The 72,089-nt window shown below is 39.0% G+C and overlaps 5 protein-coding genes and 1 long non-coding RNA gene across 7 annotated transcripts; 3 read left to right on the top strand and 3 right to left on the bottom strand.

Moving 5' to 3' along the window:
* Positions 1-31,238: 31,238 nt before the first annotated feature.
* Positions 31,239-33,299, bottom strand: LOC130465196 (uncharacterized). Its single transcript, XM_056834126.1, has 3 exons — positions 32,593-33,299; positions 32,317-32,505; positions 31,239-32,217 (listed from the first exon to the last, which is right to left on the bottom strand). Exons 1-3 carry the CDS (start codon positions 33,297-33,299, stop codon positions 31,239-31,241), a joined length of 1,875 nt encoding a protein of 624 aa, XP_056690104.1.
* A 3,038-nt stretch (positions 33,300-36,337) lies between these two features.
* Positions 36,338-38,193, top strand: LOC110795368 (AAA-ATPase ASD, mitochondrial-like). Its single transcript, XM_022000376.2, has one exon. It carries the CDS (start codon positions 36,522-36,524, stop codon positions 37,920-37,922), a length of 1,401 nt encoding a protein of 466 aa, XP_021856068.1. The 5' UTR covers positions 36,338-36,521; the 3' UTR covers positions 37,923-38,193.
* Positions 38,194-41,116: 2,923 nt separating this feature from the next.
* On the bottom strand, positions 41,117-43,220 carry LOC110795369 (F-box/kelch-repeat protein At3g23880). 2 transcript variants are annotated; one of them, XM_056843510.1, is made up of 2 exons: positions 41,858-43,220; positions 41,117-41,334 (listed from the first exon to the last, which is right to left on the bottom strand). In XM_056843510.1, the coding sequence occupies exon 1, from the start codon at positions 43,041-43,043 to the stop codon at positions 41,862-41,864; it is 1,182 nt and encodes a 393-aa protein (XP_056699488.1). In that variant the 5' UTR covers positions 43,044-43,220; the 3' UTR covers positions 41,117-41,334; positions 41,858-41,861. The 2 variants fall into 2 exon arrangements, with proteins under 2 accessions (XP_056699488.1, XP_021856069.1); XM_022000377.2 differs by having other exon boundaries at positions 41,117-41,339; positions 41,858-43,214.
* Positions 43,221-43,370: 150 nt separating this feature from the next.
* On the top strand, positions 43,371-46,736 carry LOC110795370 (uncharacterized). The gene is made up of 3 exons (XR_002535245.2): positions 43,371-43,880; positions 43,975-44,031; positions 46,257-46,736. It is a non-coding gene; the product is annotated as an uncharacterized lncRNA (long non-coding RNA).
* Positions 46,737-62,020: 15,284 nt separating this feature from the next.
* Positions 62,021-66,462, bottom strand: LOC110795367 (beta-glucuronosyltransferase GlcAT14A). The gene is made up of 4 exons (XM_022000375.2): positions 65,464-66,462; positions 65,001-65,076; positions 64,788-64,903; positions 62,021-63,022 (listed from the first exon to the last, which is right to left on the bottom strand). Exons 1-4 carry the CDS (start codon positions 66,107-66,109, stop codon positions 62,508-62,510), a joined length of 1,353 nt encoding a protein of 450 aa, XP_021856067.1. The 5' UTR covers positions 66,110-66,462; the 3' UTR covers positions 62,021-62,507.
* Positions 66,463-67,427: 965 nt separating this feature from the next.
* LOC110795381 (uncharacterized) lies at positions 67,428-68,765 on the top strand. Its single transcript, XM_022000385.1, has one exon. The coding sequence runs from the start codon at positions 67,428-67,430 to the stop codon at positions 68,763-68,765; it is 1,338 nt and encodes a 445-aa protein (XP_021856077.1).
* The last annotated feature ends 3,324 nt before the right edge of the window (positions 68,766-72,089 follow it).

Raw genomic sequence — 72,089 nt, 5'->3', positions numbered from 1 at the left:
ATTATTATTATTATTATTATTATTATTATTATTATTATATCAAATGCTAACGAAGTCTATCAAAGAACAAAATATTAGTGGGAAGTCGAGATACAATATGGGCCCCCACCCCTCTAGCTATAGACAAGCCTATCCTGGTAAAGATATGAGCAGCAGCACGAGCCCCAATGTCTTGCGTCTTAGAGAACTTCTGAACTCGCTTTAGCAACACAACAACATCCGTATCCAGCTCCCCCAAAGAAGAAAAGGAGAAAGGAACAAAACCATAACCAATTGCCCGACAACTTGCTTCAGACTTTGTAACCCCCCGAAAATTCTCCCTTTTCTAAAATACCCTTTTAATATAAAACGTAGAGAATTATCAAGGCATTATCGCCCGTGTGAAAACGTAACGGCTTATTCAGAATTTTGCAGCGGAAAACATAAAACTAACTTTAGGTTTATAAATAATCGATTACATATTTAATCCCAAAAATCAATCAACGAAAATAAGGAAATGTAAATAGTACGACAAGTTTAAAGTCCAACTTAATAAACCCAAGTCACTTAGCAAAACAAAATAAATACAAGCTCTCTAATCACGATCCCAATGATGCATCATCTTCAAACCTGTAGATGGGCAACGCTTATTGATCCTTAGAGACTGCTCACCAAAAATGGGTCATTTGTAGACACCTATTTTTGTCCCCATTCCCGAAAGGAAAGGTTCGATGATGAGAACATAAATCTCCACTTGGCAACGCATCTCCTATAAAATAAACGAATCTCAATCACCCTTACATTTCAGCCAAAGCTACTATTTATAGAAACCTACTAAGAATAGTAACTGTCGTAAAAGGTAGTTGTTAAAGTGGCAAAGTCATAAAAGATAGAAACCTGTCAGAATTAGGTGTTGCACTCCAACATAAATCCTAAAAGAGATAGAATTTGCATTCCTAGTATAATTCGTAAATAAGAGTTAGCGTATTAATTAAATTCCTAACGAACCTAGAGTTTGTAATGGGCCCAGACGCATTCCGTCATAAGTTAATACGCACTAAAAGACTCGGATAAATCTCAAAAGCTCCGTGTTCTAAGAGTCCAAATCTGACAAAGAACTCGGCCCAGATCCCATTTTAAAAGCCTGGATCTGGGCCGCTGAAAATGCCTGGGGCCGTTTTATTTCCTGATTCTTTTTGGATCCGTATCTTAAAATCTATCTTTTCACACACTCTTTTCCTATAAATACAGCCTAAAACCGACGTGAACACAAACACACAATTCCATAACCTGAGTATTGACTCTAGCCTTAAGCCTAAGCCTCACGCTGCGAAATTGATCCAGCGTTCTGTCGTAATCGACCCAAAAGTCGAACAGAACGCATCCTGCCCCTTGTAGCTTGATGAATTAAGCCTAAATACTGGAACATTTCTTAGAAACCCGAGATTCGTTAAATAAAAGGAGAAATAGCAAAGCCAAGTGGTTAGTTTTCTGAGAACCACAACGCACCTCTCAAGGGTGCGTTGTAATGTGTCCCTCATATGATTTAATCGCTTTCATCACCCTTTTATAAAATTGTCAAACTATTAATTTGATTGATCTATCACGCCTAATAAGATAATACCTTGGACAATTGAATTATCATGCTAAGTACCTTAAATCAATCTAAATAAGATAATCACGATCGATTTAGTGTTATGTGTTGCATATTGCTAAAATCAATTCAGAATAGTTTAATAGTTTAACGCATGTCCCTTCAATTATTTATGTTGAGCTAGTAAGGTTAACCTGCCTCTGGAGTATTATCGATGAGCACTCCTCTCGGTAGCTACAGTCCCCCGAACTCTCAATCTCTGCCCTGCGGGTGTACGTTGAGTGATCCCCACACCAGGGATCACAAGGGAACCTATGGCCGTCGTGGTCGAACATAATTGCACTCCCTTTATGTCACGATAACCGGGTTTTGTCTGTTTTTCTCATTGGCGTTAAAAACTTAATGGCGACTCCTATATTACTAGTCGATTGGGTGTAAACCCACAGGAAATCTAATTACACTTGATCTGACAACGTCACGCCCACGAGGGACGAGGTCATGCATTAGCCTTGTGCTTTTTCGACCCCCTAACAGTGGCGACTCCACTGGGGATGTTAATGAAATACTCGTGCTCGTAGGTAATCAAAATAGCCGAAGGGTGAAACGACCCTACCCCGCGTTTATTTCCCTATCAAGCTGGGACGACCTGAAAATCAGCATATTAATGTGAACGGACAGAACCGCATAACGAATCTTGGCTCCCTTGGCATGTTTCATCTCGGGAGTTGGGAATAAGGATACCCATCGCCACCCGGGGGGTGCATACGCTTCGAATGTTGTCCACTCGGCACTTTCGCTAGTAGTACACCTGTCCCAAACCCAATCGCTCGCCCACTAGGTCCCTCTCATTGGTGCATGCCCCCTTGGCTTACATCGTGATTGACCTCTTGGGACGAAATTCGCTCGTGAATGCACTACCCCGACCGGGGCATGTGTTGGATCGACGATAGAAGAGGTACCAAGCCGGCGCAAATATTACCCATAGAAGCCTATCATAAACTACGTGACATATTATTTTGCTTCATGTTGTAATGTTAGTTATGTGTAGCGAATTATGTGATTGTGTGTGACAAAAAATACTAGAAAACCAAAGACCCTAAATGTTGCCCAAACATTCATAAACGCTAATTGGCCAAAGAGTTATACCAAAATACGTGTTCCGCAGCCCCGGGCGATCGCCACGAAAATAAGCGACGCCCAGGACAGCCTGTAACGGATCCCACAACGCTGCGCAACGCGTAAAGGACGTTGTTAGGCAAGCACGCAAAATTAAGTCGTATGTACGAAAAAAGGATAGACGAACAGAATACGAGTACCAGTCAGGGACGCATTTTCAGCGCCCCTGGTTGGGCGCCAATCATTTTCAACGCCCAGAGCTGGGCGCTGAAGTTGTTGCCTGGCCTTTTGGTCAGGCACAGCAGCTTCGGTACCCGCGCATAAAGTATACGTAGCAATAAAAAAAATTCGTAACAAATTTGCTACGGGAACGTATGAAAAAAGGCACTCGATTCTAAGAACGACTTATAAAATAAATAACTCCTTGTGTCGTTGTTAGGCTTCCTATAACGACTATGTTCGGCACTAAAACCAAGCATGCTGATTAAAATAACCTTGAATGTCACATGGGCAAAGTATTCAAAAAATGATGATCAAATAAAGTTTTCAAGGAAAAATAATGTTCGAATAAAAAATAAATAAATCCGAGTCTAGACTAGGCTATGCCAAAGTAAAATCTAAATCCTAAGTCTTAGTTGTCTTATACATAGAATCAGTCTTAATGCTTGGTGTCGTTCGGCAAGTTAAAAGGTTAAACCATATTGACTCTCCCTTCCTAACATTTAAATCAATAAGCACCCATATGTAATTGTCATCCCTTGCTAAGAATCTACGGCCTCAATACTCTCTCTCACCAATAAAAATAATATATTAAGTAATTCAAGTATTTGCAAAATGGAAACAGTCACATTAATTCTGAAAATCATTCCTCCATAGTCGCACAACCCCCAAATTGAGCCTAAGGTGTCAATACCATTGGCAAAAAAAATTAATGGCCTCAAGGCTTATGATCACATTGGGTCACGACTATCATAGTCCTCTCGAGCCACTCGCTCCTTGAAATACTCCTAAGTACGGACTAAAAGATTTTCCATGAATGCAACATGACGAACCATGAAAATACCCAAATCGGCATGCCATAAGGCTACCATCGGGGTAAAGCAATACACACTAAGAGGGAAGCCACACTAATGATTCTAGTCTTGCAAAAATGAAAATTAGATCTCCCCAACTAACTACCTTGCCAACACTAAGCAAAATGGTGCATGACAAACGAACACCCAAGGGTTAAAATCTAAAGTGTCAACCAACGAAAGTTATGGTCCAATTAGCCTAAGTCTGAGAGTCGCTTGGTCAAGTATTATAGGCTTACGCCACGTCATTATTTTGAGTCTAGGCCACCTCCTTGTATTCATACACGGGTTATAATCAGAAAAATTAATGAAAGTTCGAGTCTAAATCACAACTTCCAATTAAATCCCGGAAACTGGAATCTGAAAAGAAGCAAAAAAAAATTATGTTTCGATGTAATTCTTTCGTTAAATTTCAATAAAGTAAAAACAACATTTTGAATCTACGCTATTTGCACATTTTAAGAAACGACTAAATACGCTTGCAAAGTAAGACAATTTAAAGGTCCACCCTAGGCCTACTAAAATTAAAGGTCCACTATAGGCCTACCAAACGAGGCTCGCTCAGTCTCGCCCCGTGACTCAAAGACCACAACCATCTACCTTTTAGCCCAAATAAAAAGGGACGGAATCCCAAGCAAAAAAGGAAAAAAGAGAAAGAGAAAAGGGAGAGCGAAAAGAGCGATCCATGAAATACTTAGCCCGTACCTCCCAAAGTGCGAAATTTGCCCAAGTGAACGAAGGAAAAGAATTGAGTCAACCAATCCAAATCATACCACAAAAACTACGTAAAGTTCTACGATCTTCTACCCTTTCCAATCCTCATGCTCGACTAATACCTATACAGATTATCCTATCTCATTCAACCCATCTTTCAAGCCGTCTTGAGTCACGAATGAAAAAAAAAAGACAAATGAAAAGTACATTCTACGCTTAACGTAAAAATTAAATAAATAAATAAATAAATAAATAATAATAATAATAATAAGGAAAATTTGTAATTATTAATCCAACCTTTGCCCGATTTTCTTTAATTAAGCCTACCTATGCGATATTTCTAAATAATCCAACCTTTATGGCCCAACTGTTATTATTAAGCCTAACAAGTTACTAACCTGCTATAGGCGGTATTCACCCTAACGTGGCATATAACAATTATAATTTATTTATTTTCCTTTATTTTCTTTAATTGCTATTTTAATTTTCGTTCCTCTCTCCTCTGCGATTTTCTGCTTCATCTCTGAACTCTTCTCCATTATTTCTCTTCTACCTCTTCTCCACCATTGTCGATCCCTGATACCTCTCCATTCGAAGTTCATCAAAAATAATCAGCAATTGCTATGGCTGGGGTAAACCAATTGCCTATTGGATTTGGATCTTCTTCAAATTCAAGGTTTTTTTTTCTTTCTAAATTTTCAACAAGACCACAATAACCAACATCCCACAACATAAAAAAACTATATTATTGCAACAGCTCGGGTTTTTACGAACTGACCATCAAGGAAGCCCAAAATTCAAAATTTACCAAAAAAGGAACAAAAACGTTAAGGTTCGTAAGTTCACCTTCAAGTGTACGATTTTGGATATGAAATTTGAATGCGCGTGGATGAAGTCACCTATTTCCACAAGAAAATCACTGATGATATCATGAACCAGTACAATTGTGGTTGAAGCAGCAGTAATGGAGGAGAGAGGAATTGAAACACGGTATAGAGAAGAGAAGGGTTTTTTGGGGAAAAAAATGAAATCCTTGTTTAGGTGGCAAGTGATGATGACGTGTCCAATATTTTAGCAGGGAAACCAACTTTAGGTTGTCAACGTTTTTAACGTTGACTTTGTAGCAAGTAACCGGTCATCCAGGCTTAATAATAGTAGTTGGGTCATAAAGGTTGGATTATTTAGAAATATCGCATAGGTAGGCTTAATTAAAGAAAATCGGGCAAAGGTTGGATTAATAATTACAAAATTTCCTTGACTTTTAACCGGTCATCCAGGCTTAATAATAGTAGTTGGGTCATAAAGGTTGGATTATTTGGAAATATCGCATAGGTAGGCTTATTTAAAGAAAACCGGGCAAAGGTTGGATTAATAATTACAAATTTTCCTAATAATAATAAAAAAGAAACTTTGCAAAGCGCCTTTAAAGTTCGCCTAAAAAGAAAAAGAAGCATTTAGCGCACAAAAAAAATTCGCAAATATTTGGCACAAAACGAAAAGGAGCAGCACAAAAAGGCAGCCCAGAACACATTTTCAGCGCCCAGACCTGGGCGCCAAAAATAATAACGCACAGGGCTGGGCGTCGTTCTTGCTTATCACTTTTCAACTCCCAATTCCTAAAACTGTTCGTATATTTTCCTATATACATGCGGAAGAATAACGAACACTTGGGGGTAGAAGATCATATAAAATACGCAAAATACACGCGCTCCAAAATTTTCGTACACTTATTTCACCCTATCTCAAATATTACGATTCCACTCGAACGTACTTGTTTAAAATCGGCATTCTAAAAAACCATTTTCTGGCTAAGAACTACGCAAGACCTGATTCCAAATTAAATCTATTTAAGGCGGATACGTAGGCAATCCATGATTCGGTCCAACCAATTTGCAAAAATGTTAAAGCCCACAGAATAAATAAAAAATAGAGTCCCTTATTAAAATTTAATTACTTGCAATCCAAGTCGAAAGAAAAATTTAAGTCAAAGGAAGAATCCAAATCATCAAGATGCCAAAATGAGCACACATCGAAAAATAATAAGGGCACGTACCCTTGCCAGAAGGAGCACTCACACTCCTAGGCACTTAGCCAATACTCAAAAGATCGCTTTGCCTCAATTGAAAGGGGGCTAGCGCGAGCGTCCATGACCTCTAAAGTACTCGACTTGACCCTCCCTAAAGCAAAGTAACTCACTTAAAGACCTTCTTTCACCACTAGACACAGTCATAATCGCCAACAAGTAGTAAAGGCAGTAAGCTTGCAATACAGAGGATTGTTCTACGGCATCGCCCCATCGTTCCTTCGAACTCAGGGCACCCGTTCATGGTAATTCAAATGCTTGAGAATGCCCTTTAAAAAAACAGACATTGTCAATAGGACTTGGCACTTAACCAAGGTTCACCCTACTCAGACATATGACACGGGCATCTAAAATCGAAATCTGAAAGCATCATTAATGAGAAGACATAATAGCAACTGGGGGCTAAAAACTGAAATGAAAGAGCTAGGGAAAGAACTAAGTATACAAAGAGATTTCTAAATATGATTATGGGTAAGGAAAGGCACCTAGCTTTTGGTCAAGGCAAACTTCAACATGTGACTACCTTGACTATGGCAATGTCGCACAATACGACATTTACAAGAGAAGTAGCAAATCACTACTCGAACGTACCTAGCACTGAACGAGTCGGGTTCAAACTATTCATGATCCATGTCACCATGAATGCATAAAAACGAATGCAAGCATTATAGCACCAAGCCAATCCCGTAGCTACAATTGGGGGCTTGAGAAAAACACTCTAAAAATGCTCGAAATGACGATTCTATCGCAAATTCTCAACGCTAATGCTATACACACGTCATAGGGGCACAATCCTAAGGCTTGATCGTGTAAAACGAACCTTAGAATGGCTACAACCCCTCCCAAATTCTAAGCGCTGCTTAGAATATATAAAGTCACTCCACTAACAAGGGTAACTAAAAATCGCGAGTCACCAAAACTCCGATCAAACTACTGCACATAAAGCACGCCCTACAAGCGTCCGTTACACAGTCTACGTCGTTCCAAAGAAAAAGCGAAAGAAAAATCAAGGATAAAAAAAAAAAAAAAAAACATCTATGAATCCTCGCATCGAACGAAGTAATAAGCCGTGCACACCCACGCAGAAGGTGCTACACTTGTTCGAGCACCTGAACGAGGCGTGATGAAGTACTCCAATGCAAAAAATAATAATGATATCCCAACACCCGGAGGAATGTTCTAAGACACGTTGTTAGGCCACACAAGCCTACGTCGCACCATAAGTTCAACCATCCCACGGTACAAGTCTAAAAGAAAAAAGAGTAAGGCATATTGCACTATGCGGGCACGACCAAGAGTATGAGGGAAAGACTACTTATCGCCCAAGTTCAAAATACAAGCCACACGACTTCTACATTAAGGATTAAAGGTAGCAAAATATTACCTACCACGGAAGGGATAGCTCGCACCTACACGAGCGAGACCCCAAGGCATCTTTCTCGAAAGAACCTACAAAAATCGTACGCCAAAAGGAAGCATCGCAACATGCATACTTGGGGGCTCCAAGCTACGAAACGACCGTGGCAAAATAAAAAATATATGCGCGATCAAAGTCTTACGCCTCAAGGTATGTTCCTCGGGCCATATAGACTCGCCCAACTATTGTAATAACGGTACGCCTTAAGAGCGACAGTTCCTTTAAATAATCGCCCCAAAGCGACAAACACCGTAGTCCACCAATCGGCTACGGCTTCTCGAGAAATCATCACGATCACTCAAATTCTACGTTCCAAAAATAAAGAAAAGCAAAAGAGAAGAGAATACGTAGAATTTCCGAGTGAAATAAACGAACGAACAAGAGGCCAACTGTGACATCAAAAGACCAGCCCAAACAATATTTTCAACGCCCCCCTTGGGCGTGAATTATTTCTAACGCCCAGGCCTGAGCGCCGAAAATGAGCCCAGGCCCAAAAGAAACCCCGACTTCTATAGGGTCCTGCCGTATCCATTCGACTCGAAAATTGCCGATTTCTTTACTGAAAGTCGCACCCCACGGCTTTGTTAAGAGTAGCACACCACTACAAAGATCGCTCGCACTTACGAGCACGATCCCAAACACGATCAAGGACATTACAAAATGCGTATCCCCAAGGAACCTCTTTGACAAGAAATGACAGTCAAGCACGAGTGCTTGGGGGCTCGAAAGAAAATATATATTTCAAAAGAGAGTATGCAAAGTTAAAACAATATTCCCAGACTACGCTGCACGGAGTCCCGTGTTTGGATAATCTCAAAAGATAAAACTGGATTACAACCTCAAGACACAGGTCGCCATTGATACTTATACATAGTCCCCTAATCAAGGACCCAGGTAGTGGCAAAATTGAGCCGTAAAGACTAGCTCAAAACCATGAAAGATGATGACCACAAGGCAATGCTCCGTCTAAGCACGTTGTCAACCCACATTCAGGTTGCAACTAAATCCGAGCATCCCTCGAAAGAATTCGCTCTTACAAGAATGAATAAAAAGAAATTCTCAAAAGAAATCACAAGAACAAATGAAATAGGGACCTGCCCACCTCAATCGGGCAAGATCGCGGTACGTACCACGCGAGTCCCAAGTCGAAAAGATGAATTCAGGTTCGCCAACCTTCAGCAGGCGGGGTCTGCGTCACTAAGCCGCGCAGGTCCTCAGTTTTCGAAAATAAAAAGAAAATAAATTCTTCAAAAACAAAAACAGGCTCGCCATCTTCAGCCGGCGGGGTCTACGTCACAAACCGCGTAGGTCCTTATTTTCAAAACATCAAAACAGATTCGTCCACTTCTATCGTACGGGGCGTCCACCCTCAGCGGACAGGCTCGCCCACCTTCAGCGGGCGGGGTCTGCGTCACTAACCACGCAGGTCCTTAGTCGCTGCAGCGATAACTTTTTCTGGTTTCCCTTTTCCAAAAATCAAAGGATGGTTTCCCTTTTCCAAAAATCAAAGGATGGTTTCCCTTTTCCAAATATCAAAGGATGGTTTCCCTTTTCCAAAAATCAAAGGATTGGTTTTCCGTTTTTCCAAAAAAGAGCGATGTGCTGGATTTTCCTTCGTTTTACGTCCTGTAAAAACAAGGGGGTTTTGAGAGTCTTTAAAAACGTTTTACCTCGTAATTGGGCTTGGCCAGGTCTAGTTACACTTTATAGCTTTGATTTCGAAAAACATCTTTAGATACTTCCAATGACAAAGTGAGGGAGTTTCTATACTATTAGTTAACAAATTCCAATGACGCGTGAGGAATGTGTAAACACTTCAAGTGATGACCCTTAAGTCAAATGTTATCACTCGGGGGCTCGTGTGACCCTCGCAAAACAGGTCACATACTCCATGGCTTGTATGACGCACTCCGTCTAGTACTTTGACCATCGTCTCATCTCGAGACTCAGTCAAAGTGGGGGCTAACTGTAGACACCTATTTTTGTCCCCATTCCCGAAAGGGAAGGTTCGATGATGAGAACATAAATCTCCACTTGGCAACGCATCTCCTATAAAATAAACGAATCTCAATCACCCTTACATTTCAGCCAAAGCTACTATTTATAGAAACCTGCTAAGAATAGTAACTGCCGTAAAAGGTAGTTGTTAAAGTGGCAAAGTCATAAAAGGTAGAAACCTGTCAGAATTAGGTGTTGCACTCCAAGATAAATCCTAAAAGAGATAGAATTTGCATTCCTGGTATAATTCGAAAATAAGAGTTACGTATTAATTAAATTCCTAACGAACCTAGAGTTTGTAATGGGCCCAGACGCATTTCGTCATAAGTTAATACGCACTAAAAGACTCGGATAAATCTCAAAAGCTCCGTGTTCTAAGAGTCCAAATTTGACAAAGAACTCGGCCCAGATCCCATTTTAAAAGCCTGGATCTGGGCCGCTGAAAATGCCTGGGGCCTTTTTATTTCCGGATTCTTTTTGGATCCATATCTTAAAATCATCTTTCCACACACTCTTTTCCTATAAATACAGCCTAAAACCGACGTGAACACAAACACACAATTCTATAACCTGAGTATTGACTCTAGCCTTAAGCCTAAGCCTCACGCTGCGAAATTGATCCAGCGTTCTGTCGCAATCGACCCAAAAGTCGAACAGAACGCATCCTGCCCCTTGTAGCTTGATGAATTAAGCCTAAATACTGGAACATTGCTTAGAAACCCCAGATTCGTTAAATAAAAGGAGAAATAGCAAAGCCAAGTGGTTAGTTTTCTGAGAACCACAACGCACCTCTCAAGGGTGCGTTGTAATGTGTCCCTCATATGATTTAATCGCTTTCATCACCCTTTTATAAAACTGTCAAACTATTAATTTCATTGATCTATCACACCTAATAAGATAATACCTTGGACAATTGAATTATCATGCTAAGTACCTTAAATCAATCTAAATAAGATAATCACGATTGATTTAGTGTTATGTGTTGCATATTGCTAAAATCAATTCAGAATAGTTTAATAGTTTAACGCATGTCCCTTCAATTATTTATGCTGAGCTAGTAAGGATAACCTGCCTCTGGAGTATTATCGATGAGCACTCCTCTCGGTAGCTACAGTCCCCCGAACTCTCAATCTCTGCCCTGCGGGTGTACGTTGAGCGATCCCTACACCAGGGATCACAAGGGAACCTATGGCCGTCGTGGTCGAACATAATTGCACTCCCTTTATGTCACGATAATCGGGTTTTGTCAGTTTTTCTCATTGTCGTTAAAAACTGAATGGCGACTCCTATATTACTAGTCAATTGGGTGTAAACCCACAGGAAATCTAATTACACTTGATCTGACAACGTCACGCCCACGATGGACGAGGTCATGCATTAGCCTTGTGCTTTTTCGACCCCCTCACACATCACATGATCAATAAGGCATAGCCATGATCAACACACACAAACAAAACACGTAATCAGCAAAGCTGAGTACTACATACTAAAACAATAATAGTCCTAACATGATTCTATTAAACGAACGACCCTAACATGATACTAATAAAACATAAGCAAGGATAACCAAAACATATTGACTTGAAGACTATATTTGACTGAACTAGACCTTTGTATCATTAACATTATTTTAAATGAAATAGTCAATGGACCGAGTTGCTACTAGAAGCCTTCACTAAGGAAGACGAGGTACGGGCGCGACTCCGTAACCCCAATGACCTGCGATATCGAGGAACTTTTGACTGAAATAGAACCGGTGATCAATCCGGCCCCGGAAAAATCCATAGGCTACCACCATGAACCCCAACTCCTGTTTGTCCGTCACTTCAGACGTGCACAGTCTAAATCTATTGCTACCCAGATTTACTTTACATGATTTACAGATTAAAACTCTGTTGTGACTCAACAATCACATAAGGCATACAATCAACAATTATTCACAGCTGTTATTATCTTGGAATTAAGTAAGTGATCACAAAGGTATCAATCAAGATTCATTCCAATTAAATTCAACCTTTCTTTTAATATTGATCAACCCCTCTATATGGGTATAAGGTTTCAACTTACTAAACAAGGTCCTCGGCCCTCATAAAGTAGTGAAAAACTAAAAGGGAACAACGATCAATCGATCTGAATCAATATATGTATAAAATAATCTAGTGTTCCCAACCAACGTGTTTGCATCAATCATCCATACTAACATGTTATAATTCTCATAACGAAATATATGTTCAACATGTCCATCCAACAATATTAAACATGAAATTTCAACATAACCAAGTTCATCAACAATTTCAACATGGTTTCAAAAAATAACACACATCTCCAAGCACACAGGTATGTACGTACCTTGTGTAAACAAACTGATACGCCACTTTAAGACTTTTAAAAGTCACCTACAGAGAATTCTCCGCCTAAAACAACCAACAAAGATTCCCAATCAACTTCTAATCATCCACAACTAGACCTGTCAAACAGGTCGGTCGGGTCGGGTTGTAAAAAATTATTTTCGGGTTCGGGTTAGATCGGGTCGGTCACTTTCGGGTTCGGGTTTACAAATGCTTGTTCAAGAACCAGAACTTTCGGGTTCGGGTCGACCCAACGGGTTGAGAGATTTTAAAACGCGCATTATATTTTCATTAATTTAGGTGATAAATATACAAAATATGGGCACAAATTAACAAATTTTCCTACATAAGTTTATATTTAGTCAAATTCAACCGTAAAATGGCGTATAATTCAAATTAAAATCATATTACACACAATAATAGTAAAAAACAGCGTGTTTATTATGCTTAAATTTTCTCATAATCGCATTTATTACTATAAATACAACGATTTTCAATCGGTCGGGTCCAAAACGGGTTCGGTCGGGTTTTGACCCATTACTTTTCGGGTTGCTCGGGTTCGGATAAAATCGGGTTACGGGTCGCAAAATCTTGTTCAGGACCCAGTATTTTCGGGTCGGGTTCGGGTCGGTTTTCGGGTCGGGTCGATTTTTGACAGGTCTATCCACAACTATAATAAAGCATTCTAAATACATCCTAAATATATTTAGAACCTTCCCCAATATCAAAACTTGAATATTTGATTTCCTAGCATAATAATTATTATATTAATTATTGAAATTCGTTGAAAACTCTTCAAAGCATCATACTTTAAATTTCCAGCAATATAACTAATTTCAAACTACTCCAAAACATAATTAACGTGTTTGAAATCATAAAAACAATAACTTTAATAACTTATAATCATCCTACCATGGTTTCAAAACTATAAAAACCTTAAAAATCAATGCTTTAATAATTAAAACCCCTATTTTAATCAAAATATATAATCTGAAAATTAGTAATTTCGTTATGCAAAGCATATAATTTGATTTCTATATTTACACAATTAAAACCATAATTTAAAGCATGAAAACATTAATGAAATTACATAAACAAAAATAAAATATTAATTAGTTTTAGGGTTAAAGAAATTAACCAAAAAGAGAGAAAATAAAGGAAGTGTTGGCCGGCGGTAAGGTGGCGCGGCAGCAGGCTGTCGGTGGCTGGTGGCGTCGTACGACTGGCGGCGCGCGCTGGTGGTGGTGGTGCGTCTGCAACGACGTGAGAAAGGGGCAAAGCACGAAGGAAACGAAAGAAGGAGCAAGAAGAATGCTGGCTGCGGAGGCAGCAGCGATGGCTGGGGCGCGGGTGGACGGTGGCGCGGCGTGAGATGGTGGCGCGACCGACGGTGGCCAGAGGTGTCTGGTTGAGTAAACGGAAAACAAGCATTAAGGATGAGAGAAACTAAATAAGGAAGAAAGAAAGAAAACGAAAGAGAAGAGGAGGAGGGAGGATTACCGGACGAAGGAGGAGACGTCGACGACGAGGGAGACGGTTGTAGGTGGCCGGCGGCTGGCGGCGTGAGTAGTAGCAGCAAGCCAGCAAGGGGAAGCAACGTGCGAAAGGAAGAGGGTTTCCAATTCACGTGAATGTTGGTTGAGAGGGAAGGGTTTTGCTTTGTTCTTTTGTTTAACGTGAAATAGGATTATGGGGGTTATGGGTTTATTATATTGGGCTTCACCCAATTGGGCTAGAATTAGGATTTAGTTTGTTTGAATCCAAAACGGTTAGGATTGTTTTCTAAATTCAATCGAACGTGTTTTCGTAAAACGAATTCTTTTCAATGTAAAGTTCTAAAATTATTTTGATTTCATAAATCGTTAAAAATATTTAAAATGTAATTAACTAAAATAAATATACGTTAATTATATATTTATTATTAAAATACGTAAATTCTATTAAAATATAAATAACTATACGTTAAAATATATTAATAAAATTTATAAATTTACGGGGGATTACAAACTTGACCCGCTTTTGATTAGCCGCATCAGTCACAACCCGTCCCGGAAAAAAGCCAGACATCCCAGATTGTGTCAAAGGAGAAGATCTTGTCAAGTCAATATACACATCATGGCCCCGATCCCAAGAGTAGAGTAACACGTTTGTAGGTCTGAGAGCTCCATCGTTCCCTCTAGATAGTCAAATATCAACCTCTTTTCGTGCCGAAATCTCAGACCGATAACAAACATCAACAAGGGTGCCCCTGAACAATATTATGCCGATGTTTAATACCCACAATGGCCAGACATGACACCGCATGATCACCGAAGATATCCCCCGCAAAAACCCTGGAGCAAGCAGAACATGGTATGGAGACAGAGAACAAAGAAATACCCAATCCGGTAAAACACACAGCAGTAAGGCCTGGCAGTCATCGTCTGTCCCAAACCTGATTTTTAAAATTATTATTATTATTATTATTATTATTATTATTATTATTATTATTATTATTATTATTATTGTTATTATGAATCAAATGCTAACAAAGTCAAACATTTTACAAATAATTAGTGGGAAGCCGAGATACAATCTGGGCACCCACTCCTCTAGCTATAGCAAAGTCTATCCTGGTGAAAATATGAGCATCAGCACGAGCCCCAATGTACTAATTCCTAGAGAACTTCTGAACCCGATTAAGCAACGCAACAACATCCTTATCCAGCTCCCCCAAAGAGGAGAAAGAGAATGGAAGATAGCCTTACCCAATTTCCCGGCAACGTGCTTCGTACTTGACCCGCTTCTGAATAACCGCATCAGTCACAACCCGGCCCGGGACGAAGCCGTACAACCCAGATTGTGTCAAAGGAGAAGATCTCTTCAAGTAAACACATCACACACATCACAGCCCCGGTCCCAAGAGTAGAGCAACACGTCTGCATATCGGAGATTATTATTATCCGGTTGAATTGCTGATGGCTGGTGTTAGGAATTTTGATTCCTTGATTTTGTATTACTGTAAGGTGTGGTATATATAGAAAAACTAATGTGGGCCTTATATCTACTAGGCCCAATGGCTAGTGTGAACAAACTTAAATATAAGGCTCAACAACCCCCTCCCCCCCAAGTGGGAGCATGCAAATCACAAATGTCCAACTTGTCAAGTAAGTAAAGGAACTGACGTTTCCCTAAAGTTTTGGTGAAGATATGAGCCAATTGCCATCCGTTTGCACATGACTAATACAGATAATGCCCTCCTTGATCGCATCTTGTACTTAATGGCAATCAACCTAAATGTGCTTCGTACATTCATGAAAGACGGGATTCTTTGCAATATGTAAGGCAAACTAACTGTCACATAATAAGGTCATAACTCGAGTATGTGCAATGTTCAGACTACCCAATAGTGCCTTAAGCCATTTCAACTCAGTTGTTGAGGCTGCCATAGAGCTATATTCGGCCTCAGCGGAAGAACGAGAGACAATATGTTTTTTCTTTGTCTTCCAAGAGATAGGATAGTGGCCAAGAAATCAATCAACCAGTGAGAGATCACCTCGTGAGAGGAAAGCAAGCCCAATCAGAATCACACCAACCAGTCAACTGCAGATCACAACCGGTTTGAAGAAGAATGCCCTTTCTCAGACACCCCTTCAGATAACGAACCATCCTTAGCGCCCATCCCAATGTTCTTGACGAAGAATTTGCATGAATTGTGCCAAAATGTGAACTATATAGGCCAAATTAGGACGAGTGAAGGACAAATAAATAAGACGACCCACTAGACGCCAATACATTTCTAGATCATCAATGAGAGCAACCTTTTCCAAAGCTAGAGAATGATTTTGTCCAATTGGGAAGGTTGTCGGGCGCGCACCTAGCAGACCAGCCTCAACAATAATACCAAATGTGTACTTACGTTAACACAAAAAAACACCCTCGGAACTACAAGCCAATTCAATTCCATCAAAGTGCTTCAAGACCCCAAGATCTTTCATGCATACGGAAACCTTCGCCCAAATATTTCTTGAATTCAGCAATCACGAATGAATCGTTCCAAGATATAATAAAATCATCAGCATAAACTAGGACACTTTTGAGTGTGTCCATGCATCAATGTGAAAAGAGAGTAATCAGAATAAGACTGAGACAAGTCGTACCTCTTCAAGGAAGCGACTAATTTTGCAAACCAACACCGCGGGGCTTGACGGAGACCGTATAAAGACTTTTTCAACCGACAGAGCATACCGGCTTGCCAGTACGAAAGCCCGGGGGCCCTTCATATACATTTCTTCATCAAGATCACCGTGTAGAAATGCATTATGAACGTCCCTCTGATGGAGTTCCCAATTTTTCGCAGCCGCAATCGCCAAGAAAGCCCGAACTGTGACCATCTTTGTAACTGGGGTAAATTTCTCATTATAATCAATCCCTTTTACCTGATAATTGCCAAAGATGACAAGGCGAACCTTAAGTCGCTCTATCTCTCCATACGCATGAAACTTGATCTTATAGACCCACTTGCTACCCAATGTCTTCTTACCGGGAGGCAATTCCTCCATTACCCATGTCTCATTGTCCTCCAAAGGACCTACACTACAAGAAATGGTACTATTAACGACGGGAAATCCCGTCGCGAAAGGCCAATAATCGTTGATTAACGACGGGATTTCCTGTCGCGAACCCGTCACAAAAGGGGGCCGTCGTTAATAGAAATCCCGTCGTAAATTTGTTGTAAACCCGTCGTAAAAGACATTTGCGACGGTTATTCCCGTCATTGTTTGATTGCTTGCCCCGTCGCAAAAAGCTTTTGCGACGGAATTTTTGACCCGTCGTAATTAGGTTGTCGTTAAAGATACAAATTCTTGTAGTGCTATTTCTTGTTGAATTGCCTCCCTCCAACTGGGGTCCTTCATGGCCTCATTGAAATTACGAGGCTCAAGTCCTGCAATTACAGCTGCAAAAAATGTACGGTGGCTAACAGAAAATTTATCACAATTCACAAAGTGTACTATAGGATAGGGAGTACCTGAGGAGCTAGGAGGGGTCGATGAACTCGGTTACTTTATAGTATGTGCGACAAAATATTTCATCCAACCCGGGGGACGCCTGTCACGTTCCCACAACCCGTAGTAGAAGGAAGAGGAGGCATGGGTGGCTCTGTGGAAACAACTCTCGATGAGCCACTTTCTAGGAGCTGCTGGTCACTATGTGGCGTAGGAGTGTGTCGCTGCTTGCTGGGAAGCGGGAGAGCATGAGTGAGCAGCGAGGGAGCATGAGTGTCCAACAAGGGATCGCTCGTGGGTAGCGAAGGATCGCTCGCATATGCCAGCGAGGGATCGCTCGTGGGCAACGAGGGATAGCTCGCACAGGCCGGAGAGGGATCGGTCGTGGGCAACGAGGGATAGCTCGCACAGGCCGGAGAGGGATTTCTCGTGGGCAACGAGGGATATCTCGCAGAGGCTAGCAAGGGATCGGACGCATAATGCAGCGATGGATCATGCGCATAAGGCATTTCCAACTCAACTTTATTTGGATTAGTATTTCCATTTTCACTTTTAAAACATACTCCAAATCATCCAAGAATTCCAAGTCAACTACCCCATTATCACTAGGTGCAACATTAGCACCCCCATTGTTGTCGTAGCCTGCGGTCAATCATGTTGCACTAGCGAAAGGAAATTCATTCTCATGATATATGACATCTCGCAATACAAAATATTTCACCCGTTTCAAGATCATATAATTTCCAACCTTCTTAACATGAGGATATCCCATAAATACACATTTTCGACTACACGGGGAAAATTTATCCCCCTTAGCCTTTTGATTATGAGCAAAACAAAGTGAACCAAAGACCTTTAGTACCAAGTAGAACTTCATAAGGTGTCTTGTTCTGCAATAGACGAGAGGGAATGCAATTAATTAAGTGGATTGCATCAAGAACACGTACATTCCCCCACCCCCCAAAAAAACTAAGCGGCTAATTCCTTGAAACATCAATGCACAACCTACATTTAGTATATGTTGATGCTTTCGCTCAACACGACCATTTTGTTGCGGCATCCCGACACAAGACGTTTGAAAAATAATGCCATGTTCATCAAAGTACGGTAGCATTCACTTAAATTCGGTTCCATTATCACTTCTCACCAATTTGACAGACATCTCAATTTGACATTGAATCATAGCAAAAAAAAAGGAACAAAATGCGGAATGAACTTCTGTTTTTGATTTCAACAAATAAACCCAAACACCTCGTGAAAAATCATCAACCAATGTCAAAAAATAATGTGCACCACAAGTAGAAGGTTTTTTATAAGATCCCCATAAATAACAATGTATCAATTCAAAAATCCGACTAGCCCGACTATCATTACTCGGAAAACTAGACTGTGAATGCTTCACTTGAGGACAGATTTCACATGCCTTATTCAGTGCTTTTCTACAAGAACTAATAGCAGGAACTAACTTGACCACTTTTTCCGACGGATGCCCCATTCTCCTATGCCATAATTCAAATTTACAATCTTCGAAGTTGTCACAGCACATACTGTAGGAGTCCGGCGGAAGTAGTAGAGTCCATCATTGCGTTCACCAGCTCCAATCGGGCTCCCGGAACAGTCATGTATAGCACACAAAGTATTAGTGAATTGAACAATACAATGAGAATCATCAATCATTTTAGACACCAATATTATATTGCAACGTAATTCAGGCACAAATAGAACATTCTCAAGAGATAATTCATTAGTCAAAACAACCCATCCTGCTTGCGTAGCAGAGGCTAAGCGACCATCAGGCAGGCCCACAACGCGTGGAGCAATTGGTGTAATGTCAGTCAAGTAATTTTCATCACCAGTAACATGTCGAGATGCACCTGTATCAATAATCCAAGACGAAGAAAAATACTCACCAATCATCTTATCTTGTTGCTTTTTATTTACCATATGCAAAAGAACCTGAATATGTTCCGGTTTAAGGCCGTCCAATGACACCCCGCTGGTAAAGGAAGTTGTCGGGTTGTCATGACCGGCGCCCACATCGAGGCCACCGGCCACTCCATTGGCACGGACCAGGTTGTTCGTGCTGCCCCTCTGCTTATCCGACATGGAATTGGGTGTCGCACGCACACTTGATCCACTGTCTTTGCCGTTGCGGTTTTCATCCAGCCACCAATCCGGACATCCGTGCAGCTTGAAGCAGGTATTATTGTCATGCCCCGTTCGTTGACAGTGGGAACAGGTCAGTTTGGACTTCTGCTTCCACTTATCGTTGCTCGCTTTCCACCGTTCAACGGGAACCGCCAATGCGTGAGCGTCAGTGAATTCCTTGACTGCCTTCCCCTGTTGCAATACCGTGCGACTCCTCCTCTTGGAGAAGTCTTCCAGAGCTTCCTCAAGAGATGTCGGAGGTTTCTGGGACAGCAAGTTTTTGTGCACAACCGCGTATAAGTCATGATCAAGGCCAATCAAAAATTGATGGAACTTTTCCTCAACTTTGTCATCCTCATATTTCCCAGCGACGTTGCAAGTACAAAGCCAATATTGACAGCCATGAGGGGGCTTCAATTGAGCAAGATTGTCGTAAAGACCCATGAGAAAATTATAGTAGTCCTCGACGGAGGTACCCTTTGTCTGTCGGCAGTCAGTGATTCTTGCGCGTAGTTGTTGCAGACGAGGCCGGATCGATACACAAAACCGATTATCCAAATAATCCCAAAGTGGCTTGGCTTCCACCATGTACGGGATTGAAAAGACGACATTAGGGGTCATAGTACGTAGAATCTATGAGACGAGCATGGAGTTATTCGTCTCCCAGTCCAATAGCTTCGATTCCTTCTTCGATTTGCTGATGGTGCCATCAATAAAACCAAACTTATGACACGATTTCATGGACAAAGTGATTTCCCTAGACTACCCCAAATAATTTTCCTTTCCCTTGAGAGCCACGTGAGTGATAAAATTACCGTGATGGTCGCCTGAGCTTAGGTAAAACGGGGAAGAAACGTCAAGCTTGTCGTCTTCCATGGCTGCAGGCACGTAATGAGAAAAAAAATAGGGTTTTTAGGTGTTTTTAGGGTTTATTATTTGATAGCTCGTATACCATTTTAGGAATTGTGTTTCCTTGATTTTGTATCCCTGTAAAGTGCGGTATATATATATGCTTAAACGTTCGTTGTTAATTTGTTATCGTATGATACAGTTATTAGATTGTCACGAAATTGTTGGTTGTTAATTTGTGGCCACATGATACGGCCACTAAATTGTCACAAAATTGTTGGTTGCTAATTTGTGACCACATAATACGGTCACTAAATTGTCACGAAATAACCAATCAAATATTAGGAACTAATAAATTGCCAATCGCTACGTAGTGACTAGACAATTCTGTCACAAAATAGCGATGATTACCAATCAATCATCAAATTTACACAGATTTAGTGGTCACCGTTTGGTGACTGGTAAAAATTTCGATCGCGAAATTGAGACAATTTAAATTTTGCGACTAGGTCTTTAGGGACGGATCACATCAGTCGCAAATTCGTCGCTAAATGTGTTTAGGACTGAATTTTGAAGTTCAGCAACTGATTTTTCCGTCTATAAATGCCTCTCTTTCCTGTAGTGTTTAACGCACAGACATAGAACAAAAGCAAGATTGTTGGCTCAATGGTTAGAGTTCCTTATAGTATAGCTATCTTCAGCTAGCTAGGTTGCGGGTTCGAATACTAGCAACGACATTTTCTACTTTTTCATATTTTTTTATTTTCTCTCTTTTCCATTTCTTCGAATATTCACCCTTTTCTTGGAACACTCTTTTTCATTTGTTTTGTTGTAACACATAATTTTATGAGTAGCAACCCAAAATATAATGTTAACACATAATTTCAATAATAATATAAGCAACTCAAAACAATATAAAAAGTAAACTACTACTTTTATATTAAAAAAAAAGTACTAGTTTTAGGTGAGTTTTTTTTTTTATATAGTTTTAGGAAAAGTACTTTTATAGTTTTAGTTAAAATAGGTACTTTTAGAGTTTAGGCATGGTACTTTTATAGTTTTAGTCAATGTATTTTTTCTATAGTTTAGGACTGTAACTTTTATATTTTTTGGGGATCTAGGTACTTTTATACTTTGAGCATGTTACTTTTATAGTTTTATGGGAGGTAGTTTTATATTTTTCGTCAAGGTACTTCTATAGTTTAGACCTGTTACTTCTATAGTTTAGGACTGTAACTTTTATATTTTTTGGGGATCTAGGTACTTTTATACTTTGAGCATGTTACTTTTATAGTTTTATGGGAGGTAGTTTTATATTTTTCGTCAAGGTACTTCTATAGTTTAGACCTGTTACTTCTATAGTTTTGGCCTGTTACTTTTATGGTCTTAGGGGAGGTACTTTTGTAGTTTTAGAGGAGGTACTTTTGTAGGTTAGATCTGTTACTTTTATAGTTTTAGAGGGATTACTTTTATAGTTTAGGCCTATTACTTTTATATTTTTAGAGGAAGTACTTTTATAGTTTAGGCTTATTACTTTTATAGTTTTAGGGGAGTACATTAATAGTTTACACCTGTTGCTTTTATATTTTTAGAGGAGATACTTTTATAGTTTAGGCCTTAAACTTTTATAGTTTTAGAGGAGATAATTTTATAGTTTAGTTAAGGTACTTCTATAGTTTAGACCTGTTATTTTTACAGTTTAGGCATGTTACATTTATAGATTGAGGGGAGCGAGGTACTTTTATAGTCTTAGTCAAAGTATTTTTTTTCTATAGTTTAGACCTGTTACTTTTATAGTGTAAGCGTTACTTTTATAGTTTTACGTTTAAATTTTAAGTATGTTACTTTTGTAGTTTTAGAGGAGGTACTTGTATAGTTTTAGTCAAGGTATTTTTTCTATAGCTTAGACCTGTTACTTTTAGAGTTGGTTTGTTACTTATAGATTTAGGTGAGGTACTTTTATAGTTTTAGTCAATGTGTTTTTTCTATAGTTTGGACATGTTACTTTAATTATAGTTTTAGAGGAGGTACTTTTAAAGTTTAAGTCTGTTACTTTTATAGTTTTAGGGGAAGTATATATAGTTTTAGTCATGTTATATTTTCTATATTTTTTAGACGTGTTACTTTTAAAGTTTTAGGGGAGATAATACTTTTTATTGTTTAAGCATGTTACTTTTATAGTTCGAGGGAGGTACTTTATAGTTTAGGCGTATTACTTTTATAGTTTAAGTGGAGGTACTTTTATAGTTTTAAACCAGGTAATTTTATAGGTTTAGATGAGATACTTTTATATAATCTTGTTACTATTATACTTTAATTTTATGCCTATTACTTTTGTAGTTTTAGATCTACTACTCCGTACTATAGTAGGGATACTATTTTTTTACCCTTTTTTACCTTTTAAAAAGGCTAGTATTCATGTTACTCCTTATTTTATTTTTCACTTTATGAATTGTAAATCTATTTCACTTTAATTTTTCTGGGTACCTCAAATTTCATCAAGATTATCACTTTCTCTCTTCTGTCAGTACTATGTTTCACTTGCAACTTTCCATTTCAAACACCCACGTTCACCATTGTTGAAGCACTATCAAAGAAGAAGTCGAGCTATATGAAGTGATTAATATCTTATGTTGGTGGTAGAAACGATAGTGGGCCGTGAGGCTTCACTATGTAGAGAAATGAATCGTCTTGTTAACAAAGCGGCAAACCTGAGGCAATCATTCACCAATTGGAGGGAAGGAAACCTCACTCTAAGCAACGAATTGAAGGAGGAGAAGTACCGGAAAGGAAGGTTAACGCTGTTTGTTTTTCGCGCGATGGAGTTGCAAGCTCGTTACACCATCAACTTGATGGTGTGACGCGCGCGCAAATCTCTCGAGCGCAACTACTATGGAGTAGGTTGTTGACTGGTCTTACTTGACTTTCTATAGTGATGTTATTTATACATTGTATTCGATGTTACTTTTTTTTGTTTTATTGCAGTTTATTAAATTTTATGTTAGAGGGTCTTTGTATAAACGTACCTCCCTAAAACTATAAAACTATCAACTCCCTCGCGTGCAGGTGTTACTTGACTTTCTATGCTAGGTGTTACTTATACATTGTATTCGCTATTATTTTTCTTGTTTTATTTCAATTTTTTGAATTTCATGTCAGAATTTCTTTGTATAAAAGTATTTACCTAAAAACTCTAAAAGTACCTCCCCTAAAACTATAAAAGTACATTATCTAAAAGTATAAAACTATAAAAGTACATTATCTAAAACTATAAAACTGCCTTTCCTTAAACTATTTAACTATAGAAATTTCATGAGTAAAGCTATAAAAGTACATGACCTAAAACTATAAAAGTACATGGCCTAAAACTATAAAAGTAAGTGCGTTTATCCCAATAAAAGTAACTTCCCTAAAAAAAGGATGTTTTAGATTCCGTTAACCAATGCGTTGGCTTCAAACACGTTGGACTTAGTAATAAATGTGAATATATCACACCGCCAAGTTTTTTATGTGATCGGTTACGTATAAATGTATAATACTTTAGGCGATACTCCCTCCGTCCCTTAGTACTTGCACCGCTTTCCTTTTCGCGTCGTCCCTTAATACTTGCACCGCTTCCATAAATGGAAATTTTTACCAATATTATATTATTTCTCACTTACTTACTAACTCACCTACACCCCTACTCCCTACAAAAAATTATTTAAAAATTCACACCCCCACTCACCACTCTCCACCCTTTACACATTTTCCACTAACTATATTAAAAAAAAATACTCACACTAACACCCATTAAATTAATTAGACAATTCAAGTGTCTTAAACTCCGCACCGGTGTGAGTATTAAGGGACGGAGGGAATAGCTTCGTAGAAACTGTTTATGCCAAAATTCGTATGGGGGCGACTTTCGGCTAGGATCGACACTAACTAAGCAAAGAATTAACAACACAAATAAAGAGACACGACACAGAGAAGTATTGACGCGGAAAACCCAGGAATAAGGTAAAAAACCGCGGATAGCTATGAGGCTATCAATCCACTAAGTATTCTGTATGATTGTTTATGCTTTTTTCTGAGAATCAATGCTGAAAACAAAATATAACAATGAATGCTAAAACACTTGATAGCTTAAGAGTTTTAGTGCTTGAGCGAACGTCCTTCGCTTGTCATCATCTTCGTCCTTTTATAGGATATTTCCAACGGTCTAGTCGGTTGAGAGAATCCCACAAAGATAGGGATATCTTTGTCACACGTCTCTTTAGTCTTCAACCACCTCCGCGCTTCTCGCGCATGTCTTGGACTCATTCTTACTAGCGTGACGGCGCTGCCTATCATGGGCTTTAGGTTAACTTATCTTCATCAACCTGTTTCTTGAGGACGCATCTCTGTTGCCTGTGCGTTGTCGCCTGTCCTTCGTCGTTTATGTCTCTTCGTACGATGCTACGTCGGACGTATCTCCCTGGAGCTGTGTTTACCTGCGACACGACAGAACCTGGCTGACACGACATGATCAAACGTTAGAGCGGTTATGTCGTTAGTCCAAGAAGTGGGATAACAGTTTGCCCCCAATTGTGAATTTGCGGAGTCACACAGAGCAAAAGAAACAATTCAAATTTAAAAAGCAAAAACCGTCTCCAACTGCCTAGTTCGTGGGATAAAACCGTTCAGAATTCCAGAGTAATAAATACCAATTCGCGACATGCAATAAAGTTCTTCACACCAAGTTTTTTCAAAAAATTTCTAGATCCGAAAGCAGGAGAGAGAAGAGGGAGACAGCGAAGTCGATTTTCGCACTGAGTTTGTTCGATTTCAGGTAAAATTTGCTTTCTTTTTTCGATTTTCTTGTAGATTTTTGTAAGTGAGATGGGTAGATCTAAGTCGGTTGTAGCGAGAGGAAAGGGGGAGTCGGGTTCCACTCGGGTTAAGTCCCTTAACCCGATATATTCTACTGTGGTGGATCCGGCGGCGTTTGTTGAACTTGCTGGTTTGCCGCCGTCGGCGGAAGTGAAGATTCCCGGCTCGGATGAGGAAGCCTTTGACTGTCCAGAGGGGTATGTGGTTATGTATGAGTATCCATTCACAATTGGCTTCAAATTTCCTTTCACTCCTCTAGTTAGGTCCTTTATCGAGGTTTTCCATTTGAGCCCGGGTCAGTTGATGCCCCAGATATGGCGGGTTTTCACGGTGGTGCACGGAGTTACTGCGAACTGGCGTACGCCGTTTGACCTGTCTGACTTGATGTATACTTACGACCTAGCGCTGCAGAAGTGTTGTAGGTATACCTTGGTCACGAAGAAGGGGAAGACGAACTTAGGTGTTGGTTTAGGTGTGAACGACAGGGGTTGGCAGAGTCGTTTTGTCTTCGTAGGCAAAGATTCTCTGGGAGATAAAGGGCGGTTTCTGGTTGAGGGATGGACGACGGAAGGTAAATGTGTCGTTTTGTCTTTGTTTCTCGTCGTTTTACTGAACGTCGCCTTACTTGGTTTTGTTTTGCAGTCGTCAAGGCGTCGTCGTTGACTGAGTTGAACGCTGATTCTGAGGATAAGTATCGGAAATTCTTGGGTTATTCTGTCGAGGATAGGTCTTTTAGTCGCGACGGAGAGTTTTTAGACGAGCAGGAGGCGAACCGGTCAGGCGACGTCGCCGAGGAGGAGGAAATAGACGAGGAATCAGGTCAACTGACTCGTCGTCGGAAAAGGTTGGATTTGCTTGAAGAGGTAGTGGCAAACTCATCGTCCGCCGAAGGTGAAGTAGGCGATATGGCTGACAACTCAGGTATTTGACGTTTTTTTATTTCGGGGTTTGTATATATTTTTGTTTTTGCTTTGGATAGTGTTTGACCTTGATCTTTTGTATTGGGTGTAGAGCACACTCTGTCGTCTAGGCCTGTGTCAAGGATGTCTCAGAGCGAGATTCAGGAGCGTGCAAGGAAGCGATTGAGGTCGTCCTCGACTTCTGGTGGACAAGGTATGACGGTCGTACCTCGGTTTTCTGCGATAGGTTCGTCGGCCGAGACGCCTGTCGTCATAGGAGCCGAAGGCTTTCATCCGATTGCTTCGTCATCGCCTCCACAGCCGTTCAAGGCGTCGTCTGCTGCTGTCGACGTTAGTAAAGTGTCTACTTCGTCGGCCAAGAAGCGTCCTGCCGAGACGGATCCTGTCGAGGATACGGTTATCACTTTGCCCCCAAGCTTCTTGGGTGATGAAGAGGCGTCGGTTATATGGCCTTTCGCTGATCGCTTGATCTTGCCTACGACGTACCGACGATATCACGAGGTGGATCCTCTTCCTGTCGCGTCGGACGCCGCTGAACTTAGTCTGCGGGTGAGTTTTATTTATTTTTTTCTTCTTTTTTGTTTGCGAAAGATGTGTGTTGTGTAAATCTGTTTTGGCATTGGTTTTGCGCAGGCGTCGCAGGCTGCCTTGGCTGTACGTAGGCAATGTTCGTTGCTGTGCGACGAGGTGACGAATGCGAGGCAGCTGACGGCGACGGCGAAGAAGGCGGCCGCGTCATGGGAAGCGAAGTGGAAGGCTGCTGAGAAGAAGGTCGTGGACCTTGCTGCGGTGGTTAAGGCCAAGGGTGATCAATTGAAAGGTAAGGATAAGCAGTTAGCCGACGTGGCTAAAGATCTGGAGAAAGTGAAGGAAGAGCTGGCCTCGACGACGGAGGAGTTAGATGGATTGAGGAGCTTGTACGACGCCCTGCAGGAGGAGGCGAAGGACGTCGAGGCTCTCGCTATATGGAGGACGCGGGCGCAGATGATGTACTCCTGCTTGATTGGGGAGACTAGCCTTTGGCCGTGTCAGAAGGAGGTGGACGACTATCTGGCTAATAGCGGTACCATGGCTGACCTGTCGGTGCCTGTGGTGGATCCGGAAGAGTTAGCGAAGACGGCTGATACTGCCAGTACTGAGGCGACAGAGGTGGATGCGGCTTTGTTGGTGGTGAGTGCGCCTGTTCCGGACCAAGAGGGGGAGGTTTTAGCTGTTGGGTGCGAAGAGGAGGCTCTTGCCGTTGTTTCTCAAGACGAGACGTTGGACGTGGCGTCGGTGGAGGTGCCAGTCGTGCCCCCAGAGCAGGAGTCGGAGCAGGAGGCCGTGGCCTCTACTCAGGAAGAAGGGATGTAATAGTTTGTAGTTTTTGAATTTCTGTTGGTTTTTGTGTTTTGTTTGTGAACTTCTTTACTCGTCGTCGATGGCGACGACGAGGTGGTTTGGATGACTTGTGTTTGAATTTCGGAAGTCGTGGCCTTAGGGGTCGCGCGTTGTGTATGATAAGTTTGTTTTTCTTTTCCTTAGTCGTTCGTTCCTTATGGTTATCCCGTCGCGTTTTGATGTCTTAGTTTCGTGTAGTAGATGCTTTGCAAGTAATAAGTATTGAATCGACTGATGTGTAAAATCATACCTGCGCTGTTTGTTCGTTGTCTCTCGCGATCTCGTTCTGAGTCGTACGTTGTTGCTTATGGATATCATTCGTCGTGCGTCTTGCACTCTGCAAAAGAAAACATGGGTCGCTAGGAGGATTGGCCGTTGGGGATGCCAACGGCCCTCCGATGCTTAAGTTAGTAATGGTTTTTAAACGAAAATGAAACGATAAAGAAAAATAAAGACGACGATACGATGGCTGATAAAATTGGTTACGACGAGATTTCAAAAATGGTAGAGTTTAAGATGTGTAGCGTTCCAGCTTCGGGGGACCGGCTTGCCATCTTTGGTAATGAGTCTGTATGCCCCCTTTCCGACGATTTTATCGATCAAGTACGGTCCTTCCCAAGCTGGCGCAAATTTACCTGCGTTTAATTCTTTCGTGTTTTGGAACACTTTGCGCAACACCCAGTCGCCCTCCTTGAACATTTTTACTTTGACGTTTTTGTTGAAGCATTTTGCCACAATCTGCTGTTGCGACGCCATTCTTATCAACGCTGCTTCTCTGAAGTCTTCTGTGTTGTCGAGGTTTTCACTAAGTTCGACGTCGTTCTGCTCTGGCGTCATGAGTCCATATCGTGCACTGGGCAGCGTCACTTCGGGGGGTAGTACTGCTTCGCACCCGTAGACGAGTGAGAAGGGAGTCTGTCCTGTCGCCGTCCTAGGCGTCGTTCTGTTGGCCCATAGGATGGATGGCAGCTCTTCTGCCCATCGTCCCTTCTTATCGTCTAGCCGCTTTTTTAGCGATGCGATGATTGTTTTGTTGCTGGATTCCGCCTGTCCGTTTGCTTGGGGGTATCTAGGCGTCGACGTCTTTAGCTCGATATTCCATGTTTTGCAGAAAGCCCTTGTCTTGTCGCTGATGAATTGTGATCCGTTGTCGCAGATGATTTCTGACGGTATTCCGAACCTGCATATTATGTTAGTCCATATGAACGAGCATACCTCTTTGTCCCTTACTTGTTGGAATGCGCCTGCTTCTATCCACTTGGAAAAATAGTCTGTTAGGGCTAACATGAAGACCTTTTGTCCTGGGGCGACGGGCAATTTGCCAACGATGTCCATCCCCCATTTCATGAAAGGCCACGGAGTTAGAGTTGGATGCAAGAATTCAGATGGTTTGTGTGTCATACCTGCGTGTCGTTGGCACTTGTCGCACTTGGATACGTACCTCATGGCGTCCTTAAGCATTGCTGGCCAATAGTATCCATTTCTTTTGATTCTGGTTGATAAGCTTCGTCCTCCTTCGTGTCCTCCGCATTCTCCTTCGTGGTATTGTTTCAGTAATATTTCCCATTCGATTTCTTCGGCACATCGCATCAGCATTCCGTTTGCTGATCGCTTAAATAGTACGTCCTGCAAAATAACATATCGTGAAGCTTTGAAAAGTATCTTTCTGGCTTCTAGCTTGTCGTCGGGTAGAGTTTCGTGCTTTAGGTAATCGAAGATGGGTTTGGTCCAACTGTCTGTGTTTACGGTTGATAGGACGAGGCTGGCGTCATGTGGTATGTCTTTTTCGATGGCGGGTGACAGTAGGTGTACTAGAGGTATGGTCGAGAATGGTGATTTTCTGAGTGCGGATCCTAGGTTGGCAAGGGCGTCGGCTTGCGTGTTTAGGTCTCTTGGTACTTGTTTGATGGAGAAGGGTTTAAATTTGGAGGTTAACTTTTTCGCTTTCTCGAGATATAAGGTCGTTTTTAGGTCTTTAGCTTCATAGTCGCCGTTAATCTGGTTGACGATTAGTTGTGAATCGCTGAAGATGTTGAGTCCGCTTGCCCCTAATTCCATAGCTAATGTCATTCCAGCGATTAACGCCTCGTACTCTGCTTCGTTGTTAGTTGCCTTGAAATCGCAGCAGATCGCCTGTGCTATCATGTCCCCTTGTGGTGACTTTAGTACGATGCCTAAACCTGCACCACGAAAGTTAGATGAGCCGTCGACGAAGAGTGTCCATATTCCTCCTATGTTGTTGATGAGTTTGACTTCGTCGTCTGCTATCCTCTCTAAGCCGGGGCTGAAGTCTGCCACAAAATCTGCTAGGGCCTGCGATTTTACAGGCGTTCTTGGTTGATACTTGATGTCGAAGCTTCCTAGTGCCATTGTCCACTTCTCCATTCGACCTGTCAGTTCTGGCCTACGCATCACAGACTTGATTGGATAGTTAGTCATCACCACTATTTGGTGAGTTTCAAAATAATGCCTTAATTTTTTGGCTGCGGTAACGAGTGCTAAAACGAGTTTTTCGAGGGAGGAATACCTGGTTTCTGTTTCCAGTAGTGACTTACTGATGTAATAAATGGGTAGTTGTTGTGCTTCGTCTTCTCGAGCTAGGACCGCGCTGACTGCTGCCGAGCTGACGGCTAAGTAGAGTTGTAGGACTTCTCCTTCTTTTGGCTTGGACAGGAGGGGTGGCGACATCATGTATTTTTTGAGGTTTTGCAGGGCTGTTTCGTGGTCGTCGGACCAGTTAAACCCCTTGTTTTTGCGCAAGACGTCGTAAAATAATCGACACTTGTCCGACGATCGCGATATAAAACGGTTTAGTGCTGCCACCCTTCCTGTCAAGCGCTGTACCTCTTTTATGTTCCTGGGGGATTGAATGTTGATTATCGCGCGCACTTGGTCGGGGCTGGCCTCGATTCCTCGTTGGGTGACGATGTAACCTAAGAATTTTCCTGCGGACATTCCGAAAGAACATTTAGTTGGGTTAAGTTTCATACCGTACTTTTTCAATACGTCGAAGGATTGTCGTAGGTGTTCCACGTGATCGTCAGCCTTCCTCGATTTTACTAGCATGTCGTCAATGTAAACCTCCATTGTGTCTCCGAGTTGGTCTTTAAACATCTTGTTGACTAATCTTTGGTACGTCGCACCTACATTTTTAAGACCAAAAGGCATGACTTTATAACAATAAATTCCTCTATCCGTTACAAAAGATGTTTTTTCCTGGTCGTCTGGGTGCATAAGGATTTGGTTGTATCCTGAATAGGCGTCCATGAATGTGAGCAGCTCGTGTCCGGCTGTGGCGTCGACCAGGGCGTCGATGTGCGGCAGTGGGAATGGATCCTTGGGGCAAGCTTTGGTTATATCTGTGAAGTCGATGCAGACTCTCCATTTTCCGTTCTTTTTACTGACGACGACGACGTTCGCCAACCAATCTGGATATTTAACTTCCCTGATCTTCCCTGAATCTATCAATTTTTGGACTTCTTCGTCTATGATTTTATTCCTTTCGGGTGCGAACTTACGTCGTTTCTGTTTTACCGGTCTGAAGTTGGGGTCGACGTTGAGCTTGTGGGTGATGACGTCTGGGCTGATTCCTGTCATGTCCTCGTGTGACCAAGCGAAGCAGTCCGAGTTTTCTCTTAGGAACGACACTATCTGACTTTTGATGTTGTCAGGCAGTGAGGCTCCGATCCTTACGACTTGGTCTGGCTTTGTTTGGTCCAGGACTATCTCGTCGATTTGTTGGTCGTCGGGGTCGTCCGATGTCGACCCTGGCTGTAGTTGCTAGATGGACGACTTGGATGGTTTCAGTGCCGTCTCATAACATTTCTTCGCATCTCTTTGTTGTCCTTTGATTTCCATGACCCCCCATTTGGTTGGAAACTTGATTGATTGGTGGTATGTTGATGGTACTGCCTTCATTTTGTGGATCCATGGTCGTCCTAGGATGACGTTGTACGCTGATGGACAATCGACGACGTTGAACTTGGTCATCATGTTGACGCCTTCTGCGTATGTAGGCAGCAATATCTCTCCTACTGTCCGTAGTGCCTCTCCACTGAATCCTACCAGAACTGTTGATCTCCTTACAATATTTTTCTCTTCTAATCCCATTTCTTGTAGTGCTTCCAAGAACAGTACGTTGGCTGAGCTTCCGTTGTCGACCAGTATCCTTTTTATCAAAGCGTTCCCTATTGGGAGCGATATTACCAACCCGTCGTGATGTTCCCGCTGTGTATCTACAGAATCTGAGTCGTCGAAAGTGATAGCCATTGCGGTCAGGGACTTGTGCAGTGCGACCTCGTCTTCGGTTTGCCCCTCTTCCATGGTTTCAGATTCTCCCCTGTTAATTTTTTTAGCTGCAAAAGAAGTTAGTCCACAAATATCTGAACCACCGGAAATGACGTTTACCACTTTATTGAACGGTGGTGGGTCTGGTCGCTCGCTGCTTATTGTTGGGCCGGGCAGGGTGGTTTGCTCTTTGGAGAACGTTTCTTTTCCCTTGTCGCTCAACAGCTCTTTTAGATGCCCCCGTTTCAGGAGGTATGCGACCTCCTTTTTGAGGGAGATGCACTCCTCGGTTGTGTGGCCGTTGTCGCGGTGGAAGTAGCACCATTTGCTCATGTTCTTCATGGAGTCCGGTCTGTCGCTCTTCCGGGGCCATCTGACTGTTCCACCTACATTTTGAAGGGCGTTCACCACACCTCCGATGTCGACGTTGAAGCCGTAGTCGGAGATGTTAGGGTGTTCGACCCGCTCATTCCTGTAAACATTGTTAGTATCATAATACTGATTGACACTTTGTACCTAGTTTTGCCGAACGTATGGTTGGTGTCGCCAGTTGTTGTTCCTCGGGGTGTACGATCTTCTGTCGCTGCTGCCCCCTGTCGACCGTTGAGATGCTGTTCGGATGACCTCGTCGTCTTCGATTCGCATCTGGGCGGTGGCCCTTGATCGCACCTCTTCGAAAGTTGCACAGGGGTATTTGGTTATTTCCCGGTATAACTCCGAATTGGGGATGAGGCCTCTTTTGAACGCCTCAATAGCAGTCCTGACATCACAGTTTTTTATACCAATTTTTTCACAATTAAAACGGTTAAAATAATCGCGTACCGACTCGGTTGGCCCTTGAACCAACCGATAGAGATCACTGGTTTGTTTCTCCAACTGGCGGCTGCTGGCGAACTGTTGGTAGAAGGCGTTGATGAGTTCGGACAAACAGGAGATGGATCCGGGAGGGACGTTCGTGAGCCATTCCAAAGCTGCTCCATCAAGGGTGCCGCCGAAAGATTTGCACATGACAGGCTCCACTAGGTCGTATGGGATCCCGATCTGCCACATGCGCTGCTTGTAGAAGTTGACGTGCCTGTAGGGGTCGGATGTCCCGTCGTACAGGGTGGTCCAGGTAGGGAGTCGGAGCGTGTGCGGAACTGTCACTCTAGCGATCGCTTCACAGAACGGCGACGCTGCGTACCCGTCGGTTGGCTCGGTCTCCACGGGCGTAGGTGCTCCGGGAAACTTGGTCATCAACTTCATCAGGCGAGAGTAGTGCTTCGTCATGCGTGCGTCCATCTTGTTCAGGCGCTGGGTCACCGGATCGGGAGCTTCTCCGTCTTCTTCCTCACGGGTCTCCTCCTCATCGGTCATATCTTCGAAGTCATCGGGCATCTCGAACGTCAGCTTTTTTGGCTTCCCACCTTTGTAGCGGGACTGGTGCTTGTTGCTTTTCACGGATTCGAGCTCTTTCTGGAGGGTTTCATTGGATGCCCTCTCTTGGGCTAGCTCGGCTTGGGCTTTCTCGTAAGCCGCTTTCATCTCTGCGATCGTCATCTCTCCAGTAGTCATGGTGAAAGGAGTGATTTTGTGTAAAACCTAGTTAATGTCCCCACAGACGGCGCCAAACTGTTTATGCCAAAATTCGTATGGGGGCGACTTTCGGCTAGGATCGACACTAACTAAGCAAAGAATTAACAACACAAATAAAGAGACACGACACAAAGAAGTGTTGACGCGGAAAACCCAGGAATAAGGTAAAAAACCGCGGATAGCTATGAGGCTATCAATCCACTAAGTATTCTGTATGATTGTTTATGCTTTTTTCTGAGAATCAATGCTGAAAACAAAATATAACAATGAATGCTAAAACACTTGATAGCTTAAGAGTTTTAATGCTTGAGTGAACGTCCTTCGCTTGTCATCATCTTCGTCCTTTTATAGGATATTTCCAACGGTCTAGTCGGTTGAGAGAATCCCACAAAGATAGGGATATCTTTGTCACACGTCTCTTTAGTCTTCAACCACCTCCGCGCTTCTCGCGCATGTCTTGGACTCATTCTTGCTAGCGTGACGGCGCTGCCTATCATGGGCTTTAGGTTAACTTATCTTCATCAACCTGTTTCTTGAGGACGCGTCTCTGTTGCCTGTGCGTTGTCGCCTGTCCTTCGTCGTTTATGTCTCGTCGTACGATGCTACGTCGGACGTATCTCCCTGGAGCTGTGTTTACCTGCGACACGATAGAACCTGGCTGACACGACATAATCAAACGTTAGAGCGGTTATGTCGTTAGTCCAAGAATTGGGATAACAGAAACAACAACAAAAAAAATACCTAAGAAACGTGGAAAGCATTTTTCCATGATGTATCGTAGAGATTAGAGACGAGTTGGACCACGTAGTATATGCCCCACCTCAAAGTGAGGTCGTTTTTTCCGATAAATGTTATGGAGTACCCTCTTTGGATTTTAATACCCTCTTTATTCTTATTTAATTTAAGCAGCCCGTCTTGCCTAAAGATGTCATAAGTTAGGGCCGGTTTGTAGCATGGCAGATTGTCACGTTTTATGGGTTATGACAGGATAAGGGGCAGTGGACTCAGAGTCTCAGACCTTATTCTTTTGAATTGAAATTGAAAATAAATTATATTAAATTTAATTTAATTTAATTTAATTAGCCTCACTGAACTGAAATAATAATAATAATAATAATAATAATAATAATTTTGATTGTATTAATATTAAATTCAATTAATTGGATCTAAATTAAATTTAATTAAATTTAATTAAATTAACAATATCATGAAAATAAGGCATTATAAACTTATAAGTAAAAGAAACAAGGTCTTAGGTTGCGTTCTATTCACCTGATTTTCACTTATTTTTCTTGAACTTATCTTATCTGAATTTAACTGAACATATTTGGACTTATCTGAACTTATTAGAACTTATCACAACTCATTTTAGTTATAAATTGTACTTGGTCAACCCTTATTTTTCCTGAGCTTATCTTATATATATGAACTTAACTGAACTTATTTTTCCTGAAATAAGTGTTAACAAGGTGAACAGAACATGGCCTAGTCTTCCCTTCTGAACATTTTGGCACAATATTTATTTAGTGAATCGGGTCGTATTTGGCCGCCCCACTGCCCAAGATACACGGGTTCAACACGAGGACCTATCCCATAACCATCTTTCATGTTTCATCGTCCCTAAAAGATTGTTCCATTCCCATAAAAGCTCATGACACCACAACTTTACTCTCACATAAAATATATTTGCGCCCATCATTTTTGTCTCTTTTCAATTCTACACAATCAAATAATAGTAAGCACTATTAGTGCATTGCGCAAACAATTAGGGAGGGATGAAGTATAAGTTGTATTCACTTGTACTAGCTTGCCTTTGTCGATCTCCCATTTTGCATTTGAATTTCTTTGCTCGTTTTGTTAGCCCTTCCACTAACAGCCTGCTATTACCCCACAACTACCTTTGACCCGCCCAATATCAAATATTTTCAATGTAACGCTTTCATGATCCGACACGCTTTACACCCACACCAATCCTTTACCTAACCCGCCCAATAAACAAGTCTACTCATAATGTGGTATTCCTTCTCTCAACATCATTAATCTCATTTGTAAAGATTGCATACAAAGTGATTTGGGTCGGGTACGAGTCAGGCCCATTCGAAAAAGGAAACTTTCTAGCCGAGTTTATTCGGGTACTGGTCAATTTTGGTTAAGAGAACGTCGGCTCAGGTCCATTCATATCATTTCGTCTCATGTAGGGATGTCAACGGATCGGATTCGGGTCGGATGTAGTAAACTCCAAATCCGATCCATTTAAAATTCGAACTCCAAAATTGCATCCATATCCAAATCCATTTAAAATTCGGACTCCAAAATTGCATCCATATCCATATCCATATCCATTTAAAATTCGAACTCAAAAAATTGCATCCATATCCAAATCCGAATCCATATCCATATCCAAATCCGAATCCATAACCATATCCATATCCAAATCCGAATCATGCGTTAACTTTACTTACATAGAACTTGTATTTCTTAATTTTAAAATAATTTAGAAATCATATTTCTCATTTACCAAAATCTAATGAGTTTCTAATAAATTAATTAATTACAAATATATGCGCTTTAATTAAATATATTAGATTAAATTAGGAACTTCCTTTTAAAAAAAAGTTATCTACGAAAAATAATACACTTTGAAATAATTTCGGGTCATATTTGGACTCGGATTCGGACTCGGGTCGGAGTCTCTGCAGACTCCATAACCGATCCATATCCATTTGGATTCGGATGTTTTTAATCGGATTCGGATTCGGAGTTTTTTTCCTCGGATTTTTTCCTTCGGATCGGCTCGGACTCGGTTCGGATTCGGATGTGATTGCCATCCCTAATCTCATGTGAGAGTCCGGTCGAGTCTATTTAATTCGGGTCGGGTCATTTGGGTACGGTATCTTTCGGTGGGGTCCGGTCAATTATAACAAAGTTTAAAATGTGCCAATTTGTCAACTTGCAAATAAAAAATATCCCACATTTGTACAAGATTGCGTCCTTTGCGAAATTAGTACGATTGGTCAGCAATGACTCCACAGTATTAACATGTGATCTTTCACATGACCGCAATCAACAAATCCTCCGCAACATATGTACTTATGTTCAATTGTGCATTAAATGTGATAAACCGATGAAAGAAAAGCTAAACCACAGCAGTTCCAAAGTTAAATACCCAACTCCAAGCTTAAAGCTAGGAATTCAAAGAATATGATGTTAGGAGCAAAAGATATGTTAGCTAGCTTTGGTTCAGTAATTGCAAGCATAGTATTTTTCTGGGCAATTTTCCAGCAATACTTTCCTAATCATCTTCGAAGTCATTTTGAAAAATATACTCAAAGAATCATTACTTTGGTGTACCCTTACATCCAAATCACTTTCAATGAAACAACAGGGGAGAGATTCATGCGAAGCGAGGCGTATGTTGCGATCGAGAACTACTTAAGCTCGAATTCAAGCAAGCAAGCTAAGAGATTGAAGGCAGATATGCTGAAAAACAACCAATCCTTATCTCTTAGTATGGATGAACATGAAGAAGTAGCTGATGAGTATAAAAGGGTAAAAGTTTGGTGGGCATTTGGTAAAAATGTTAGCAAACAACCAACGTTCTCATTTCATCCTGTTGCTGATGAAAAGAGGTATTACAAATTAACTTTTCATAAGAAGAATAGGGATCTTATTATGGGTGATTATCTTAGTTATGTGTTGAAGGAAGGTAATGCAATTAAGATTAGGAATAGGCAGAGGAAGTTGTATACTAATAATGGAGCTCAATGGAGTCATGTTGTGTTTGAGCATCCGGCCTCGTTTGAAACGTTGGCAATGGAACCGAGTAAGAAAAGGGAGGTTATTGAAGATTTAATTACATTTAGTAAGGGGGAAGAGTTTTATGCAAGGATCGGGAGAGCATGGAAGCGAGGATATCTGCTTTATGGACCCCCAGGGACTGGGAAATCGACTATGATTGCAGCAATGGCCAACCTGCTGAATTATGATATTTATGATCTTGAGCTCACTGCTGTCAAGGATAACACAGAATTGAGGAGGTTGCTAATTGAGACCTCTAGTAAATCGATTATTGTTATCGAGGATATTGACTGCTCAAGGGATTTGACTGGACAACGGAAAAAGAAGCAGGATAGAGGGGAGGACATTGACAATATTGCTGATCAAGATAAGAAGAAAGCTATGACTATGTTAGCTAGAGAAGAACAAGATGCCAGTACAAGTAAGGTTACCCTGTCAGGGCTATTGAATTTTATTGATGGCTTGTGGTCTGCTTGTGGTGGGGAGAGACTGATTGTGTTTACGACTAACCATGTCGACAAACTTGATCCTGCATTGATTCGTAGGGGGAGGATGGACAAGCATGTTCAACTGTCATACTGTGGGTACGAAGCATTCAAGATTTTGGCCAAGAATTATCTGAAAATTGACTCACATCCTCTGTTCCCAACACTTGAGAAACTTCTGGCTCAGATTCAGATGACTCCTGCTGATGTTGCAGAAAATCTGATGCCTAAGACATCTTCTGCAGACGCGGATAATAGTTTACAGGAACTTATCCTAGCGTTACAGGCGGTCAACCAGGAATCAGAGCAGACAGCATAAGGTTATCAGAGTATGCACATTATCCATTCTTAATTCAGTCTTCTATGCACGATGTAGAAATTACTATCCTTTTGCCTAGTCTTTTATTTTCATTAATAAGCTTGTGACGTCAATGTTGATTGGAAAAAAATAAAAACAAGCAGGAGAATAAAGCTACTGTCAGATCGGAGAGCCTTTAGCATACAAAGAAATAAGATTTCTTGCTTGTAATTTATGGATACTTTTGGAAATTAGGGGAATAAATAGGCAACTAAATTGCCTTTGATGCTTACTGTGTCGCTTGTCTTTTGTGTCTGAACCAGCATCTTCTCTGAAAATAAATCAAATCAGTCTCTCAAGTTAGTGTATTAGAAGATTTAAGCTTGTCTATAAGCTGCTTTGAATAGCCTATATATTCATTTAAAAGCCAAAAATATTCTGATAATTAGGATTTCTGTCATTCTAAACAAAATAAGGGTCAGATTAAGCCACGTTGTCAGCCGGGATGGTTATTGGACGAGGGCTTAATGGAAATAGGGTCGGATCAGGCATTTAAGGGCTTTGATTCGTTTATACTATTCTTGTGAGTATGAATGCCCAAACAAGCAATGTGGCTAACCCGCAACTGACCCTTTTCCTACTTCCCCCCAAAGTTTTAGAATTTTTTTTGTTTTGCCCAAACAAGAAATAATCCTTCACCATGTAATTCTTTTAGTAGACATTCTATATCTTAATAGATTCAGGGGAATGAACTTTCTGCAATGTAACACCGGCTTAGTTTCAGGATAGTTGTAGATTTATAGCACGATATAGTTAACGTGTAGTGTCTGAATGCTTATAGCGTGATAGGCTGGTAATGACCTTGTCAAGGGTAAAATAGGTTCTGCTTAAGACTTGAATATGGTTTGGCTTGGTGTAGTGGAGTTAAGATGAACTTCCTAATTAAGTACTTACAGGCAATTGAACAAGTTTTCCATGCAGAATTCATGTGTTGCAAATCAACTCATCTATTTACTGAAATTGCCTTCACAGAAAAATAGACAAGCAGAAATCAGATAAATTGAATTGTAATTAGCTTAAAGTGATTATTTGACATGACATTTCACAAATTAGTAAGATCCTCCTCTTCCCTGAGTTTTTTTGGTGCTATTAACACTTTGTTCAGCCAAATTATGATATCTCATTATGGTCCTCAAAGCAAAAGTTTGACCCCACATTTATTTCATGAAAACTCGGATGAATACTGTGCATTTAACTACTCCATTATGTACTACTTCAAAATATTCGGAAAACCGTCTCATTTTTTTAAACTATAATATAATATACAGGTAAAAGAATATCAACATATTTACATTAATACTCCGTATTATATAATATAGTCCTTCTAGAAAATCATTAGTCAAATGTTTTGAAATAGCAAGTTGCTAGCCAAGCTGGTGACAGCTCTTCCAAGAGAGCAAAATACCACTTGTTTTGTTCAGATTTGAATTGTCTAAACATAAGTCATTTATATTCTAATCAAATCAATAATGAAATTTCATGGACCAAGTTTTCCACTGCTTTCAACTATAAAGCCAAAGAAATATTCAAAGAAAATTCTAATGTGAACAAAAGAAGTGTCTGTTTTTCCAACAAGTTTGAACAAGTGAAACTAGGTCGAGTTAGGTTGATTTATATTTGACCAAATTCACAGTATCATTTTCTTTAAATTTTAGAGGTGCGGAACAAATAAATTAATTCAAAAAGGCAGGGAAAGATATGTCCTATAAATACTGAGCTCATCTTATGGCAAAACATGCACCATCAAATAAGATATAAGCCTGCACCAGCACAAAAACCTAAGAGTGATGAAAATATCAGAAGCTGAGGCCTCCGATCGCAGGAGAGATGACACTCGCTGCTGGTAGACGCACATTGCTATGCATGCTTTCAGCTATACCAGCAGCTGGTGCCATTCTCCTACGAGTGGAGACTTGTGTCTGCTTCTTTAATTACAGGGATTTCTGCACATACATTGACACCCTAGCTACATTGTTTTGTGGCTTTAAGGTTTCATTTGAGGTAAACTTGATTCATTTTAAGAGGATTTTTTCTGTTCTTTTCTTTACACATTTGTTAATCAAGCATCAAAACACAAACTTGTACATTACTCCGTAATTCTTTTACACGGAGTACTCTTTTCATTCAGATTCAGTGGTCTCAATTTTTCGTAATAAAGGATACAAAACGAATTTATGGATAAACCCTTTATGTTATGTCTATCTTCCCTATCACTGATTTTGTTTTTTGGTTAAAAAACAGTCACTAGCATTAACCTAATAAGTTCTCTAAAGCTAGTACATGACCTTTTATGTTTCTTTTCTCTCATTGTTTGTACACAAATTCTTAAAAGTTACTCTTATAGATGTAAAAGTTATCTATTTTTTAATGATAAAATTTTCATTTTAGTAAAAACATATTTCTTCAAACTTACTAATAGTGTATAAAATTAATCATATTAACTCTTTAAAATATTTATCTATCAACTTTCTTTTATAATCTAAAAGTTAATCAAAATATATTAAAAGTAATAAAAACTAGGTAAAAGATACAAAAAGACCGTGTAAAAAAACTATCTTGATATACAATAAATTTATTGTACATCTTGTGCGTGCAAGACCATTTGTTGTTTGTAGGAGGGGTTAAAATCGAACTGGAGAAATATTTCTACTAATCACATACTTCGTATATTTTTTCTTTTAATTTTCATCTCATTGCCTGCTCCTTGAGATCAAACTAGCTACTCCGTACTTCGTCGTTAGCTACTTTGGCAACATCTTTGGCTGAGGACTCTGTCACCCTTACTACTTCAGTATCATAGGCTGATACACTTTATTACACAATATATTTCGTTCCTAACCAAGTGCATTTCCAATGTCAACTAACTTTCTGATATTCTATAGTTCAGTTCCACTAGATTTAGGAAGCAACATCAATGGAATAGTCACATTCACATAATCTAGGTTTAAAATCAGTTTGTGTCAACTTCCACAGAAAAATCGTACACTTCCCCTAGTTGGCTTAGGGATGATCTTTGATGTGTATATTTTAATGTATGGACATTAATTTAAACGTTTTCTAAAACTCTAATAATTGTTACTCACCTCAAATTTCTTGAACTTTCACAATCAGCTGTAAAATGTTAAATTTTACAGACTTCAATAAGACGCATCAGATCCCAAAATAGCATCTCAAATTTCATACAAAGTTCAAATAAGATTTGCATAGTTTTTGCTAATGGTACATCAGTCTAATATAAATATTTAAAAGCTAGCTGAAAGCATTTTGTTACACAATACATACTACAAGAAAATGGAAATTCAACCACCATGTCGGGTAGGCATAGATTTACCTAAATACGCACGACCTCCATCGGCTACCAGCTTCGTACTTCCTTTACTAAGCATCATCAAGTAACCACCAGAAGCAAGTTAAAACAATAAAAGTGAGTTTTCTGTTTGTTGGAATAATCCATACGAAATAACAGCAATTGCAATCAGCATTTTTATCAAACAATAAGCATAAACTGCAAAAGCATGGGCTCATACTCTCATAGTGGTGCTAAAATAGGGAAACTGATATTATCAGTTCCATCTATGGCCGATTTACTTTAAAAGGTCAAGCTTTTGATTATCTCAGAGCGGTCCCAGCTATAGCGAGTCCTTTCCAAAAATGGTCCCTTAGTTAAAATTAAGTGTTATATAACTTTCTTAAAATGAAGTACAATACTCTGTAGGAAAAACAGATTCTAGATATCCTTAACAAAACATTGTAAGCAACATAAGCTAAACAGCAAGACAAATAATATCCCATCAATTGAAATTGGGAACATCTGAAGTTAAGTGACTTATAGCTACTAAGTTGATAGAAAGAAAAATTTGTAGATGTGAACTTGTGAGTTACTCGAAATTACTCACCTTTTCATGGGAAAGATATTAAAGATTCGCCATAGGATCCTCCAGACAACACCAAGCTCTCCACATAAGTGTACACATTGGTTATACGACGGTGGTAGAGATTACAATGACGAACAATTCTTCCAAAACGTTGTATATGATGGCTTTTAATATTATAGGATATCAGTCCATCATTAGCGGTTAGGACATAAGTTGTACCAGATTTGACATCATATGAAAAATTCTTAACACTTAGATACTTAAAACAGTAATAACCAGAAAATGATGAATCTCCTGAAAACCATAGACTCCATGGGTCATTTCCACCATCCTTTCTCATAATCCATATGCAAATACTTATTGGAGAAATACCAAATACAGCTAACGATTCGCCAAGAACAAAATCATACTTGAACTTTTCACTTCCAGTATTCGGAAACTCTACGGAGCTAAATTCCTCCACTCCAAAATCAAAAGAAAAAACATGGGTGTTTACAATCCAATGTCCTGCCCCTTGACAGAAATGATCCCACCAACTTTTGGATGTCACAACGGTAATAGGAAAGTTCAACTCAACTAGTTTTATCCTCCAAAGATCATCATTTAGTGAATAAACCGCAATTATTATAGAAGTTTCTTTACCAGTTATACCACTTTCCTCATCCATAAAAGCAACCACTTTAAAGTCATTACAGGAAGAGACAAACCCCAATACGAATATGGGGTGTGTTCGATAGTAGCGTTTTTTGTCGAAATATATTGGGCAAGGGGGAAGTATCAACGCTTTTCTAATACAAGGGTTAAACAAACCCAACAGTGATGGGAATTTGATATCTTGGATCAATACTAACCCATTACAGCTGCCTAGAAATCCCCATTGTTCGGACTCCACAAATTGATAACAAAACCTAAATGTGTGTCTATCGCGAATAATCAATGATTGTTTGTGATCTTGGGAATATTGGAATTTTTTGGAATTTTCCAAGACCAACATAAGGGTTTTGTTGATATCATTGCTCAATAGGTTAGAGTGCGAAAAAATGAAATCGGGAGAATCAATAATTGAACGCCAACATTTACAAATGCACCTGAATCTTAATAGGGTTTTTACCGGCAGCCTGACCATTACCTCCCACTGCAACTCTGGCGGTAAGAATTGTCCTTCCGGCGAGTCTCCGGCCAGCATTCTACTTCTCCGGGTTCTCATTTCAATCAGAGCACTCTATTGATTTTGGAATTTGGGTAAATTGTTGGAGACTTGAGAAACTGATTTAGGTTTTTCACTCGGGTATAAAACTATAAATAATAGAATTGGACTTTATAAACTCCAAATCCAATCCAAAATGTTTTTAATGGAATATTTAAGTCCCAGTCTGATACAAACTTCTCCGGGTCCGATTCAGTCTAATCCATACTCTCTTCGTATTTTATAAGAGTTAAGTACACATATGGAACTCAACTTTTAAGTTTTTCACCGTTTAAGACCTATAATTTTCTTTTTCACCGTTTAGGACCTACTATTCACACTACAAGAAAGCGCTTGATTACCGACTACATTTACCGACCGCCAGAAAAGTAGTTGGTAAAACTAAATTTACCGACCAATATTAAATCAGTCGGTATTTTACCGACCAATATAAAAGCGGTCGCTATTATTTAAATTTACCAACCGCTTCTAAAACAGTCGATAAATTACCGACTGCTTTTCCATGTTTTCCGACTAAATAATAGACCTTAAACATCAGATTATTTCCAAATTAAATTTAAAACTTTACCAACCGCTTATTCCATTTTAGCGGTCGTTAATTATTTCAAAAAAGAAAATGTAGGTGGGAATTGGGTTTAGGACCAACTTCCTTCCTGAATGTACATTCCAACAAAAAAAAAAGAACAGAGCAGGGGGTTTAGTCGACCAAATAAATTGGGCGAATTGAAGGCAACAACCCTCTCCCCCAGCGCCGCCAGCCCCACCCTCAGCTCCGCCAGCCCCACCCTCGCTGTTATTCCTCCTTGCGAATCGTCGAGACGCTCATGAATTAACCAGGTAATCTTTGTTCATTTTGCTTTATTGATTGTGGTTCAATTTTTTCAAACCCTAAAATTTGGATTGTTCAATTTTTTCAAACCCTAACCGCCAGCCCCACCCCAGCGCCGTCTGCTCTACCATTTCCGCGTGGCTCTGTCACCCAACCAAGGTAACCTTGTTCCTTTTACTTTTAGAATTTGGTTTTTTGTAGATTTGTAGATTTGTGGCTTTAGTTTTTTTTGCATAATTTGATTAATTGTAGAAAGGCAGAAAATAATGAAGCCACACACATTTTATTTTTATTTTTATTTTGATTTTTATTTTGGTGTGGTTGTTAGTGCGTTTTGCGGTAGCATGGCAGATACACAATAACAATGTTGGAATAATGAAGCAAAAAACCCACTCAACCTGCTCGTACATGACATTTTAGGCAAAATATGACCTATAACGACCAAATTAGGAGAATACATAATACTGGAATTCTCACAGTGGATTTATACTGCTGACTTCGTGTTTGGAATGAGTGTTTTAGCCACTAAGCTATTTCTTTGTAGTCTTTTCTACAATGTGAAATATTGTTGCATATATTTTTATATGTTGATGCCTGGGTGCAATAATTTGAATTACTCTAGATATAGTTTCTTCTCTGCTTTGACCAATAACTCACCACTTCTGCTAAAAAGCTTTGTAGAATGATGCCTAGATCAGTTCAATGACAGACTGTTTTTTACAAGGTGTTATGTGCTACTAAAACTGTCGTATTGCTGGGTTTAAAAAGAAAACTGGTGTATTGCTCTGCACCATCTTTTAGACTCTCAGTTCTACTCTTGTCATGACCAATTATTTACAAATGTTATCAACTAATATTGCTGATTCTAGCAAGTTAGTTACTGTGATGCTTGGCACTTTGGCAGTCCTGGAAGTGTTTAGTGAAATTTCTATTGCTTTTGATATGATTGTTTCCGGCTTGAATAATTTCTGATATCCCTCTTCAGGATGAAGTATCTGGTGATGATCTTTGGACCAAGATTTTGTTTAGGCTGAACTAAAATTTTGGTCTTTTGAGAGTTGTGAAGGGGCAAGGTGTCATATGCTCTCTGGAGGCATATAATTAGAGTTATTTTACTTCAGTTTTTTGGGGGGTTTGTTATTGGCAAATAAGATACTTTTTGGTTTATGGACAATCTATTTCTGAGTAAATGTTAATGAATTGAAATAACTAAATCAGAAGTTCAGAACACTGAGGAATAAAGAGAAAATGCTGAACACAAAGAAGATAGGTTTTTGATAGATTTTGAAGGATGATTACATAACCCTAAGATTTTTAGAGGCTTAGATCTCTCCCAAGAAAAGAAATAAGACAACTAACACTTTCTCATTGCCTCTCTCTCAACTGTTCCCCCTTTAATTACATTCTGCTCTCTGGCTAACAAACTCTGCCACATCAGCCATTCTCTTAACCCCTGCAGCACGTCTAGAATATGTAAGCAGGATGAGTCATCACAGTTGAGAGAAACTAACATTTGAATATGTCTTAGCAAGTCAAAATAAAGCTTATGAAACATGTTCAAGGTTTAAAATCTGCCCCTAGGTGATTTAGTTCAAAAATGGGAGCGAAAATTCCTTATTTGGTCGATATATGACCTATATCGACCAAATATGACTTAAATGTGCTTAAATTGATTAGAATCAGTTTTAGAAACCTTGAATGTGCCACATAAAACATGTAAACGGTTTGGAATGACAAGTTTGGTTCCTTAGCTCAAAGTTGGGCGAGAAAATGACATTTTAGGCAAAATATGACCTATAACGACCAAATAAGTCTTAGATGTGGGTAAATACATTTGAATGTGTCTTAACAAGTCAAAATAAAGCTTATAAAACATTGTTTAAGTTTAAATTCTGCCCTTAGTTCCTTTAGTTGAAAAATGGGAGCGAAAATGTCTTATTTAGCCTATATATGACCTATATCATCCAAATATGACTTAAATGTGCTTAAATTTATTAGAATCAGTTTTAGAAACCTTGAATGTGCCACATAAAACATGTAAACGGTTTAAAATGACATTTTAGGCAAAATATGACTTATAACGACCAAATAAGACTTAAATGTGAGTAAATACTTTTGAATGTGTCTTAACAAGTTCAAACTAAGCTTATATAACATGTTTTAATTTAAAATCAGCCCTTAGTTCCTTTAGTTGAAAAATGGGACCGAAAACGCCTTATTTAGCCTATATATGTTTTAAGTTTAAATGTGCTCAATTTTTTTGTCCCTTAACAAAAGTACAAGAGCTCAATTGTTTTGTCCCTTAACAAAAGTTCCTTATTTGTTATGCAAGTTGGTTTAATATATTTGTTATGCATGGGTGATAATCATTTCAATTCTTGTAGGAAAACTATGAAAAAAATGTTGCTGAATGCGTTGAAAAAGGCATTGCTAAAGATCCCAACCAAATCTACTTTGAGATACTAAAGGCTATGCAGGACGATCTTCCATTGAGCTTGAAACAACAAAAACTCAGATGCTAAAGGCTATGGAGGACGATCTACTTTTGAGGCAAAGTGAGAGAGAAGAAAGAGAAGCAGAGCGACTAGAGCATCAAAGGGAGATGGAAAGGGAGAGACAAGAGAGAGAAGAATATGCTGCCAAGATGAAAAGGCAATGGTTTTCCTTTCTCGCAGTCGCAGGACCCTCGAGATCCAACCGGAGGCGGGACACCTTTGTGTTAGGTAGTTAGTATTCTTGTATTAGTTTGAACTAGTTACAACTTTTCGTATTAACATGTTTGAACAACATTATGTGTATTATGAATCTTTGTTGTATGACTTTGAACATGTTTAATATTATAACATCGAGCAGGTTTCATACGATTTTACAGAATTTATATAAATTCGTATTTATACAGGCATATATAATATTTACAGGTACATATATAATATTTATACAGGCATATAATACAGGTATATATGCGATTTTACAAAATTGGCTGCAAATGATATTTGCATAATTACCGACCGCAAAGGTAGTCACAAATTTAGTGACCGCCACAAAAGCAGTCACTAATTTAGTGACCGCCACCAAGGCAGTCACTAAATTAGTGACCGCCAACAAAGCAGTCACTAAATTAGTGACCGCTAAAGCGGTCGCTAATTTAGTGACCGTCAAGGCGGTCGCTAATTTAGCGACTGCCTTAGCGGTCACTAATTTAGTGACTGCTTAGGTGGCGGTCGCTAATCCTGTCGGTAAATTTTAGCGACCGCCTTTCAGTTGGAGTTTCCTAAATTACCGTCCAGGTGAAAACTGACCGCCTTTTTGCGACCGCTGGCGGTCGCAAAATCTTTTACCAACCGTTTTTCGCGTTTTACCAACCAATTTTGGCGGTTGGTAATTAATCAATTTCTTGTAGTGTCACTTTCCGGTCAATATTAACCTAGGTAAACTAAAGGTTAGTCCCTTTGATTTGGTTAAAATACACGTGGCAGCTATTGATTTGCTTTCATATTAAACCATTCAAGTCCATTGGCCAATGAGAATTATCCTTTATTTTCCAATAAAAACTACCATTAAATCCAAAAACAAATAAATAAATAAAAAACGTCTTTTGCTCTTAAAATCCCATGTCAAGGCATCTCAAAACAAAGAGACTTTTCACTCCAATCTGAGGCATCTCAAAACAAAGAGACTTTTCACTCCAATCTCTAGAACCGTATGTCTATTTCTCTGTTTTAAAAAAAGATTTTTATCGAAAAATCACAATTTTAGATAAAATGTTTATGTTTCAATATTTTGTCAAACCTTCTCTTGCTATTACTGGTGTTTTTTCTTTTTAAAAAATAAAATAAAATAATGAGCTGTTCATTTTTCTTTATTTGCATTTTACCTATATTTGAATGGAAAAAATTATGAGCTGTTTAAAGACTTTGTGATTCAAGGTAGTTTTAGTTTTTTTTATTCATAAAATAATGTCATGAAAGTATTGTCGAGCTTCAAGGAACTACGAATTACGGAGTAAAACTTAGGTTGTTGAATTAATGATGCAAGAGATTCGGAAACTGTGACTATAAATTTACTATACAGAAAGATTGACCAGATTGAAGTGGGTGTTTGATGAACACCGAGTAATTAAGTTTGGTGTTTGATGAAGACCGGTTAATTAATTTTGATGTTCGATGAAAAATCATAGCAAGAAGCAAGCCGAGTTTTATAAACCAAGGATTGTATACTGTCATATTTTATTTTATATGGGAGGATTTTCCTTTATTTAATTTCTATTTTTATTTTTTTATATTCATGTTGTGGTTAACGGTGAGTTAGTGTTGAGTTAACTTACCGGAAAATTGATTTCAGGTCCTAAAAGGTGAAAAAAAAGGTGTAGGTCCAAAAGAGTGAAAAATGTGAAAGGTGAGTCTCCATTCTTTATCTTAACTCTATTTTATAAGGAGTAATATGTTGATCGCCACGCGTACTAACAATGTGTTTGAGGATGAGGAACTCTGGTGTAATGAGGAAAAGTGTGTAAAATTGTGGAAATAGGAGAATTCGCTAATATTAACTTGTTTGTTAATTTAAATGGAAAAGTGAGGAAAATGAAATGTGTGGAAATCTGTAGAAATCAACTAGTTATATTTTGCCTGTTTTATTTTCCACACTTTCACCCTTCAACAGTATGGAAAAACTGTGAAAATCAGTTGAAAACAAAATTAAAGAAGTGAAAAATATGTGATATTCCAATTTCTTCAGTTTTCCGTAATAATTAGCCAAACAAATAAAAACTTAGAGATTTCTAAATGTTTCTTCAGGTTTAATTTTCTACTAGTTTCCATAGTTTTACTTTTCCTCGTATATCTAAGTTAACTTGGTTCTCAAACATAGTGTATGGGAGAACAGTTGAATTTAATAAAGATAATAAAGCAAGTGGTGGAGGGAAGACTGTTAGGTTATGATACATATGACAATACATAAATCATGCGGAAACAACCATTAAGCCAGGAATACATATTATTTACACATAATCATATAGCATAATTTAGATGCATACTCTTTGTTGCGTGCCTTCCCTAGCTGCGCCCGAACCGAACAAGAACAAGTCTTTAGGACTCCAAGTGTCGTCCCTCCGTAGATAGTTCACAGCACGTCCGGATCCGCCTTAAGATTGACCAACTAGAATCGCCCTTAAGGTACTAGAATTTTCGGCACTATTGAGCAAGGAATGTGGCTGAATTTTTCTCTCAAAACTCACTTTGAATACTTGAATTAATCTCTCAAAAATATGTGACCCTAGGCACGTATTTATAGAGTTATGGAAAGGGAATTGGAATCCTAGTAGGATACGAATTAATTAAACTTAGAATCCTACAAGAACTCTAATTAATTAATTTATCCTTTTAGGAATAGGAATTTAATCATATACTAATTCTAATAGTTTTAGGAATCGTGCATGAACACAAACTCACACACACACACGGCAGCCACGAGGGCCGCCCATGCGTGCGTGCGAGCAGCAGCCCACGCAGCGAGGCCCATGGCCTTAGGCGCGCGCTGGGCCTGCCTTGCGGTGGGCCTGGGCGCTGCCTTGGCTGGGCGCGCGTTTGGCTTGCTGGGCGATGGCCCGTCTTCGTGCTGGGCCTTCGTCCGGCAGGCCTCGTCCGATGCTAATTCGTACGATACGCTTCCGATTAAATTCCCGGTTCCGGAATTCATTTCCGATACGAACAATATTTAATATTTCCGATTCCGGAATCAATTTCCGTTTCGAACAAATATTTAATATTTCCGTTTCCGGAATTATTTTCCGATTCCGATAATATTTCCGATTCTGACAATATTTCCGTTTCCGGCAATATTTCCGATTCTGGTAATATTTCCATTTCTGATAATATTTTCCGATACGTACCATGTTTCCGTTTCCGGCAACATCTACGACTTGGATAATATTTATATTTCCGATACGATCCATATTTCCGTTTCCGGCAATATCATCGTTTCCGGAGTATTCATTTCTTGCCTGTGACGATCTCAGCTCCCACTGAAACCAAGATCCGTCGATTCCGAATATCCATAGATGGAGTATCTAATGCCATTAAATACTTGATCCGTTTACGTACTATTTGTGTGACCCTACGGGTTCAGTCAAGAGTAAGCTGTGGATTAATATCATTAATTCCACTTGAACTGAAGCGGCCTCTAGCTAGGCATTCAGCTCACTTGATCTCACTGAATTATTAACTTGTTAATTAATACTGAACCGCATTTATTAGACTTAACATAGAATGCATACTTGGACCAAGGGCATTATTTCCTTCAGTCTCCCACTTGTCCTTAGGGACAAGTGTGCATTTCCTAATTCCTTTGTCGCTCGATGCTTGCTCTTGAACATAAGGTAAGAGTTGTCATCCTTATTATGTCCAGAGGTGTTCCTCGGTTTCAGAGTTCAACTGATCAAATAAACAGATAATCATAGCCTATGATTCATCCGAGCACGGCCATGCATTTCACAGTTTCTAGCTCTCCGAGTGGCCTTGTACAACTTTTAAGCATCTCATCCCGATTTATGGGAGGACAATCCCAATCTTGTGATCTTGAGATTAGACTTCGTTTGATAGGTGATTACCTGAGCGTTGCCTTTATAGCCTCCTTTTACGGTGCGACGGTTGGTCAACGTCAAAGCAACCAGTTCTCAAACAAGTAATCTCAAATCACTCAGGTATTGAGGATTTAGTGTCTAATAATTTTAATGAAATTTACTTATGACAGATTTTCATCTCTTACAGTAAAGTTTCATAGGTCTTGTCCGATACTAGTCTTCCCAAAGTAAGTATCTATGCAAATGATTATGACATTGCCATGTCCACATAGTTCAAGAAACAGAACTACTAGTCATCTTGCATTCTAATCGTCTAACGTTTTCTATGCGTCCAATTTTATAGAAAACTCCGACTAGGGACCATTTTCAACCTTTGACATTCAAGTTCACTTGATAGACATTTCTTAGTCACAGGACTGGTCCTGACAGTCTATCTTGAATATATCGCCAAATTGAAGGGACTCATCATTTAATACTAAACCAAGATTAAATGGAATATGAAAATACATTTCATATATGATAAATGTTCAACCCCATTGTTTTACAACCATGGGCCTCAAACCCATCTTTAAAACAGTTCATGGAATTCAAATCTATGCTTGATTTCCAGTGCTACAACGTGAGTGTTGCTTCTCACTTGTTGCATAGGTTTAGTTATCACGCTTTGCCAATCTTAATATCCTTTTCATCGAATGTTCTTCGAGATAGATGATAAGATCTTTTGAGTATGTTTATTTTGTGATCTAGTCTTTCTTTCTACATTAGTGGTTCTACGCATTTTGCAATGAAGAACTATTAAGTCAACAGACATGTGATCTTCCCAAGTTCAATGAAGAACTCATATAAACAACTCTATTTTATTGCTTCTTAGGCAATAATTACTTTTACTTCAACTGTTTAGGTTGCTAGTGATGCTTTGTTTGGATTTGCTTATCCAAGCAGTTCACAGATATGTGGAAGACTTTCCTGCTGTATCTTAGAACATAGAAATTAATATTTTAATTTCCCACGCAACAACTCATGGTCTCCAATCCATTTTGCCATTTCAAAACACGATGCTCTATAGCTCGTCCTTATCAATGGTTAACTCCAAAGGGTCTTGCTTGATCCTTTGCCAGTGTTTATGCGTGTAGCATCAAAATTTAGCATATCTTTATTTCCTTGAATCAAGAACTATTCCTATGTACCTTTTCAAGTACCATAAGTATTCTTGATCTTAATCTAGTTGATCTTCACTTAGATCAATAGAGATTGGTATATGTTCGTCATGCCTAAAGTCATACGATACGTTTTTGGCGATCCTCATATTATATCATACATGATAAATTCTTTTGCAGAATAATTCCCAATTGAATTCTATTCATGTAACTTTAGCTCATTCAGTTACAGTAGATACTGAATCCAACTAAATTCTTTGACATAAGATATAGGTGAAGAATCTCATTAGATTCTTTGATGTTTAACTTAGTAAATGCTTATACATAGTTCAAACATTCATTACTTAGATTTATTCATATGGATCGAATATCTCCAATGGAGTCTTTCGTGTTTGATTTAGTAAATGCCATTACTTAATCCAAAACATTAATATAAGATCTTTGCAAATAGATCTTAATACCCAATATGTACTAAGTTTCGCCTTGGTCCATCATTGATGAATAATTTCAAATCTAAGTCATTAGCATTTGAATGTTATTTCACAATAGAGAGATATGTGTGTGATACACACAGGACCAATCAAGTTTTTATGTACTCCCACTAAACTTCTTATATATCTATAAGAATCACGTACATTTTATGAAACTAAAATACTTATTAGCTTCCCTAAAATACATTTCTAATTCCCAATTGCTTGCTTAAATCTGTACTTAGATTTTATAAACTAGCTTTTCTTTTCAAGCATTTATTTGGATCCACAAATCATATGACATACCATGTACATAGTTTATTCCAACATTTGATTGAGGAATACGTTTTGTCATCCAATTGCTATATGTACCAATATGCAACCATTGCTTGAATTATAGACTTGAGCATTACAATTATGCATGAGGTTTCAACACAATCCACACCGTGAATTTGCTTGTAACTTTTAGCAACTAATCTAGCTTTGTGTGTGAACACAATTCAATGTTTGATGGTTTTTATCCTTTAAAACAAACTTTGCAACCAATAGGTGTGAAACTATTCTTGCAAATCAACAAAATTTCAATTTTGTCATCAAAACATTGAGTAAGTTTTATGGCCTCTAACCATTTAAAACATTTGAGTCTATATATGGCCTCTAACCATTTTAGGGAATCTGGGTTTCGTCATAACTTTCTTACAAGTCACAAACTCATTAATCTACATAATAGTTTGACTGCAAGTTGTAGGTTTCTTCACTATCTAATAGAAGAATTGCATAGCTTCAGTGACCTGAACTCCGTGTTTCTTCACTGTCTAATAGAAGAATCTCATAGTTTCAGTGACTTGAACTCTATGCCTACTTGGGTATAGAACATCAAACAATAGAATATCAAATAGCCACTTGAAAGTCCTTTGAATATTCTGTTTTCCTTGAAACACTTGTAAAGTCTTCTAAGATGTCTTATTATTTAAAGCCACTTCTAAAGTCCTTAAAGAATACGTGTTCGGATTTTCTAAAGAACTTCGAAAAGCCTCCGGAATGTCCGTTTATGTTTGTTGTTCGCCTCGAAGACTTTCGAGGTCTATTTTCTCCCACTTGTCATTTTGGAAACGAATCTCCAAAAGGACATCATTTCGAGCAAACAAACATTATGTTCTCAAAAATTCGTGGTAGAAACAATACCCTTGTGTCTCATTTGAGTAAATCACAATGAAACATATATCTATACTTGGGGCCTTAGTTTGTTGAGTAACAAACACTAAGCTCCCATTGAGTTTAGGAACTCTTTAGATATATTTTATGAAAAGTTATTCTGAAATTACTTTTCAATAGCTTTGACGAATTTGGTTTAGTTTGGTGGTAGTTGAGCATTTTTAGAAATTATAGGAAAAGTCTTTATGATCCATCATTGATCGAATCAAGTACTAATTGACTTCGATTATTCCAACTAAGATATGCCATATCTTATGGACCTAGATTGTGAAATTGCAACACACAATCATTGATGATCATATTTGGTCTCAAGTAATCATCAACATGATCTAACCTAGATCTTTATGATTTCTTGCCAACTGGATTTTATACTTCTGAATCTTTGAACTAGTCAAACAGATTCAAACTTATATCACTTTGAGTAAATAAACCTATATTCACTCAAATCCATGTGAAATAATAAAGTCATAAAATCTTTCTTTAGCTTTGAACTCTATTGTCTAGGCGTTCTAACAATAGTTCATATCTTTTGTTACTTTCAACAAGTAAGACTAGTCGTCTTAAATTGATCTAGAAATCAATGAACTTTCAAAAGTCCATCAAAATAGAGATTTTGAATCTTAACTTGTTGATATGGTCTAAGCAACAATGCCAAAGATTAGTGGAACTCAAATCAAGGGGTTGATTTGAACCTAGTAAAGTTTTTATTGTTAAAGAGTTGTTTGTTTTAATCAAGCATATTGACTCAACCCGTAATTGACCATTTCACTCAAATAAACAAACAAACATTGTTTTTGTTTTTCTTGAATGTGAGTCTTTCTGTGTTTGCAGCAGAAATTTAGGTATGCTGATTATGGAACAAAATAGCCATTAAGTTCCAGCCTTTGAAAGGACTTAAAACAAACTAGATGACCCTACAACTAATGTAGCATTGCCATGCTTCATTTCCCACTTGTAGGTCATTAGTGTATCCTAGCTTCCATTGTTTGAGTTATTACCGAAGTAAGAACCTCAAGCGGTATATGATACCAAGGAAGTTTGATTGCTAGGTCACTTCTCTTTAAACATAAACTTATAGGTAGAAACGGAATCGTAAATTCCTTTCATATGTTCCTTTGTTTTCCTATTTCTTGTACCCTTTCTTATAGTCTTAAGAATTGAATTCTTTAGTGTTGACTTTTATACTTTGTTAGACATGTCCAATGTCACCAACAAGGTTCTTTCTATTTAATTTATGTTGAACATTCTGTTTCAACTAGATGATCTTACCAGAAGCTTCTAAAGTTCTCTACGCATCGATCTATTCGAATGTCTAGGGACTAGACTCATTCGAGAATTAAATGGACAAAGATATTAGGTTGTTAACCATTGGTAAAGCTGAGCGTTTTAAGCTCAATGCTTTATGATCTCAAAACTACATTGTATTTTGAATTCACAAGCACCAATTGGTTTGCCATTCGATTTTGATGTTCGAAAACAACCATAAAAGTCGCTATAAGAAACGTACATTTTAAATTGCTCACTTTCTCTCATTTCCGTGAATCGTTCTTGGATTCACTACCAATCGAGGAAATTTACTGTTACCTTTCTAAAAGGATTTATTGCAGTGCAAGATATTTAATTATAAACAATAATTAAAACATACATTGAAGCATGCAAAGTCTAAACATTTATCATGAGTAATAACTTGAAAATTAAAGCAATCATGCAATTTCAACAAGTTATTAGCATTTTATTCGAGTTTATTGTTCCGGCAGGTGTGAATAAAATGATTCCAAGATCCTAAAATCATTGAAGAACTAAGCACAGTTTGTCGACTTAATCCTAAAACATCTTAGGTAAGCAAAAGCCTTTTGCTAATAGTCTAGAAACTATTCTTGGTTGATAGGTACGTCTAAGAACTTATTAGGTAAACCTATCGATTTTGCCACGACATAAAAGGACTCCTTACTTATATCGTTGAGTTTCACCAAAACTAACATGTACTCACAATTATTTGTGTACCTTGCCCCTTTAGGACCAATAAGTAACACCTCGCTGAGCGAAAACTATTACTAGATTGATGTAAAGGATATCCAAGCAAGTGTATATTTTGGCATGGCACCTTATAACTCAATTTTTAAGTTTGGAACTTAAGGCTCTTACTATGTTGGTTAGATTTTAAGTGAACTAAAATCCTTAATCATGCAACATAATCAAGCTTTTGATCTCATGCATTTTAAGACATATTTAAAAGCAATAAATAACTTAAAACATGCATAAGATAAATGTGATCCAGTATGGCCCGACTTCATCTTGAAGCTTTGACTTCAAGGTCCGTCTTAAAAATCTCCGTGGGAGGCACCATTTTCTTCAAATAGGATAAGCTATAACTAATTACAACTATTTGATGGTACGCAGACCATATTTGAATTGAAAAATAACTTTGGTACTTTAGACCAATTACATTCAAATTAATGGTACGCAGACCATATTTTCTATCCTATTTGGGCCATACTAGTCACTTCATAACCTGCAAAACAGTACATATACAATATATACCATTCACCCATTCATTATCATGAATGGCCCACATAGCTGGTTAGTAAAACACATTATGCATCACGTAAACATTTGCAGCAATTAATCAAGGGCACCAATAATCTACCAATTATTCAGTCCTTATTAATTCTAATCAAGTTGTTTTAACCTTAAGGATTTGTAGACCTAATCAAGAGTTTTATGACTAAAAGGGCTCCCACTCAAACCAATAAATTCATATGCTTTACTAATTTTAAACATAAAAATGTATTTCAAGTCTAACCGGAAACATACAAATTTAATTAAAATTTAAAGCTCATATAAATTTATAATTGAATCCAAAAGTTTAATTTAATTTCAGTCGTATTTAAATTAATTCATGATTTTAATTTTAGTAAAATAATTAGAATAAATAAAATTTATTATAATTACAATATTCAAAATTAAAATCCAAGAAAATAATTTAAATTATTAATTTTAAAATTAATTAAAATTACGTAAATTGAAAAATTTCAAATTAAACATTCAAAACGATCTAATCGCAACGCAAACACCCTACGCATCGCACGCCCATGGGCCGCACGCACACAACCATCGCTGGCCATGTGCGCGCAGCCCATGCACTCGTCGCATAGCTGCTGCATCTCCATCGCAAGCCATCACACGCTGTGGTGCTTGCTGTGCGCGCGCCAGCGCTCGACGCACGCGAGCCATCGCTCGCTGTGCGCGCTCGCCAGCGCACGCTGCGTGCGCTCCATCGCTCGCTGTGCGCGCGAGCCATTGCTCGCTGTGCGCGCGAGCCATCGCTCGATGTGCGCGCGAGCCATCGCTCGCTGTGCGCGCGAGCCATTGCTCGCTGTGCGCGCGACATCGCTCGCTGTGCGCGCGAGCCATCGCGCGCGATCAACGCTGGGTGCAGCGCTCGTGGCACGCGAGCTTGCGCTCGCTGCGCGCGAGGCTGCGCGCTCTTGCGCGAGGCAGTGCGCGTCGTGGCGCAGCTCGCTTGCTGCCCACACGCGACTGCCATGGCTCGCCTTTCGCCCATGCCCATTCGTCCATAGCTCGTGGCCCACGACACAAGGCAGGGCTGCTGCCTTGTGCTCGTGCACCATGCCTTGCTCATTGCATTCGTGCCGCACGGGCGACGAGCTCCCTTGCTCGTCGTCGCATGCCCGCACTATACAACACCCCTTAAGGGTAACACGAAGCGTCCATTGCTTTGTGCGTGCAAGTTATATGAACGAATCGCATAAAAATTTAAAATTTATATTTAAAATTAATGACAAATTAATAAATAATATTAATTTCATAATTTTAGGGCGAAAAATCGAAAGTTTATTATTCAATTGATTTCCGATTGTCTTGGATTCAAGTCTAGGTCATAAAAATTTAAAAATTTATCATAAATTTACAATTTTTATGGTGGTTTTTAATCATAGGTTTCTAATTAAATTATAATTAATTATGAAAATCAAATTAATTCTAAATTATTCTAATTTTCAACAAATTAATCATAATTACAAATTAGATTGCATAATTAACAAGGCTAGGCATTCAAACTTGTTAAACATATACAGTAGGTCAATCAAAAATTCAAGATTTATCAACAAGAATCGCAAATATTTAATTTAACATCTTAAATTTACGAAATTTTGCATTCGAAAAACTAAAACCTTCGAAAAGTCATAGTTAGGCTTCGAATTTGAGAATTCTGGGTTCGGCAGAAAAAAACTATTCTTGTCAAAATTTTAGAATGCCTTTTACATGCGGAATTGACACAAAAATCATCCGATTTGGATGAGTAACGAAGAAACTGCCGAAAAACTGCGTACGTATAATTAAATAAACGCAATTTGCAATTAATTAACAATTACGAAAATTAATCACCCCTTAATTCTTGCAAATTTGTAATATTTAACCATGTTCATGAAAATTAGATTATGAAAATAATAAGGGGCTCGTGATACCACTGTTAGGTTATGATACATATGATATTACATAAATCATGCGGAAACAACCATTAACCCAGGAATACATATTATTTACACATAATCATATAGCATAATTTAGATGCATACTCTTTGTTGCGTGCCCTCCCTAGCTGCGCCCGAACCGAGCAAGAACAAGTCTTTAGGACTCCAAGTGTCGTCCCTCCGTAGATAGTCCACAGCACGTCCGGATCCGCCTTAAGATTGACCAACTAGAATCGCCCTTAAGGTACTAGAATTTTCGGCACTATTGAGCAAGGAATGTGGCTGAATTTTTCTCTCAAAACTCACTTTGAATACTTGAATTAATCTCTCAAAAATATGTGACCCTAGGCACGTATTTATAGAGTTATGGAAAGGGAATTGGAATCCTAGTAGGATACGAATTAATTAAACTTAGAATCCTACAAGAACTCTAATTAATTAATTTATCATTTTAGGAATAGGAATTTAATCATATACTAATTCTAATAGTTTTAGGAATCGTGCATGAACACAAACTCACACACACACACGGCAGCCACGAGGGCCGCCCATGCGTGCGTGCGAGCAGCAGCCCACGCAGCGAGGCCCATGGCCTTAGGCGCGCGCTGGGCCTGCCTTGCGGTGGGCCTAGGCGCTGCCTTGGCTGGGCGCGCGTTTGGCTTGCTGGGCGATGGCCCGACTTCGTGCTGGGCCTTCGTCCGGCAGGCCTCGTCCGATGCTAATTCGTACGATACGCTTCCGATTAAATTCCCGGTTCCGGAATTCATTTCCGATACGAACAATATTTAATATTTCCGATTCCGGAATCAATTTCCGTTTCGAACAAATATTTAATATTTCCGTTTCCGGAATTATTTTCCGATTCCGATAATATTTCCGATTCTGACAATATTTCCGTTTCCGGCAATATTTCCGATTCTGGTAATATTTCCATTTCTGATAATATTTTCCGATACGTACCATGTTTCCGTTTCCGGCAACATCTACGACTTGGATAATATTTATATTTCCGATACGATCCATATTTCCGTTTCCGGCAATATCATCGTTTCCGGAGTGTTCATTTCTTGCCTGTGACGATCTCAGCTCCCACTGAAACCAAGATCCGTCGATTCCGAATATCCATAGATGGAGTATCTAATGCCATTAAATACTTGATCCGTTTACGTACTATTTGTGTGACCCTACGGGTTCAGTCAAGAGTAAGCTGTGGATTAATATCATTAATTCCACTTGAACTGAAGCGACCTCTAGCTAGGCATTCAGCTCACTTGATCTCACTGAATTATTAACTTGTTAATTAATACTGAACCGCATTTATTAGACTTAACATAGAATGCATACTTGGACCAAGGGCATTATTTCCTTCAAAGACCCACTTGCTTACAAATAAATTTAGAGACGGATGATGAGTATTCCGTCTCTAAATTAGAAACGGTTATAAATCCCTCGCTATAAATCCGTCGCTATACGAGGTTTTTTTTGTAGTGGACTAATAAACAAATAGAAATGATTGGGAAAATTATTTTAACCAAAGTAGAGAAAGAACTTAATGTAGTGGTAGTCTTCGTAGGAAATTAGATATATCTCTATTCTATAAGGGAACTACTGAGGATGTTAACGTAAATGATCTTTTGGTGTCCCCTTATGGAATAGACTATAATGTCCTTAATGATAATCAGATAAATTTAAAATATTATTTAGGATGATTAGTCAAATAACAAGGAAGAAGTAATATAATACTAAAAAGTAATAAATGAGGAAAAAAGTCAAACTATTATAATTGTTTCTTAATTATCTCATCATAACATTTTTTTTGAGGGAACTCTATAATGTAAGTTTGTTAAGGTTAATAATTTGGGAAAAGAAGACCATACGTAAACAATTGTTGATCAAGTTTATTGAGGAAAATAAAACATGTTAAGCTGAAAATATTGTGTTTTACTTTGTTATTACATTGTTGACTGGTTTGATGTTTGTTAAATATAATACGTCAATTTTTTCTTTAGAGAAGGTTTTGAATGATTTTGTTCACGTATTATTTTAGGTTAAATGCGTATAACTTTTTAATATGTTATTTCAGGTTAAAATAATATTGAGTTTAATTTTGTTTACTATGGAGTTATGCGTATAACTTTTTAATATGCGCTATCCTTGGTGCCTCTCCACCAGAATCATAGCATTATTGAGTTTATTTTCTGAGTGACCTTCTTAGGATGAAAAAAGGCAGCAAGTACATTAGTATAGAGCACAACTAAGATCCCATTGGCAAGGAGAATTTTTCCTGCTGGTGACAAGCACAAATTCTTCCACGACGTTATTTTATTTTGGACCTTATCTACCAGAGGTTGAAAAGCAAGAGATGATCTGCCATGCATCTATTTCCACATCACAGCCCAAATATTTCCCAAGTTTATCAGTGCATGGTGTTCCCAAGATATCTTTCAACTCATTTTTAACTATGTCTGGAGTGTCGGGGCTGAAAATAACACTTGATTTATCAAAATTCATCGCTTCACCAGTTACTTTACAGAAAACATTGATCATCTCTCTCAACTTGGCAAAAGACTCATGTGTAGCTTTAAAGCAGAAGAGAGAATCATCTGCACAAAACAGGTGTGAAATACTTAGCGCATTACGTGCAATTCTAATGCCTTGAAGGTAGCCGTCTTCATCCAATCTAATCATCATCTTTGATAGCAGCTCCATGACCAGAATAAAAAAAAAATATGGAGACAGAGGATCTCCCTACCATAGACCACACTTTGGTTTAAACTTACTTGTTGGTTCACCATTAACCAGAATAGAGTAGGAGACCGCGCGTAGTTATAGTCTCCATGATTCAGTGTCTCCAAATTGGGGGAAAATTCATTGTATTCAGCAACCACTACACACAATTCAAATTTACCCGATCATACGCCTTAATCATGTCAATCTTCAGCACATTATATCTTTGATAGCCTTTCTTTTGACGTCTAACATAAGTAATAACTTCATGAGCCAGCAAGCAGTTATCCTATCCCCCATAATTCTTGTCGGAACAAAAGCATTTTGAAAAGGGCCATTAATCTCATGCAGAATCATTTTCAGTCGTGAGGCATTTTGAGATTATTTAAAGATGATATTGCACAAGCTAATAGGACGGAAGTGGACTCTCCACCTTTGGGATGAGAGCAATAAGGGTTTAATTCCACTCCCTTAGAATGTACCAAGAGGAGAAGAAATGTAACACTACTTTTGTAAGTTCCGTACCAACAACATCCGATGCATTAATTTCTAACTTCCAATTCTGTAAAAGGCTTATTAAGGATGTTAATTTGGTTTGTTGTCAATCGAATCGGGAGTTACCATAAATCATCTGGAGCAGCCCATGTTTCTTCCCGATCATTAGTACTCTTGCATATGTTTCTGAAATGAGCAAGAATGATTTCCTTAATTCTTTCATGGTCTGTGGTCCACTGGTCCAGTCCCAATTCTCATCTTGTATGATTCTAATTTCGTTCCTTGATTTTCTTGACTTGGCGCACCTATAAAAGAAAGATGTATTTGCATCACCCAAAGCCAGCCATTTCCACTTATGGCCTCCTGAAATGTCCTCTAGCATACCATTCATATTTTCCATCATTTCCTGCACATCCATGCACTTCTGAGGAGATTCCAGTTCGTAATAAGCAACTTCAAACAGGTGGCCTTGTAAACACTTTCTACTTAAGCTGGCATTGGACTATATTCCGTACACCTTTATGCTGCAGCATCGCCATACGTTGTACCACCAAGTTCAAAGAGGCAGTCTAACGTACCTAGGCCTGGTTTTCATGGTTCTTGCCGTGGTGGAGTTTGTGCCTCTTACCCTGTCGTACTTCCTCAAATCAATTTCAGGCACATGGTACAGATTCTAGGCTGAATACTCCTATCAACATGGTACACTTTTACCGTTGTTGCCATTACCTCCTGAGCTTCATGTTGTTCTTAACTTATGGAGGAACAGATGTCTGTCTTCAGTTCTTTGCTTTCCTTCCCAGCGTGGTATGCACTGTTCACTATATTCTTAAAAATAATTTGACTGGTTACAAATCTAAAAGGTAGGTAACTATATATATAGAATTACTCCATCGACATCGACCATATAACTGGATCTGCAACCCTTCTTAATTCATATCAAGGACAATCGGTTTTAGAAAAAATCAAGTACAATCCAGAGCCAGGTACAAACGCTATACTTCAAATTGAAGCTGATTACAAAAGAGAGAATTATAGAATAAATTTGGATTTGGCTCTTAACAAGGTTCATAGCAAAGATTCAATAAACAAGTCAAGTGGTAGAATGCTAAACCATAGATATTAGATACAAACATTGAGGCAATGCCAGAATTTCCTCCTATTCATCTTCTCAGGACAGGAATGTGTCTAACAAAAGCTTCTACAAGTCAGCTCGTGACAAACTATCCGCCCCCCTTCTTTCTAATACTACAGAACTATTTATCAAGTTCAGTATAAAATAGGAAAAAATGGGCTGCATCCTCATATTACAAGTGAAATTATGTATACACCATGTTGAAGCAGGCAAGTATGATACCTGTGATTTCCAGCAGAAAAACTCCATTCATATTTTCAATCTTGCATTATCTTCTCCATATGTGGAATTTCCTGCTGCTTCCTTCTGATTCCTTCTGAAATTAATGATACAATTGATACAACAATTGCTCCCATCAGATGGAGCTCGCTACTTGCATTGATTTTTCCGAAAATTTTCCGCTGACAACAGTGAACTAATAAGTGTTTCCACCCTTTTAGCCCCTGATGTTGGTCTTAGGAGCGTTGTATTTCCAGCTAACAAACATGGGTCAGACCCATTTTCCCCACTCCCAATGCACCAACCACCTGGAACAATCATTCCTGGACCTCGAGAAAGGAGCTCAGAATCAACCTTGTCAAGGACTGGATCCTCTCGGTGAAACTTTCTAGCAAAGGGAGCATTACTTTGGACCATTCTCGACATATCCTCGGTTGTCAGATAGTGAGGATGTTGTTTGGGTGGATTGTCCCAAGATATGAAATGGAGGTCAGTATTAACAGTTGTGTTCCTGAACTCCTGTGCATTACAAACAACAGTGTGGAAATAGCCTTCAGGAGAAGAAATGAAATTTGCATAGTACATGAGAACAGTCCGAGGAAGGTTGTCCCATCCCCAAATGCAGTAATCCACAAATGGCCGAGAAAGAGCCATCCAAGCAGAACCTACACACAGTTACACCCATTGTCAAAATGACCATCTACACTCTTCAATACATGCATCGTAACTTCAAATTTTTAATACATGCAATCAAATTTTTAATCATGAGCAAACGTCCTTGAGCATGATCGTAACTTCTGATACAGAAAGAGAACTACCAAAACCATATAAGTATCTTGTTATCGCAACCCTTTTCCCTTTTGTTTATTTTCTTATTTTTTTAGGGGTTAGGAGAGATTGACAGAAGATTTTTAAACACCATAAAGTTCACAGGTACCGTAAGCAGGGTACATATTCTCCATCGGAATATGAAAACAAATACCAATCAAAAAAGGAAGCAAGCAGCAAAACTTATAAAATAGTTTTGTAATTCATTACAATTTCATGGTAATACACATTTATCACAGCGTCACACTACTTCCTTCTTTGTCCAGCCATTACCATTATGTCCACTTCACAATCACAAGAAAAATCGTTGTACAGTGTAGTATTGCTTTCATGTCCACCCATCATGGAATCTATCCATCTTCCCTCTTACTGAAGGAGAGGAGCACCACTGCATCGTATTCAAGTATTCAACAATTAATGAGAAATACTTTACAGTTTGAAATCATACTTTCTTCAGAACCAGGCCCATTTTCACTGTTCACTGTTCACTGTCAACTAACCCTAATATTTCTAAACTGACTTCCAGATGTTCTGCAGTTTCACTAGTTGCAACATTGGTTGAATAGTACGATATTATGTTTGATTTCAATTTTTGCCAAGGACCTACATGTGCCTTTAACCCCCTTGGTCTTTTCTATTACTTAGCTGCATATGTACAATCTCACAGTTACTTCAACTATCTTCTTTTTTCATTAAATCTCCCATAACCTAAATCCCTCCTCCTCACAAGGAATATTTTACTTTCAATTTTGGCTAGTTCCGATTTTCTTTATCAGAAAACAATATCAGAGAGTATAACTGACCAACTGAGACAGATATTGCAGCAGAGAACGAACGTTTTACATTGGCCGTAGTGTCTAATATTTGAAGGTGCAAAGTGTAACTAGGGCCACTGCAAAACTTAGTACCTTACACTAAATTCTGAAAAAAAATTGATTGAGGCAGCTGATGTGTCAAGGCACATAAAATCGCAACAGATGTTCTACTTATCAGCAAATCCAATGCAAATAACAGAACCTCACCAATACCCAAAAACATCCTCCTTGTTCCACATGATACGAATTCAGAATCTAACTTAATTAAGCAGGGTTATGCGCCATCCACAATAATAGAGCCAATTCTTATCCTTTGAAAACAAGTCAGTTACATAAGGTAAGGGACAAGTGACCAAGTACGAGCCTTACTTCAGTATATGAGAATCATTATATAATCTTTATTCAACGAATGGAATGAAACAGTACACATCAATGGTGCAACAAGCCTCAAAGGACAAACAAGCTGCATGGCTAACATAAAGTTGGAAATTACACTTTATGTGCAGCAATTACAAATTGAAAACTAGATCACAGTTACAACTATGGGTTATAAAACTGATTCACAAGAAGTCCACAGCAGTATATATGCATTTGTACCTACTCCATATATATCATTCGAGAACAATTCAAGAATCATGACGGTTATATGGAGTGGTAAGACCAACATTTTAACTCCAATCAACAACTTTCAGCACCATGAATAAGGATTAACAAGAATGTATTACTAAATGGTCATGTGTAAACATTACAGAATAGATAGAAATAACTCTAAGGTAGCAGTATGAACCTGTGAAGAGTTTAAAAGCCGATGGCACACTTCTTCGTTGAGTCACCCAAAATACATCAGCTTTTTTGGTCTGATAAAACCCTGGATCTATAATGATTGGTTTTGCTCTTTGAAACCTAGGTACATTCAAGCAATAACTCAATAGTAATTCCTGTACAAAAACATAAATGTACACCAAAACAAACTAATACTTTAAATTTTCCAGATACATACTCTTTCCAGCCAATGTTGCTTGTGTGATCAATAAAATTAAGGTCTCGAGGCAAATACGAAAATGTGTGCAGCAGATCTGGCCACAGAAAACCAACAAAAAAATAAATATAAGAGCTTGCTTCACAGACAGAGTAATACGTTAATACTCAGCTAACCTACAAAATTCCCTGATCAATCAGTTTACCAGTAACAAAATCAGTGACATCAAACCAAAGCCCACCAAATTAAGCAATCAAACACAGAAAAAGAACCCATTACCAGTCTATTAATACAAATACCAAAATTGAACCCAATTCTAACTTCTACATACAAATCAATCAAGTTCCGATTTTAACTACAAAAATGAACAAAAGCCACCATTTTTAGTCAATTATAACAATATTTGAAATGATTTTTGCACCAAAACAACCTCAAATTGCCAAAATATAAGCAAAAACTAGGAAACAAAAGAACCCGAACTCACCATCCTGAGTGACAAGGGGATAATCTGAGGCACTAAGATTAATAAACCAATCCCAATGACCAGCCTCCTTCAACAAAATAGCAGCAGCATGAAGGGTATTAGCTACCATAGTGGGGCCACGATAAGTAATCAAATTGGCCTTAGTAATCATCCTAACATTCTTAAACACCTTAAAAATAGGATGATCCTTAACGAAATTCTCCAATTCAAGCCGTTCCTCAGGGGAAGACTCCAAATCCAAGTGCACGATATACTGATTATGCGGGTGGTAAAGCGCGAGTAAGGTCCTCTTAAGAGAGTTCCCATCCCCGGCAGAGCCCGATACAAGGTAAGCGAACCGAGGCGGTGGCGGAAAGGCGGAAGACACAGCAATAGGGCGAAGCTTCGATTCCACGAAGATAGAAGAAGAAGACAAAGAAGAAGAGTAACGATAAAATGAGAGAGATGAAAGAGGGGAAGTAGGAGATGTGGTTAGGGTTGTTAGAAAAAGAAGGAAAAGGGAAACAATTGAACCGATTGCGAGTGGGAAGATCCATTTTCTTCTACCCTCCATTGTTGTTGTAATGGAGGTTTGGTGATGATGATGTGGGTGTCTAAGATTTAAGTAATAGTTTCTTAGCTTCTTCATTTCTCCAACACCCACCATTAATTAACAACAAATTAATGATGGGATTGAGGAAATTTAAGCTGATATTATCAAATTTTGTGATAATTTGATCTGGGAAATTGGGTATTTTCCCAAATTTGTGTGATTTGCATAGATCTTGGTGTAAATAAGACAACAATGGAGTTTTTTAGGGGGTTGGATCTTTGAAGAGGATGATGAGAAAGAATGAAATAGGTAGAAAGTCACACCGAGTCTGGTGATTGTTACTATTTTGTGAAGGAATTTGTGAAATTTGATTCTTGTTGGGAGAAATGTGGAAATTACGAGTTGGAGTGAGAATTTCTACTTTGGTCATCCATTTTTGCCTTATTTTACAGGTTTTGTCTCGGTTACCCGTGAGGCCGTGACCTCCAACATGTCTTAGAATTTTGTCAATAAATTTTTTTTTTTTTTTTTTTTTTTGAAGGAATTTATCTATCTATTTCAATGAATGATTTAGGTTGGAGTTTCTTTTACAACAAAGCTTATCTATCTATTTAAAAGAATTATTTAGGTTGGAGTTTCTTTTAAAACAAAGCTTAATTTCTTTGTGTAGATTTTCGGCTTGGTTTGACCAAATATTTCTATAAGACTTATTAAAAACAGTTTTTTTATGAAATGCCTTCGAGATTTCGTGGAACGCACCAAATACCCCTTATGTTTTCAAAAAACATAATCTACCCTACCATAATCTATCCTTATTTTATCAAAAATGCACCAAATGCCCTTACTATTTAACGGAACTCTAACGGCGTTAGTGATTAATCGCTGATTTACCCTAATAATCTTTACTAACCTTACTTAACCCCTTGTTAGTCTCTCCCCAACCTACTACGTACCAACCTACCTTCTTCTTCTATTTTCTTTCTCCCCTGCTACCTTCTTCTATTTCCATTGTAACAATCCTTTAGCTTTCTCTCTCCTTGTTAGGATATTAATAAGGTGGAAGGTTAAAAGTCTCTCAACATTAATATTGAGGAATGTCAGTAGCCTTTCCTAGTTAATATTGTGGAATGTTAGAAGTCTATTATTGTTAATATTCTGTATAAATATGTGTGAATATCAATACAATGCGGTGAGCCATTTACTCCCAATTATACTCTCTTTCCTAAATCTATCATGGTATCAAGAGCCATCCTAAATTAGGGTTTGGTTTTCAATTTTTTTTTCCCATTTTCCTTTCCGATCCTGTATGTGCACTTCCAAGGTGTGATCTTGGACTCTTGTTCTTGCTCGTTGCGGTTTCTGGGTACGTTTGTTGCTGATCGTCACTTCTCATTCTTGTTCATTGTGGTGTATTATTGTTCTTGCTGCTGCCATGGCTGATGATAAAACTCCACCTCCCGCCCCTCGGTATGAGCCTTTTTCGGCATTTTATCTTCACCCTTCCGAAGGTACGGGTGCTGTAATTAGTCCAATTTTATTGAAAGGAGATAATTATGATCATTGGGTTAAATCTCTAAGTAATAATTTGCGTGCAAAAAATAAACTTGGTTTTCTTGATGGTACGATTCTTCAACCTGATGTTGAGTCTGCCGATTATGATCAATGGAATATAGTTAATTCTATGCTTGTTGCTTGGATATTTAATACTCTTCATGAGTCTATTCAATCCACTGTTCCTTTTCCTAATACTGTGAAAGTATTGTGGGATGATTTACGCGATCGATATTCTCTTCGTAATGGTCCTCGTGTTCATGAACTTAAAAACAAGATTAGTGATTGCAAGCAACGTGGTAGGTCTGTTTGTGAGTATTATGGTGAATTACGTACTTTGTGGGGTGAATTGGCTAGTGCTCTAAAACTTCCTTCTTGTTCGTGTTCCGCTGCTCCTGAATATGTTGTGCTTCTTGAGAATGAAAAATTACACCAGTTTTTGATAGGCCTTGATTCAACGAAGTACAAAACTGAAGTTGCTTCCTTGATGGATCCTTTACCATCTATTTCTTATGCACATGGCAAAGTGCTTTCGGCTGAGAGGCATCAAGCTGTGACTGCTGCCCATGATACCCGCCCTGATGCAGTTGGTTTTGCAACCAATGCAGTGGCACAGGGTCGTGACCAAGCCAAATTGGCTGCTGTGAGTGGTGATTCTCGTGTTTGCTCCCATTGCGGGGTTAAGGGCCATGTGAAGGATAAATGTTTTGAGCTTCATGGTTACCCAGAGTGGTATCAAGGAAGAAGCAGAGGTCGTGGAGGACGGCCTGCTCCTCGTGGCGGGTCTATTGGAAGGGGGCGTGCTCGTGGAGGCTTTGCTGCCAATGTTGGCAGTAGCAACTACACTGGAGCATCAATGATTAATGAGGGTGATAGATCAAGCACTCCCACGCTCTCCGATAATCAGTTTGCAAAACTTATGGCGTCTCTAAATGTTCAACAATCTGCTTCCTCTACTCCAAAGTTGCATGGTAAGATGAATAATGATGATTGGATAATTGACACCGGTGCCTCAAATCATATGTCCGGTAATGTTGATTTATTTATCGACTTGCATGATATTTCATCCTCTACTGTTGGTTTACCAAATGGTAAAAATACCATTGCTACTAAAGAAGGCCGAGTTAAATTGAGTGATACTTTAATTTTGGACGATGTTTTATTTGTTCCTGCTCTTACTTGTAATTTGCTGTCAGTGTCTCAATTATTAGAAAAATAGAAATTAATAGTTCTCTTCACTCACAAGCTATGTGTTATTCAGGACCACAGTTTGAAGAATCTGATTGGAGCGGGGAGGCTGTGTAATGGGGTCTATCTTTTTAGGCATGTTCGTAGTATTCAAGCAAATAAAGCAACAATTGTAGAGTCGGCTCGTTTATGGCATAAGCGTATGGGACACCCGTCAATGAAAGTTGTTCTTTCTTTACCTGGGTTAGTTGATGATAGACATAATACTAGCTTGAGTACTCTGTGTGATGAAGATTGTCGAGTTTGTTTTGAGGCTAAGCAGCCTCGTCACTCTTTTCCCTTAAGCAATAATAAAGCAACTGATTTATTTGACTTGATTCATTGTGATATATGGGGTCCGTATCCAATAGCTACAGCATGTGGTGCTAAATATTTTTTGACTATTGTTGATGATTGTTCTCGTGCTGTGTGGGCGTATCTTATGGTTGGAAAACATGAAGTTGGTCAATTGATTCGTGATTTTTGTGCAATGGTTAATACACAATTTGATAAGAGAGTGAAGACTTTGCGTAGTGATAATGGCCAAGAATTTTTGTGCCTAAAGTCCTTTTTTGCAATGAATGGAATTTTACATCAAACCTCTTGTGTTGATACTCCACAACAAAATGGTAGAGTCGAAAGAAAGCATCGACATGTTTTAAATGTTGCTAGGGCTTTACGTTTTCAAGCACATTTACCTATTGAGTTTTGGGGGATGTGTGTATTATCTGCTGTGCATCTTATAAATAGGACACCTACGCCGGTTTTGGATGGGAAAACTCCATATGAAATTTTATTTAACCAACCCCCTCCTTTGGGTGCTATTCGTGTTGTTGGGTGCTTATGTTATGTTGCTAATAGACCTCGTATTAAAGATAAATTTGCATCTCGTTCTAGGCGGTGTGTATTTTTGGGGTATCCGTTTGGTCAAAAAGGATGGAGAGTTTATGATTTGGAGACTCGTAAAATCTTTGTTAGTAGGGATGTTCAGTTTTTTGAACATATATTTCCCTTTTCCAAATCGGAGCTTAACATTGATAAAATACACATGGATAAATACTTCAATCAACCTCCTTTAAGTGATAATGAGGAGTTGGCGGTACTTCACCGTGACGAAGGTGTGGTCATTGATGAGTGTGTTGCATCGCCACACAGTTCATCCCCATCCAATATTGTTTCATTGCCCCAACCTAAATCTCCTACATGTGTTGTTGTTGGAGATGTTTTGTGTGACACATCAACTCCTTTAAGGGGGAGTGTACATCCACCTACATCTACTACGGAAAATCTTGGTCGCGGCCTCCGCATTAAAAAGCCATCTTCAAAGTTAAAAGGTTATGTTACTAATACAGTTTCTCATTCGATAGACCCCCCTACTTCTACAGCTTCTCCTCCTTCGCCAGCTTCTTCAGGTAAACCTTTTAACATAGCTTGTTATGTTGATTATGACAAATTTTCTGTGAGACACAAATTATTTTTGGCAGCAATTACTAAGGGTAAGGAACCGTCTTCTTTTAAAGAAGATTTCAAGGATGCTGGTTGGAGACAAGCTATGAAGGAAGAAATTGATGCTCTTGAACGTAGTGGTACTTGGACTTTGGAGGATTTGCCACCTGGTAAGAAAGCTATTAGCAGCGGATGGGTCTACAGAACTAAATATACTGACAAAGGTGATATTGAGCGACTTAAAGGTCGTCTTGTTGTTTTTGGTAATAGACAGGTTGCGGGTATCGATTATAATGAAACTTTTGCCCCCGTTGCAAAAATGGGGACAATAAGTGTTTTTCTTGCGGTAGCCGTAACTCACAATTGGGAACTCCATCAAATGGATGTTTGTAATGCTTTTCTCCATGGAGACTTGGAGGAAGAAGTTTATATGCGTCTTCCTCCGGGTTATACTAGTCCTCTTCCGGGGAAGGTTTGTAGGCTGCGTAAGTCGTTGTATGGCTTAAAACAAGCCCCTAGACAATGGTTTGCTAAGTTGTCTGATGCTTTGCGACAATTTGGTTTTACTCATTCGTATGCTGACTATTCACTTTTTAGCTATTCTCATCATACTGTGGTCATGCATGTTTTGGTGTATGTGGATGATTTGATTATTGCTGGATCTTCGCATGATGCGATTCACCGTTTTAAGCAGTACTTGAGTAAATGTTTTCATATGAAGGACTTGGGAGTGTTGAAGTATTTTTTGGGCATTGAGGTAGCACGTGGTAAGGAAGGTCTTTTTCTTTCTCAACGTAAATATGCTTTGGATGTTTTGACAAAAGCAGGATTGTTGGGTTGTAAACCTATTGATACTCCAATGGAGCAAAACCATAAACTTGCTTATGTAGAAGGGAGGCCGTATGCTAGTCCTGATCAGTATCGTCGATTGGTTGGCCGCTTAGTGTATCTTTCTGTTACTCGTCCTGAATTGAGTTATTGTGTGCACACTCTTGCTCAATTTCTCAGTAATCCCCAGGTTGATCATTGGGATGCTGCGCTTCGTGTTCTCCGTTATATCAAAGGCAGTCCTGGTCAGGGTATTTTGTTGCGTAAAATGAGTGACATGCGTCTATCTGCTTATTGTGATAGCGATTGGGCGGCTTGTCCCTTGACACGTCGATCGTTGCCTGGTTATTTTGTGCTACTTGGGAGATCTCTTGTTTCTTGGAAGACCAAGAAACAACCTACAGTGTCTCGATCCTCTGCAGAGGCTGAGTATCGTGCCATGGCTGTGACCACATGTGAATTAAAGTGGTTAAAGTCGTTATTACGTTCTCTTGGTGTGTCGCACTCTGCCCCTATGCAGTTATTTTGTGATAGTCAATCTGCTCTACACATTGCTAAAAATCCTGTCTTTCATGATCGTACAAAACACATTGAGGTTGACTGTCACTTTGTTCGAGACGAATTACAATCAGGAAATATTTCTACTGCGTATGTTCCAACTGGTCATCAGTTGGCGGATATTTTGACAAAGGCGCTTGGTAGGCAACAGTTCGGTTATTTACTCCGCAAGTTGGGCATTTGTGACTTACATGCTCCAACTTGAGGGGGAGTGTTAGGATATTAATAAGGTGGAAGGTGGAAGGTTAAAAGTCTCTCAACATTAATATTGAGGAATGTCAGTAGCCTTTCCTAGTTAATATTGTGGAATGTTAGAAGTCTATTATTGTTAATATTCTGTATAAATATGTGTGAATATCAATACAATGCGGTGAGCCATTTACTCCCAATTATACTCTCTTTCCTAAATCTATCACTCCTCTTGATCTCTTAATTAGGTAGCATGTCTCTCTCCTCCTCTCCTATACAACTTGCTTCTTTCTCT

This window comes from Spinacia oleracea, chromosome 1, assembly GCF_020520425.1.
Source record: "Spinacia oleracea cultivar Varoflay chromosome 1, BTI_SOV_V1, whole genome shotgun sequence".
NCBI classification, from domain to species: domain Eukaryota; kingdom Viridiplantae; phylum Streptophyta; class Magnoliopsida; order Caryophyllales; family Amaranthaceae; genus Spinacia; species Spinacia oleracea.
Note: the sequence above shows the minus strand (reverse complement) of the source record. Positions and strands in the feature narration are given on the sequence as shown.

Bases quoted from the DNA above. Each gene is read 5' to 3' on its own strand.
- LOC110795369 (XM_056843510.1), bottom strand. From the start codon at position 43,043: ATGAGAACCCGGAGAAGTAGAATGCTGGCCGGAGACTCGCCGGAAGGA.
- LOC110795381 (XM_022000385.1), top strand. From the start codon at position 67,428: ATGGCTGATGATAAAACTCCACCTCCCGCCCCTCGGTATGAGCCTTTT.
- LOC110795367 (XM_022000375.2), bottom strand. From the start codon at position 66,109: ATGGTGGGTGTTGGAGAAATGAAGAAGCTAAGAAACTATTACTTAAAT. The intron at 65,077-65,463 runs GTGAGTTCGGGT...TTCTGTGGCCAG, and splicing joins TCCCCTTGTCACTCAGGATG to ATCTGCTGCACACATTTTCG. The intron at 64,904-65,000 runs GTATGTATCTGG...GAATGTACCTAG, and splicing joins AGCAACATTGGCTGGAAAGA to GTTTCAAAGAGCAAAACCAA.
- LOC130465196 (XM_056834126.1), bottom strand. From the start codon at position 33,299: ATGACTACTGGAGAGATGACGATCGCAGAGATGAAAGCGGCTTACGAG. The intron at 32,506-32,592 runs GTTGGTTCAAGG...CTGTGATGTCAG, and splicing joins CAAACCAGTGATCTCTATCG to GACTGCTATTGAGGCGTTCA. The intron at 32,218-32,316 runs GTACACCCCGAG...CAATGTTTACAG, and splicing joins GGCAGCAGCGACAGAAGATC to GAATGAGCGGGTCGAACACC.
- LOC110795368 (XM_022000376.2), top strand. From the start codon at position 36,522: ATGATGTTAGGAGCAAAAGATATGTTAGCTAGCTTTGGTTCAGTAATT.